The sequence below is a fragment of the Hordeum vulgare genome, chromosome 2H (assembly GCF_904849725.1).
Source record: "Hordeum vulgare subsp. vulgare chromosome 2H, MorexV3_pseudomolecules_assembly, whole genome shotgun sequence".
Classification (NCBI taxonomy): domain Eukaryota; kingdom Viridiplantae; phylum Streptophyta; class Magnoliopsida; order Poales; family Poaceae; genus Hordeum; species Hordeum vulgare.
The window spans coordinates 661990642-662062730 of NC_058519.1; the positions used below are offsets into that span (position 1 = coordinate 661990642).

The 72089-nt window shown below is 42.7% G+C and overlaps 2 protein-coding genes, 1 long non-coding RNA gene and 1 pseudogene across 4 annotated transcripts; all 4 read right to left on the minus strand.

The window, feature by feature from the left end:
* Positions 1–5517: 5517 nt before the first annotated feature.
* LOC123428970 lies at positions 5518–9130 on the minus strand (annotated as a pseudogene).
* A 4641-nt stretch (positions 9131–13771) lies between these two features.
* LOC123428552 lies at positions 13772–14841 on the minus strand. The gene is made up of 2 exons (XR_006622575.1): positions 14707–14841; positions 13772–14339 (listed from the first exon to the last, which is right to left on the minus strand). It is a non-coding gene; the product is annotated as an uncharacterized LOC123428552 (long non-coding RNA).
* An 8-nt stretch (positions 14842–14849) lies between these two features.
* On the minus strand, positions 14850–24116 carry LOC123428551 (increased DNA methylation 1-like). Of its 2 annotated transcripts, XM_045112772.1 has the most exons (10): positions 20695–24116; positions 20375–20498; positions 19831–19916; positions 19220–19461; positions 18215–18301; positions 17458–17557; positions 17038–17233; positions 16711–16904; positions 15819–15969; positions 14850–15321 (listed from the first exon to the last, which is right to left on the minus strand). In XM_045112772.1, exons 1-9 carry the CDS (start codon positions 23944–23946, stop codon positions 15949–15951), a joined length of 4302 nt encoding a protein of 1433 aa, XP_044968707.1. In that variant the 5' UTR covers positions 23947–24116; the 3' UTR covers positions 14850–15321; positions 15819–15948. The 2 variants fall into 2 exon arrangements, with proteins under 2 accessions (XP_044968707.1, XP_044968706.1); XM_045112771.1 differs by lacking the exons at positions 14850–15321; positions 15819–15969 and having other exon boundaries at positions 16295–16904.
* On the minus strand, positions 23999–24969 carry LOC123428971. The gene is made up of 3 exons (XM_045113047.1): positions 24790–24969; positions 24111–24702; positions 23999–24045 (listed from the first exon to the last, which is right to left on the minus strand). The coding sequence occupies exons 2-3, from the start codon at positions 24700–24702 to the stop codon at positions 23999–24001; spliced, it is 639 nt and encodes a 212-aa protein (XP_044968982.1). The 5' UTR covers positions 24790–24969.
* Positions 24970–72089: the final 47120 nt, after the last annotated feature.

Below are 72089 nucleotides of genomic sequence, written 5' to 3' on the forward strand. Positions count from 1 at the left end.
GAATGGGTTCCGGGTATTCACCGGGAGGGGGCCACCCACCCGGCAGTGAGCCCAATTTCCCTAGGTGGCGCACCAGCCCTTAGTGGGCTGGTGAGGCCAGCCCAAGTGGGCTATGGCGCTACAAGGAAAAAAACCAAAAGAAAAAAAAAGAGGGAGGTGGGAAGGAAGAGGATGGCTCCTCCTTCCCAAACCGAATTGGAGTAGGAGTCCTCCTCCTCCCTTCGGCTGGCGCCCTTAGGTCTCCCTTGAGCCCCAAGGCTAGCCCCTCCCCTCCTCCTATATATATTGGTGGTTTTACGGCTTTTGTGACACAACTTTGCCACGTGCAACTCAACCCTATACGTCTTAGTTCTACCTCTAGATCGGATTTCTGCGGAGCTCGGGCGGAGCCCTGCAGGAATAGATCATCACCATCACCGGCGCGCCATCGCGCTGCCGGAGAACTCATCTACTTACCCGTCTCTCTTGCTGGATCAAGAAGGTGGAGATCGTCATCGAGCTGTACGTGTGCTGAACGTGGAGGTGCCATCCGTTCGGTACTAGAAGGGGACGGATCATGGGACGGATCATGGGACGGCGGTGATTTGAATCACGAAGTTGTACCACTACATCAACCGTGTTTCTTAACGCTTCCCGCTTAGCGATCTACAAGGGCATGTGGATCCAATCTTCCTCTCGTAGATGAACATCACCATGATAGGTCTTCGTGTGCGTAGGAAATTTTTTGTTTCCCATGCAACGTTCCCCAACAGTTTCATTATTACTTTTTATGTGAGCAATCATTGAAATAATCATGCCTAGCTAAAAGACATTAAAGAAAAGCGCTTGTTGGGAGACAACCCAACACTTTCAATTTCGTTTTTGTGTGCTTACATGATTAACCTACTGTAATAATCATGTTTTATGTCTTCTATTTCAATATTGTGCGAAGTAAAGCATTTGGGATAGTGTGGATACTTTTTGATTTGATTATGTGCAAAAACTGAAACTTTTGCGTCCAGTATATGAATTATGTGATTTTACTAGGGAGTCCAAAAATTTTGAAACTTTTACGAAGATTTTCTATGAAAATTCTCTGTTCTTTCCTAATATTTCATAATTTTCAGAGATATGGAAGTATCGTGATAGTTCAGATCTTTACAAACTATTCTGTTTTTGACATATTCTGTTTTGCATGCATAGTTTTCTTGTTTTAGTGTTTCCATAGTATATATTGAGTGATATAAATTATAGGAATGATAGAATACAGTAGGTATTATGTGAGAACAATTATGAATGTTGTATTGGCAGTACCTAAGTGAATGATCTATCTTTATTACACTAACCCATCTCACGAAGTTTCGTTAAGTTTTGTGTGATTGAAGTTTGGCATCCCCTCTTTCGTCTTCAACACTATCGGTATATCTTACTTGGAGCTACATTTTTATTCATCACATGATATGTATTTCGCTTGGAGCGTCATTTTATTTGTTAGTATTTTTTGTTATTTATAATCATGTATTTTGAATAAAAATTCAAAGAATTGCCTTTAGAATGCTTGAATTGCATGTGTGATGTGTGTTGTACAAAAATAGAAAACTTTTGTTGTAGTGTTTGAATTTATTTATTTTACTAGAACATGGAAAGTTTCTAAAACATTTACACACTACTTTCGTATAAATTATTTACTTTTGTATAGAAGTACAAATTTTAAATTAATTGCTAAATATTGTTCTCTTTGGACAGATTTTTGTCATAGTTTTGTTATCTAGTTATCTAGAGTTTTCATGGCTTATGTTGGTAGATACAGATTGTGGAAATGATAGTATACAGTACCTAATGTTTGAAAATTATTACTCATCTTGTCTTGGCAGTACATGAAGTGGTTATTTATTCTTATGTGTACTAACCTATCTGACGAGTTATTTTCATGTTTTATATGGATGAAGTTTTTGAGACTTAGGTGAAACCGGGACATGAGAGAATTGAATGAGATATAAAACTCAAGCTTGGGGATTCCCAAGGCACCCCAAGTAAATATTACAAGAAGTCTCAAACAGCTAAGCTTGGGGATGCTATGCATCCCATCGCTCTTCGTCAACAACTATCGGTTAGCATATGTTGATCCTAAGGTTTTATTCGCCCACGCGATATGTGCTATTCTTGGAGTGTATTTTTTTATTTGATGTTTGAAATAAATCTCAGATCTGAAAACCTTTACTAAGAGAGAGTCCTCACATAGCTACTTAATTGTTTGACTACTCATTTTTCTTCACATATATCTTTTAAAAGTAGTTTGATGTTTAATCTTGTGCTTCACTTATGTCCTAAGTGTAAATTATGAATGAATTGAATGTCATAAAGGTGAAATTATATATGCTTCATATGCTTGTCCAATGAGGAGTAATGCCTTCACATACTAGGAGTATAAGCGGTAAAAATTATTGGAAGTTAATGAACATAGCATTGGTCACTTGCATAATTCATGAAAGAATATTGAAGGAAGGGAGACTTCACATATAAATATGCTACCTTGGACAACTTGTCTGATTGTGAGACCCCATTAATTACTTTTAAACTTGATCAAGTAGTTGATGTTGGACAAGGAATACAACGTAATGGTTATGTTTTTTTATATTCACATATAAGTTATACTGTCATGGATCCTATAACTTGTGGTGTTTACTTAGGATCTTTTGCTAGCCAAAAATTTGTACTAAGTAGAGATACTACTTGTACATCCAAAAACCCTTAAACCCAGTTTCTTTCCACGAGAGTCAATCATATCTACCTACGGATTGAATAAGATCCTACAAGTAAGTTGTCATCGGTGCAAAAAGCAACAAAAATTGCTCCTAAATATGACTAAAATTGTTTATTCTAAAAATATGCTTTGAGTGTCAGCAATCATGGAAGACTAAATGATAGTTGAATATATGGAATTTGCAAAATCTTTACCTCCGGACCATTCCGGAACTCCTCGTGATGTTCAGGATCTCATTCGGGACTCCAAACAACTTTCGGTTACTACCACACATAACTCATTAATACCAAATCGTCACCAAACCTTAAGTGTGCAGACCCTGCGGGTTCGAGAACTATGCATACATGACCGAGACACTCTCCGACCAATAACCAATAGCGGGACCTGGATGTCCATATTGACTCATACATATTTTACGAAGATTTTTATCGGTCGAACCACGATGTCAAGGATTTAATCAGTCCCGTACATTATTCCCTTTGTCTATCGGTATGTTACTTGCCCGAGATTCGATCGTCGGTATCTCTATACCTAGTTCAATCTCGTTACCGGCAAGTCTATTTACTTGTTTCGTAATACAAGATCTCGTGACTAACTCCTTAGTCACATTGCTTGCAAGCTTCTTGTGGTGTTGTATTACCGAGTGGGACCTAGAGATGTGACAAATCCTAGTCTCGATTCATGTCAACCCAACAGATACCCTCGGAGATACCTGTAGAGCATATTTATAGTCACCCAGTTACGTTGTGGCATTTGATACACACAAGGCATTCCTCCGGTGTCCGGGAGTTGCATGATCTCATGATCATAGGAACAGATACTTGACATGCAGAAAAGAGTAGCAATAAACTGAGACGGTCACATGCTACATTCATAGTTTGGGTCTTTTTCATCACATCATTCTCCTAATGATGTGATCCCGTTATCAAATGACAACTCTTGTCTATGGCCAGGAAACATTGATCATCTTTGATCAACGAGCTAGTCCATTAGAGGCTCACTAGGGACAATGTGTTGTCTATGTACCCACACATAACATTGATCATCTTTGATCAACGAGCTAGTCCATTAGAGGCTCACTAGGGACAATGTGTTGTCTATGTACCCACACATGTATTTGAGTTTCCAATCAATACAATTCTAGCATGGACAATAAACGATTATCATGAACAACAGAACAAGGAAATATAATAAGAACTAATTTATTATTGCTTCCAGGGCATATTTCCAACAGTCTTCCACTTGCACTAGAGTTAATAATCTAGTTCACATCACTATGTGTTCACACCCAATGAGTTCTGGGGTATAATCATGTTTGCTTGTGAGAGAGGCTTTAGTCAACGTGTGTGAACCTTTCAGATCCGTGTGTACTTTACAAATCTCTATGTCAGCCTGCAGATGCTGCTACCATGCTTCATTTGGAACTATTCCAAATGATTGCTCCACTATAAGAATCTGGTTTGCTACTTTGGAGTCATCCGGATTGGCTCCGCCCCTGGCAACTGGACGCACCACTTAGCGCATTTCTTGGCAAAAAAAAAAAGTGACACTTGTGGAAGCCTCCCAAGGGGTAACACCTCAAAACATTAAACGTTGTTCATGATACCACTTGTTAGAATAATTCAAGATTAACATTGATCCGTTAAGAACAAGCAATCACACAAGCTTGAGCATGACATCAAGATTTGTTAACAAAGTTCATCAACATGACTACATTCTCGAGGCATAATTACGGGCACACCTCCCCATATTACCAAATCGTATGATATAGATCGACAATAAGCCCTCCGAGACCATCCGACAACACTCCGACCACCTCGTCACGGTTGTTCCAGCCACCACTGCCACGGACACCTGAATCATGATCTCCGTCTTCGCCTACAACTAATGTCTAGTTTATTTGACAACTCCATGGTGTCTATATATAATAGGCATGGGATACACATGACCGACTCAAACACTTAACCCATGTTAATTACAAGTCCATAGCACAAAACGTACAACTATTATTCAAACATATTTTAACACATTACATCAGTGCATTGCCAACAATTGAGGGCAGCCAAATAAAGTTGTGTGTAAAAACACACAGGCTCATTCAAACAATCTAGGTTTGATTGCCGAAGAACTGGGAATGGATTCCATTGCCATTGAGAGTGATTCTCTGAAAATAGTTCAAGCCATCTTGTATCCATCTGAAAATCAGGCTTCGGGAGCGGTTGTTACTGGCAATTGACGATGACGAGTTCCTTTCAAAGTTTTAAATAGTCTTGCTATAGCGTTTGGGCGACCTGCAGCTACAGCTACAGCTAGGACGTTTTAGTGAGGACAGGGAATAGCCGCTAACAGCATCGCTAAGTACAGTAGTAAACAGCGCTAAAAATACCTCCGTTTAGCGCTGCTATAGCCTGCTGCAGTCGCAGCCCAAAGATTTGGGCCAAAATCCAAAAGCAACGTGCGGCCTAAATTGAAGTGAAACCACATCCTGTGGCTCTCTTCTCCATCATGCACTCCCAATTTCCCCAAAAAGCAGAGGTCTTGTTTAGCTGCTGTAGGAGGCGGCGGCGGTGGCAGCTTAAACCCTAGGGTTGGACCGAGAGGATGATACCACGTAGAGAGAGGAGTTGGCAATACCATAGTCGATGTATTGATGGGTGTCAAGGGCACGTATATATGGAGTATAAGTGGGTCTCTATCTCAACTATACATAACTAGGAGATGGGCCGGGCTATACGTAATATACATGCAGCATATGTTCAACAGATCGGTACCAGTCACGGCGTCTTGCTCCGCCTCCCCGCCGTGCCACTCGGCCGCTTCCGTGCAGTAGTGAACGCCTTCTGAAGCACGTCTGGCAGGTCCCTGCAAAAAACATCAGGCAGCCTCTTCCTCTCGGTGGATGTCTCTGTTCTGAGGGTAGCCTGCAGGTTCCTTATCCATCATCTTGTCCAGCACATCCGAACAGTGGCGGAAGAAGCGTTTACCGAGTTCGACTGGTATCAAAAGTCAGCCTATCTACAATTAGTACAGATCCAAAAAAAAATGGTAAACTATCATTTTAATTATAATCGAATCCCAAAAATGTGTATGCATAGCTAGGTCAAACGCCACCCCCCACCACCACATAGACACACAATGACAGACACCAGCAAGACCAATCATTAGAAGTTCAACCCCCGATTAGCATTGTGTATGATTATAGTCAAGCGTACATATTATTATAGTCAAGTGTAAATAATTGGTCTAAACATCTAGTCTTCACTCATCAGTTCTTTAGATCCTAGGGAATACCATACAAAGAGCACAAAAGAGCCAAATTGTCCATCATTTCATTTGCAAGATTGTGTAAACCTACTCAACAATAGGCCTATTAACAGCATAATGGAGGATAAAATCTGGGAATTCAACTTTAATTACATACACCAGCTTTCTTATTGAGAATGTTACAGCAGATAAGCTGAAGTAGTGGATATTATTAGATTGATTGAAAGCATAATTTTAAATCGCGGGCGAAGGGGAATCGCGGGCTAAGGGAAACCGCGAAGGGAAGTTTTTTTTTGCCGCGATAGGTAACAAAGAAACGGCGCAATCTCCGGCGATTGCGGCGCGATCTCCGGCGATTCTAGGAAGGAAGCAAATCACGGGGCAGATTTCACGCGGAGATAGCGCCGCGATTTAAAACTTTGATTGAAAATATAAATAATATAGAAAGAAATAATATAGAAAGGCCATGGTTATATAAAAGCAAGTTGTGCCTCACCTGTTTTGGAAAGGGCTCTCATCCGAGCAAAGTATGCATCCTTCATTTTGAAAGGAGTTTCATTTAGATCAAAGGTTATCTGTTGCATCTCCAGAGGTGGATTTGCACTAGAACCGATGGTAAATTCCAAAGTACCATCCACTTGAGCAACTTCCATTGTTACTCTTGCCTCGGCTGGGAACAATATCTTCGCCAAAGCAACTACATAGCATGAAAATAATTTGTGTGAAAACACAACCTCCCAAGAGAGGGAAAAAGTAGCACGTCGGCTAATTGCACGTGGAGAACTGCACCACCAAGTCCATAGAAAACACACAATTTTGAAAAGATCAAGCAACACTATGATTTGTAGATGAAGATTACCTCGGTTTTCAAGATACAACAACTTTCCACGTAGGCAGTCACCAGCCATTGCAAGAGAGACCGATGCTTTCCCAAGTTGTGGTTCCCTTCTTTTAGCTTGCTCCAAAATCTCAATACATACTCTATTTTTAGGAGACAGTTTTCCTTCTTCAGTAACCCCAAGGTAATCGCTGTGCTTTTTGAGTACATTTGAGATCTGACAGTTGGCGGGGAGATGATAAATACAACTTTTACATCGTCATTAGCAAAAGGTGATTTTCTAAAGTTCAGTCATATTGTATATACAGATATCAAAATACAATGTTTTGTGCCCTTTAAGAGGTTATGAATTATGATTACTGTTTCTTAAAGAACAAGAAAGACTAACAAATAGTACATGTTCCACAAATGCATTACCCTTAAGTGACCATACCTGATCTGCCGATGACCCTACCTCATTTCTAATGGTACGATCCGAACTTTCCAATCCTTGAAGCATCTTGATAATTTTTGTTGTTGTAGGCCTTTCGCTCCACTCAGGATTCACACAGATTAGACCTATCTGAATGCATCTTTTTATTTGTTCACAATTTATTTCTAGGTTTGTGTACCCATGTGCTTTCTCCAACGTGTTTCTCCATTTTTTAAGTTCCTGCAAAATCGAAATCAAAACAAGAATCAAAAATCACTGTACATGGCCCCTTAAAACGGATTCCATCATGAGAGTTGAAACAGAATTCTCATACAAGCTCAATAAAGTCCTCGGAAGATGTTCCAGAAACACCTTCTGGGTATTGCTTATGTCCCGTTATTATCTCCACGATTATCACACCCAAACTGAATATGTCTGACTTAGGTGTGATTATGCCTTCATCAATGTGCTCCCGTGCCATGTAGCCTCTGCATCACAGCACGACTGAACTTTAGAAAATCACTTTTTGCTGATGATGATTTAATAACGGACTATAAAGAGGCACTAAACTTACAATGTACCAGCACGATTTGGAGCGGAAATAGTTTGACGCTGATCAAACTGTCTTGACAGCCCAAAATCTGTAATTTTGGGTTCCAAATTGTCATCAAGCAATACGTTGGCGGGCTTCAAGTCCAAGTGAAGAATAGACTTATCAATTTGCTCATGAAGATAGTGTAAACCATTGCAAATCCCCTCAATTATTTTGTAGCGGGTGTGCCAATCAAATTCAGAGGATCCACCTGCATTTGTCACCAAAAGGAGAGCATTTGGCATACGTTATCTGAAAACCTTTTAGTTGTTGCTTTGGACATAGGTCCACTGTATCAAGGATTCAAGGCAGGGACAAGAGCAGGAGTAAGAGTCTATTAGGAAAGTATATAGGATTATGGAAGAGCCCAAGTACACGTATGAGGGAAGATGTAAAAAGTCCAATCATATTAGGAGAGGTCAAAGAGCACCTGAGCATCCATTCAAGCAAGAAACTAGTCTCATCTTCTTTTTTTTGCCTCTGCATCAACATGATGCATGCAGCCAAGTTATTCTCTAATCTAGCTTATGTCTATCTAATCCTCTGCAGCCATGACGTCTGACTATCTTCAGCATGGTAATTAACCCCTGGATAACATACGAAAGGAGTATAAATTTCTATTGTATGCTCTTGCTTTACTAATGCATAGACAGATATCGGCACCACCACCACATGTCAATCCGTCTTAACATTCACAGCATATGTGAATGAAATTCACTTTTAGAAGCTATGCTCAAATTAACCACGCAAACTAGTACAATCGATCTCAAAGCAACATGAAAAAAAAACTTTGAAACAATAAATGTCGTATATCAAATTATCATACCAGAAAGATGGCGGTCAAGGCTTCCTTTAGGGAGATATTGGAAGCAAATGAGCATTTCTGAGATCTCAGCGAAAACTTTTTGCCCTTGGTATTCTGTATATATCCACTGCGTTTCATGGCAGTAGCCCCTAAACCGCACGATATTTGGGTGCTTAAGCCTCATAAGATGATCAACCTCATTCTCAAACAAAGTCTGAGAGCTCGCCATTGATGGCTCAAACCTCTTCACGGCGATGATTTCCCCATTTTCTAGCACACCCTGTTGTTAATTAGTTTGTATTACTATAGGTTAGTATTTGAAAGGAGAGTAAATGGACATGATTTATATTAGGACATCTTACCTTGTATACCACGCCAGAAGCACCTTTACCGAGTAGTCGCTCATGGGAGAAGTTGTTTGTGATCTCTTCCAAAAAAATCAAGGATACAGCATTTGGTTTTGAACTTTGATCCTGTAGTATGCCGCCAAGGTTGCCGTACATTTTTTGTTTCTATTTTTCCAAACTTACACGGTGGTGTGGTGGCCGGAATGAATGTGATCTTGCAGGATGCGGCTTCTCCCTTGTGACTTGGGCAGAGGAACTTGTCCAAGGGAAATGAAATGAGTCGTCCGGATGAAATCGCCGCCGCATTTTATCCCCTTGCGTAGTACGTAGTGCATGCGAAAGAAAGAAAGGTTCCAATCTCGTGCTCGACAAAAGGAGAGCAAAGGTGACGGCTAAACTAGATTTGCCTTTTGACTCTGCGGCCCCTTGGACGGCGTGCTGACCGCCCTACGTATATCAAAACTGTTTCACACCAGCAAATCCAGCGGCATTTCGAGCAGAGGGCATCTCGCTTTCAAAAAGTCTAGGCCATCTCCAACACCAACTCTCAAACCGTTCGGATTTGAGTCGTGTGATTCACGCATGTTGTGTCATTTAACGCGGTTTGTAAAAGTCGATCGAATGGTTCGGACATATTTTTGAATAAATGTGGGAGGCTTCGTGGGAGTTCGGACAGCGGGCACGTAGGCCCCCACCCGTCCAAAAATCCTTTCCGGACCCGCGCCTCCATTTTCTTTATTTTCTCTTCTTCCTTATTTCTCTTTTGCCTCTGCCGCCCCTCCACCACCCCGGCTGCCATGCCACATCCCTGCCAAAATTCTACGTCTCTTCAACCCGGGCTCCACCCTGCTTCTCCTCTGTCGTTGTTCCACCCCTCTTCTCCGACCGACTCGCCATGTACCATCCGTTACTGCTATACTCACCACCGGCAACTGTTCGGTGAAGACGCAGAGCGTGCGGGGAAGCATGTTCTCAATTTCAAAGGTTCCATCAAGGGTCATCGAGTGCTCAACCGCAACTGGGGCCATTTGAAACTGATGGACAACTAATTTGCCCTTGATGCACTCTTCGCTGACCATGTTCGTCGGTGTTTTTGGATACACAAGACTGTCTTTGATCGTTAATTTGTACCATGGCATCCGATCCTATGATGACTACTTCATCTTGAAGAAGGACGTTGTAGGAACAATTGGGTTCTCTGGTTACCATAAGTGCAGGCCACACTGGGGCCATTTGAAACTAATGGACGACTAATTTACCATCGATGCACTCTTCGCTGACCATGTTCGTCGGTGTCTTTGGATAGGCGAGACTATCTTGGATCGTTTGTACCATGGCATCCGATCCTATAATGGATACTTCATCTTGGAGAAGGACGATGTAGGAACAATTGGGTTCTCTGGTTACCATAAGTGCAGGCTGCACTGTGGATGCTTGCATATGGCATGGAGAGTACATACGGATGTCTAAGAGCACATGCCGAGATGGCATGGTCAGATTTGCAACTGTTGTGGTCCAGGTGTTAAGACCTTAATTAGTACATGAGAGAACCAACCGTGGAGAGGCTCTTAGCAATCTCAAAAGCAAGGGATGGTCAGGTTTGCTTGGATCTCTTGACTGCATGCATTGAAAATGTAAGACTTGCCCAAAAGCATTACAAGGGCAATATCAGGTGATATTAACAATTCCACCGTCATTCTTTGAAGCAGTTGCATCCACATGACCTTCGGATTTCGCACGCTTCCTTTGGCATACGTGGGTCTCACAATGACACCAATTTGTTGCAGCGGTCACCATTATTTGCGAGGCTGATGATACGTCTCCAACATATATATTTTTTATTATTGTTTCATGCTATTATATTATCAATCTTGGATACTTTACATGCAATTATATATAATTTTATGTCATTTTTTAGGACTAACCTATTGCTATTTGTGAGCTTCGTTGGGTTTTTCTCCAAGAGGAAGGGTGAAGCAATATAGTAGCGATAAGTATTTCCCTCGGTAAGAACCAAGGTTATCAAACCAGTAGGTATATACAAATTCTCGTCATTAGCACCTACACACACAAAACCAAACACTCGCACCCAACGTGGGCAAGAGGGTTGTCAATCCCCTTGAACTCGTTACTTGCAAGGATTAATTCTCATAGATATAGATAATGCAAATATAAAAAGTAAAAAATAAGTAATTAAATTGCAGCAGTGTATTTTTAGGGTTTTAGTAAATATGTTTAAGTAGACCCGGGGCCATAGGTTTCGCTAGAGACTTCTCTCTCGAACATAGCATACGGTGGGTAAAAAAATTATTGTTGGATAATTGACAGAATAGCACATAGTTATGACATGTTATTCACAGCAATGATCATGTATATAGGCATCACGTCCATAAACAAGTAGAACAAAACGATCTTGCATCTACTACTATTACTCGACTTTAAGAGTGTTTCTATGCTTGCCGCTCTAGGTATTAAGTTCATGACAAACTCAATAATACTTGGAGCAAGATGACATGATATAGACAAAGTAAGACAAGCAATATGTTCAGACCCTGCCATTTTATCCTTAATGGCAACAATACAAATACGTGTCTTGTCCCCTTATGTCACTAGGGTATAGAGAACCACAATATTGAACCCATTACAACGCATCACTTTCACTGAAAATAAATCAATCTAGTTGGCCAAACCAAATTGATAGATCAGACAAAAATACGAAGCTATAACAGTCATGCATAATGGAATTCAGAAAAGACTTGATTACTTTCAATGAATAATCTAATTATAAACCCACAATTCATCGGATCCCAACAAACACACCGCAAAAGAAGATTACTTCGGATAGATCACCACGGGAATCACGGCAAATATGGTATTGAAGACCATAAAGAGAGACAAGAAGCCATCTAGGTACTAACTATGGACCTCTAGGTCTGTGGTGGACTCTTCACACATCATCATGGAGGCAGCAAGCTTTATGTAGACGGCCTTCATGATAGATTCCCCCTCCGGCAGGGCATCGGAAAAGGTCTATAGATGGGATCGCGGCGGAACAAAGACTTGCGGCGGTGGAAAAAGTGTTTCTGGTTGCTCTCGGTTGTTTTCGGGATTTATAGAAGGGAAATTAGGTCAGAGGGACCTGCGAGGGGGCCACAAGCCTGATGGGTGCGCCCTACCCCCTAGGGCGCGCCCTCCAGGCTTGTCACCTCCTCGTACGTTGTCTGGCCTTCGCCCGAAGCTTTATGGTCCAAAATCATTGAGAAAAAATCATCAACAAGTTTCATCGTGTTGGAACTCCGTTTGGTATTGATTTTCTGCAAAAGTCAAAAACATGGGACACCACTGGCTTTGCGGCCACATCTTCATCCATTGATATCGGTGTATTGGCGAGGTGGTTCTCATCTGGGTACAGGCCTACTTTGTATCCGCTTCCACGGCTACCTATTGGACATATAGAATTGCTGCAAAGAACTATGGAATAAACCAAAATAATAATAATAGTTGACAAAAAGATCAGCATGACCTTTCTTTGCATTCCACATATTGGGTGACATAAATTTGGTGAAACAAAAATAATTCAACGTTTATGCCAACACCTGACACTCATTTTGAATCCCAGAAGAAAAAGGGAAATCCGCACTTTCACCCAGAGCCAATTCCAGTGGCTGGCCCGTACTATATAATAGAATAAATCTTCATGTTCTACTTACTTGTACTGTACAATGTATGACTATGCCTTTTTGTTTCGTAGGATTTAAAAAACACAAGAACATGAAGAGTATAAGGTTGGAGTGGCATGCTCATTTGAATCATATAGGATTATAAAGGAGTGTTTGATTTCACAGAAAAAATAAAAAATTTGTAAAAAAGGTTGGAGTAGATGTTAGATTTAAAGGAATAGTAAAAACAAAAGATTCCATAAGAAAAACTCTTATGGGATTCAATCCTATGAATCAAAAGACCGATGTAGAAAAAATCCCTAAAAAAATCAATCTTTCAATAATCCTATAGAATTCCTTTAAATCAAAGAAGCCCTAACTATCAGTGGAAAGAAAGAAGAGATGTGTAGCTGGGGTACTCACTCGGGGTGCTGGTGGGGGTTGTCGGGCTCGGGCTCGAGGTCGAGGTCACTGGCAGCGGAAATTAATCAAGGCCACAAGACTAACGGCCGTCGATGCGCGCCATCTTCATGCTTGACAATGTGACACCTGACAGGTGGGCCGGACCTGTCATATTCGTGTTTAAACAGCTCGAATTGGTACCTAACTCAAAGTGATAGTTTTTAGTAAATTTCTAAAAGAAATTCAGTAGGTTTTTGGCGGAAAAAAAAATGGTAGCTCTAAGGGACACTTATGTATAAGGCTATAACAGGTAGTTTTCGATATTTACTCGCCTACGTGTCAAGTCAATACTGACTTGAAGAAAAATTAAATGGGGTGATTTCTGGCACAAGTTTCACTAAATTGGGTAAACATTCAAAATTTCTGCTTAATGGGGCAAAACCTGTCTCAAATGTGGAACTATAGGATAAAAATTCTTATCCTTTTTTAGATCTGATATAGATAAGGGCATGCGTTGAGGTGTCATCAAACAGACAAGGTCGATGGAAACCATTCAACCAGTCACGAAATGTCTGTCCGCATCCTTTTTAATGCCAGAATATTAAAAATAATCACAGATAAGTAACACCAGGATGCATCAATAACTCAAAAGATAAATACTCCAATACAATAATAATTCAAATAAACACTCTGAGTATAATCTATCTGCTTTGGACTGAAAGTAATATCTACCGATAGCTTTGGTATTTATTTTTTCCCTTGCACCAAGAACTTGTTGTGTACTCTGACAAATGTGTACATACTTGGTAGCAATGTGTACATTTGCTAAGGCTACAGTACAGAGTTTGATGCATGCACATTTTCTAATCCATCTTGTCTTGTGTACATCACAAGGGCTTTCTTTTGTTACATCAGAGTTCAAACAGAGAAGGATGCCAATACGTGCTTCTTCATCAAATAAACAAATATATGTATATCTTCGGATTCAGTTAAGTACAAACTTCAGGGTTTTGACAGCTTCCTGCCATGCCGTGCCCGATCCAAGTGTGCCTTAAGTAACTTGGTTGTGTTCACCGACTATACACGCACAGTACCAGCAGAAGAAGCACGAATTCCAGCATGAACTGTACATCAGCAGAAGAGGAAGGGACTTGGAGAACATTGCAGTTGTGTTCACTGTTGGTTGTAGCACAGTTGCACCAGTTTGCATCTCACAGAGGGATGCTTTGCTTACCCAGCCCAGTTGGCCAACACTGCCACACATAGCCCCACGAGTCCTGATGCAGATAAAGACCAAATAGTAAGGTCAGTTCTGGCAAATGCCCACAAACCGGGAAGCGACAGACTGTTGAGTTGAATGCAGGGACGGAGTCAGCATTCATGCATAGAGGGGGCAAGTTCGTTCATGGAGGGGGCAAAGTTCGTATGAAGTGAAATTTTTTGACTGCAACAATCACAATCATAGTATAAAAGTCAATTTGTTAGGGGGGGTCTAGCCCCCCATCGCCCCCCCCTAAATTCATCCCTGGTTGAATGTCAAGTGCAGGTTGCTGAGTGTAATAGTTCTCGAATTAGAAAATAGATCCATCATAACCCACCAACAAAACGTTGATCATTCAAGCATACCTTCGAGAGGGAGCTTACTCGACAGGATGGCAGCCGTCAGCAGTTCGCGGGTGCCTAAAGACCCGAGAGCAGAAGTTGGTTTGCCAGAGTTCCGTTCAGCAAGCTCGTATGAAATCCACTCTGGTCCCTGCGGCAGCCTCTTGCTGATGCCTCCAGATGCCTCCAGCTGGAACCCCTCGGATGGATGGCTCTACAAACCGCTTCCATCTCTGCCTTGAAGGGTTAAATGCTCAAATGTTTATTTTGTTTCCATGGTATCCCTTTTGTGCCAATGAAAGATCTTCCTGTCAGCGAGGGCTTAAGGGTCTTCATGCATTACAATCCCATCCTGCCCAGATCTTTCCTTGTGCTTCAAATGCCCAGTTTACCTTAGCTCGGGTACTGGAGTCCCGCACAGACGTGTCTCGTGCTCTATGTCAGGAAGCGGTTGATTCAGGAGGGCAAAACAGGGCTTTGCATGCCGTGGTTTCTTGGGGTTCTTTTAGATGCTATACTGTTTCCTAACCAGTTCAAGAAACTTTCTCGGATGACTATGTCCTCTGATTCACTAAAACAGAGCCCTGATGACGCCTTCTCGGAAAATGCTGCTGCCTGGTTATTGTGTGCATGAACATCCACGGCACAGCATTGGGACTGCAGAGCATACAAACAATGAATGCTAAGACAAAATGAAGAAGCTGAAACGTATACAAAATTTAAATTGCATGCAGCCAACCTCTTCAAACTGATCACAGGCATACATATACAAAAGTAATTGAAGCTGTAACATCGAAAATTATACGGGTGGATTTCTCATCAAAAAGTACTTCTGCATAACTACATATTCCATGATTATATAATGAGTAAAATTTATTGTCAAAGGGGTTGTATCTTTCTTTTTGTCAAAGGGGTTGTATCTTTGACGAAAAGCAAAAAATGGTGAATTATGAATAGAATAACAACTTTTCTGTTCTTTTAGTAATGGTTTTCTAGCCAAAAGCATTGTACTCTGTACCTGTATGGGTTCAGGAAATTGCAACCGGGAGACACACCCAGAATTTTCAAGTATTACCCACATTGCCACATGTAAGAAGGGTTAGCCAAAAGGCTCTTTGTGACAGGTTTCTTTCTGACAAGTCATTAGATCATACCTGTAAATAGTTACATGACCACAGCAGCAGGCTTCAACGTAATTATTTCGCCGTAGTTCAGCAAGACAAAGTTGGCTAACGCTGATCGACCACCAAGGGTAGGGTATGGATGTCTTATTTTGTGAGAAAATCACACTTCACCAACAGCTAGCTGCAGAACATGATGTTTGGTTATGATAGCATACCTTCAGCAAAATGTGAGGACAAAATAAAAGTACCGATGTGCTTGTAGCTGCAAAACATTAGGATTTGATCACTATTATCGATGAAAGTGGACTTTTATGTGTATGCGCTCCGAATGGTCTGCTTGTTTGTGTGTACAGAATGCAAACTACTACTCCCTCCGTCCCAAAATAACTCTCAACTTTGTACTGGCTCTAGTACTAAATTGCTAAGCTTGAGACACTTATTTTGGGACGGAGGGAGTATATGTTGGGCCACTATGAGTTGTACAATGAAAAACAGTCAGCACCACGAATGCAAAACCTTATGCATATTGCAGGACAAGAGGTAGTATACAAATGAACAGACAAATCATTATCCAGACTTTTTTTTTTGAGAAAAGGCAAAAGACTTTTTCATTGCATTGAAAAGATAGAAATTTGTTACAACCCTCCTAAGAGGACAAGTTCAGGCAAGAACCTCAGCCAAAGCATTTCCCTTGAATGATTTCCTTGTGGGAGAGTCGGAGAGAGCACTAAAGTTCAATAAAGAATTTTGAAATTTGACACTGCAATCGAATTGCGGCATATTTGTCTTGATCAGCTAGAGATGTTTCTTTCTATGAAACTTAGCTATAGCACTTGAAAGTCACAATGTTTGGCAAACAAAAGGTAATCTTTTTTTCCACATCAATAAAATCTTAAAGCCTCATATTGCTGATGAAGCAAACCTTAGTGGAATTGAACCATGCTGCAGGACTACATTCACGTTTTAGTGTTCTGAAAGAACCATCCATTGCAGCCTCATTATTCAACTCGTCTGGCAGTTCAAGGTCATGGAGTTCAAGATGCCCATTTGCTTTCCCATTAGGCAAACACTTGCCGTTAGGTAATACAGAAACATTACATGTGCCTTCTTCCTTTTCTGCATAGTCATACAAATTTGAGGATTATTATAGGTGCGAGGACAAAAGGGAAATATGCAGGATGCAAAGTCCAAATGAAACGATGTAAGCACAAAATATGGCTGATGGTAGTAATAGGATAAGGCAATTAACCTGGTTTTGCAGTTACAGTTCCATCCAATCTTTTGGTTAGCAAGGATGTGCCAGGAAATAACATCAAATTAACATTACGAAGTTGTTTCCTCTCATCATCCTTGATAGGTTTGAAATCAAATCCCGAGACCCATGTATTAACCAACTCTGGGATGGCAGAAAGGACCAACATCTCAACATGGAACGATCTCAGCATCTGTAACAGAAGGAAGTGAAATCCACATGGTCAAATCGAGATCTGCAGGTATGCAAATAAGAATGACTATAACCTTAAGACCGACTGGACAACGCATTTATTTTGAAGGAAAAAATACCACATCCTAAAATTAATAGTACAGTTGAAAATGTGGTGCACAATCATGAGAAGTTCATAATTTGCATCAAAACTTGTATGTGATTTCAAAACTCTCGCGTACATACTTTTTCAATGATATCCAGCAGCCTTCGGCACATCCCTTTACGGCGATAATCCACACATGTAGCAATGAAAGGCAGCTCAGCTGCTTTGGTCCCATGTAACCTGCACAAAAGATGGTAAAGGGGATTCCATTAACACGGTGTTATAAATGAGGGAAACCCCTCACAATTTCACCAATAAAAAATTTAACACGCTGTTTTCGCTATTTGGAAATTCTGCTACATTTATGAGCTGAAAATTAGAAAATATTAGTTGTGTAGAAAATTAACCTATGCTCCCACCTGTCCTTGATCAGTCAGAGATTGTAACAATTACAAGATGAAAGGTCTCATGAAATCCCTGAATTACTAAGTCAGGTTTGCATGCTAGAGATTCCGTTAAGAAAAGTTTGCACTACCATCGATTTACAACACTTAACCAGTAAGAACAGAGGTAAGAAGCATGCATGTACAAGTGTTTATTGGAAAATGTATCGAATTTCAAGTCCAAACAAGATTACATTACTTGATAGTTTATAACAAAGATGTACAGACTGCATAAGAACTGCCGATAACTGATGGGTCTCTAGGCTTTCAACCCATTGAAGGGTCCATAATGTTTGTCATTGACTGGAGAATGTTAGCTACACATGCATGGTCACTCTTAACAATCATTTGTAGAACAATTATGGCAGCAACCAGTGGCATAAGCATACACACACTTCAGAAATAAATAAATAAAGTGTTGCCTAGAGAAAGCTTGATCAACCAAGTATAATACCTGATAGATGCCACACATAAAATCTCATCACCTTTCTCCAGGATTACAGTGTAGAATCCCTGATAATCTAAGCGCGCGAAGTTTGATCTGATGAGAGACGCTCCATATTAGCAAGTGTCAAAATTGTATGGAAAAATGAAGTGGCTAGTACTTGAACATGCTTGGTGTGAAATAATTGGTCCAAAATAATAAGTGGATACTAGCTATTAGCATTGAACAAATACCCAGTGCAGATCCTAACACATGTGAAGTCCAATCAATGGGTCTCAGTTCTCAGTGCAGATCCAAATTTGCAGTATAGAAGAACAAACTTAGTTTTTTATTATGTGCATTGACGCAAATAAAATATTATAATTTTATATTAGCACTCAACCAGAACTCCCTAGACCCAAAAAATGCAGGTTCCAAAAAGGGCCTGATTTATTACTCCTGCTGTTTTTATTTATTCCCAGTCAAACTTTATAAAGTTTGACCAAGTTTAAAGAAATCAATATGAACATTTACAAGGGCAAATCTATATGATGTGAAAGTTTATTCAATAAGGAATCTAATGGTGTTGATTTGGTGGTGTATATGTAAATATTTTTTTTCTATAAACTTTGTCCAAGTTTATAAAGTTTGATTTCAAACAAAGCTAATATGCAAAGTAAATAAAAACAGAGGGAGTACACAAATTTCCACAATAATATGAAGAAGTCAACTGTATTTGTTAGTATTTCAAAACACCGTGTGGTATCTCCAGCAGTCTTCCATTCTAAACTAGTTGATACTTGATACTGAAATATAATCTTCAAATTGGGATGTTTGACATGCCTAGTCTTCAAAAGAACATTTATTGCTTAGCCCCACAAAATGATCAATTGGAAGACTTCAATAGAATACATTCATAATATACAAGCCTTGCTCATCAATAAGGTGCAAGAAAATCATAAAGCAGTGTCGATATTATCCAAGACAAATCAGTGATGCAGAGGATAATGACTAGAAAGTAAATTGGAAAATTACCCCTTATTGTACAAGACATGTGGTATCATGTCTACACCAGTTCGAGGATCAAACATACGAATGAAACATTCCTCCAGTAAAGTAAGAGCCACTGCCAATTTTGTATTACATTCCGTCATATGGGCTATCTTCCGGGCAGAATGTAGCCTCCGACCATCACTGCAGCACTTCAATATGGTCCATGAAAGCCCATTGTCAATAATATTCTCTGTCCCAATATGGCTATGCAGTCCAACGAATATCTGTAAGCAAAAGAAATGCTTTCAGAAAAAATGAAGGGGGTGAAACAGAACCTCCCGATTTGTTGGGTGCACAAGCGAAACTAACAAGAGTTGCATGAAATGGCAATTGGTCTGATCCTCAATAACCACATTATTGGCATCTAACACATTGCGAGCATACAAAATAAGAAATACAAAATGTAATACTTTCTGACAGTGAATCAGTCCCCAGAACAATATAACAAGAAACGAATAGACGTATGTGCTAATGTGCATTATGTGTATGAAGAATGCAGGACCAGAAACCATAACTTCTACAAGCATGTGATAAATCATAAGTCTTGCAGTGCTCAGTATCTTGCAGATAAATACAAAGTTAGAAAATAGTACCTCCTTACAATATCTCCCGCAAAACCATGTGTTTGAACTTTTATCATCACAGGGCAGCATCTCGTGATTAATGCACATGTCATGGTCTGCCAATGAGAAACAAGAAAATATCAAACCGAAGTTGAGGATAAAAATTAGAAGATAAATTCCATGCAGCATGCATTATGAATACTGGCCAAGTTACATGAGATGAATGATGGGCCAGTGATCTCAGCTAAGCCTTGGCAAACATAGTGCAGCTACATTTATAATGCAAAAGAGAAGATGAATCCACAATAAAGTAGCTTCTGTGAGAACTAAACTCTGACCATTTCTGCTAGGAGCCAAACTGCCACCAAACAGGGACTTGGATCAACAGAAGGGAAAAAGGTTCTATAAAACATAGGAATGAATTATACCAAGCAAGATAATTATACTGGAAAAGTGCACATCCAACTCAAAGGCACATAAGAGTGTGAAGAGTACGAACTAATTCATATTTTTTTTAATGATAGCAGAAATAATGCAAATGACAAGGCAAAAGAGGAGGGATCATAATCATTACATGCATCTCCACACTGCACACATTTCAAGATATCTGAGGATGAGGAAACCTCTTTCTCACTAACTGGAGTCCCACAATTCCGGCATGTGCAATTATGGCAGTACCAACTACCTTCTGGAAGCTCCTGCAGATATAAAAGTTAGTAAATAAATTATTAAACGAACTTCACCAATATAAGTGTTCAACTCAAAATTCCTAATTCCTACAGACACATTTTCTGGAATAAAACAGCACAACAATAATGGACCATAACATCTTCATTGAAGGTTTAAAACATAGCTAAGCTTGAAACAATGGCACTGTAGAGAGAAGCTAGATACCTGGGCAGACAAGCAAGCTTCATGATATGTTGATGGGCAATTGTCACAGCAAAGTAATTCACCGCCATCTCCACAGAAACCACATGTATCATCACTTTCATCCATCGCCTCGACTTTCCTACCACATGCATCACTTTTCCTGCTCATTAACTCAGCAGACCAAGCCTCCACCTGGCATAGAGTATACGACTTGCCAGACTGCAGAAAGAGGCCTAATGAGGACTTGGGCAGACAGCAACCAGCATGAGCTTTGAAGTCTGATACAGATAAGGTTTTTGCGCAACATCTGCAAAGAATGCCCTCCCAGGTGACCTGCCCATCCTTGATGACTTCATTGCTCTTCAGATTCCGGTACTGAATGACATCTTTTACGGTCAGAAAGCCAGTTGCAATCAACCAGCAGAGCACAGTTTTCCGTGCCAAACTTATTCTCTTCCCACCCAATAGGTTTGTCCCCCCTTTTCCAAGCAGTTTGGTAGCTCTCTTTTGGCCTTTAAGCTTTTTGTACTTTGCAACCGAAAAATCTGGGCTAGCAGCAAATTTGTTGTAGGAGTCGACGTCCCTGTTTTTTACAATAGCTGTGATCAAAAGGTCATCGTCGTGGATACGCAACTCAAGAGGTCTTTTCTTGATATGTTTATCACAACCTTCAGGTTTCCTTTTAGCAGCGGTCGTCTTGCAGATTTGTGAGTCTTGAGATAAATCAGTTTTCAGGGGAGCAGCATTAGACTCAAGGGATAACTCAACAGCAACAGCATTGTCGACTGAAACTTTAGTGGGGTCCTTGGGGGGAGTTCTAGGAGATGATTCCTTCAATGACGGCAACTTCTTGTGCACCATTTCTGAAGGGACAATCCCATTGGCACTCGACTCCCTTGAATTAGAATCAGGTTTTGAGATTGTATGCTCTGTAGGTTCTTTAACAGTACCCTCACCTCTTAACATGCTCTTCTTGCTCCCTGAAGGCAACTCCTGGTAGACCATTTCTACAGGGGCGATCTCATTGGCACCTGACACCCTTGCATTCGAATCAGGTTCAGGGCTTTTATGCTCCATAGCAGTACCCTCACCTCTTAACATACTCTGCTTGCTCTCTGAAGGCAACTTCTTCTGGACCATTTCTATAGGAACAGTTTCATTGGCACCTGACTCCCTTGCACTAGAAGCAGGTTGAGAAATTGTATGCTCCATAGGTTCTTTAACAGTACCCTCAACTCTTAACATACTCATTTGATTGCTCTCTGAAGGTATCTTCTTCTGGACCATTTCTGTAGGGACCTTTTCATTGGCACCTGACTCCCTTGCATTAGAATAAGGTTCAGAGATTGTATGTTCCGTAGGTTCTTTTACAGTGCCCTCGCCTCTTAACACACTCATTTGGTTGCTCTCCAAAGGTAACTTCTTGTTCTTGTGGACCATTTCTATAGGGGCAGTTCCATTGGCACCTGACTCCCTTGCATCAGAATCAGGTTCAGAGAGTGTATGCTCGGTAGGTTCTTTAAGAGTACCCTGACCTCTTAACATAATCATTTGGTTGCTCTCTGAAGGTATGTTCTTCTGGACCAATTCTATAGGGGTGGTTTCATTGGCACCTGACTCCCTTGCATCAGAATCAGGTCCTGAGGTTGGATGCTCCAAAGGTTCTTTAATAGTACCATCGCGCTTTAGCATGCTCATGTGCTTGCTCTCTGGATGTAACAGCATGCCAGGTTTGTCGCTTTGGCTGTTTCCATTTAGCTTTAACGGTCTGGATTCAGCTTTCAAATGCTTTTTCAATGTGCCAACAGACGAATAAATACCATGTTTTCCAGAGAGGTTAATGTTTTCTGGATTAGAAAAGTCAAGCATCGCTACGTTGCTCTCTTGGTTAAATACATTCCCCATAGTGTGCTGCATAAGTATTTGAGCATACAACCCATCTAATCCATTTGCATCAACATCCGATATCATTTTGGGCTTTTTCCTTGCTTTTTTCACCGAATTATTGATGAGCGCTGCTCCTGAGTAAAATTGCTGGGTTTCAGTGCTTTGATTAATGTGATTCTCATTCCGGTCAATTGCCCCGCAATTTTGACCTTGTGTGTAGCCATTTTTCAGGTTAATATCCCTGTTCTGGCCACCTTCCAAAACATGACAGCTCGGTACAGCCTGACTCCTGCTGCAGCTCTCAACTGCTCGTTCTCCACAATCAGATCCCATGATCACAGGAGTAGACTGAACCTTGCGGGCGGTTAAAGTGTCACTGGCTTTCTGTTTCCTTTTACTCTCTGAGGGCATATTCTTGTTTTCATCGAGAACAATGATTGAACTATCAACAGCTCTGAGAGTACTACCTTGTTGCAGAGCAGTAATTTTCCTACCGATGAACACGACAGCAATGAAAGGATCCAAAAGCTCCCACCGTTGGAGAAGTGTGAGTGCATTATGTTGGTTCACAAGTACCTTTTGGATATATTCCATGGTATCTGTGAGGTCCTTCCAAAACTTATCAATATCTGACCACTCCATCGGATGCTTACCCCTCTGTGAACCGGGAGAAGCTTCATATAATTTGTTCCCACAAAACTTCCAGGCCTGGGTTAGTGAGCTGAGGACCACTTCCCTGTGTGGTGCTGTGAAATAGGATGCCATCTTAGCCCTGTCATTCCTTTTCCGTGGCTTGATGGTCCAGCCAGCATCCTTGAAAAGGCATTGCGCATGCGCTTCCAACTGATCAGGAAGATCCCTGCCTAGAGTCCTCTTGGTACAAACAACAGATGGTACAGACTGTAGACTGCTGGACTGAGGAACATCAACATCATCTAGTGAACTAGTATTTGCACCGGGCGTACCCTTCTCGCGAAGGTGCTCGGTTTCAAGAAACTGCCCAGATCCAATATAATCATGGGATAGGCAAGGTGGCACTGCGGCATCATACGTTGGCTTGCTGAAGAGTGGGTATTCTTTGGCACCTCTGTCAGATAAATCAGCTGGGCTACATGTGTACAGCGCTTGGCTAGTGTCAACGATTTGTCCTTGATCATAACTTAAGCACGAGGCGTCGCTCGCGAAGGGCTGCTGGTCTTGTAGCCACTGATACAAAAACGGGTCGGCAGGAGAAGGGTCGCTCTGGAACTGCGAAAACTCTGCCAGCGCGTCCATGTATGACGGCATGGGATCCTCGACCCCGCTCGTGCTGCTGCTGCCAGCAAACCCGACTGCGTCGCATGTCCCAGCAGCAATTGTGTCCTCGGCCATCGCTTGCATGCGCATGTCAACGGTGCTACCAACACCGACAGCAGCTGCACCAAAAACCTGCTGCTGGTTACAGCTCCCGGCCGTGCCTCCACCTGGCCAGTACCCTAAGAAGCCCTGCAACACGGCGTCCAGCTCGAGAGCCAGTCCATCGACCCCCCCATTCTGCTCGCCGTGACGACCTGCATGCTCCTGCTCCTCCCGGGCAGCGGTCTCATGTTGGTCATTGTAACGATGCGCATGCTCCTGGGCAGCAGTCCCGTGTTGCTCCTTGTAACAATGCGCATGCTCCTGGGCAGCGGTCCCGTGTTGTTGGACATTGTAAGAATGCGCATGCCCCTTGCTGACCCCGAGATCCACTCTGCCCTCCGTTGTAACAATGCTCTGCTGCCGGTGAGCATGCATGCGTGCCTCCGGGCCAAGGCCTGCTCCGGCGTGGACCTGAGCAGACACAATGTGCTCGCCGCGGAACGGCGGAGGCGGCTGGACCTTGAGGTTGAGGCCGGCCTGGGCCCGGGGAGCATCCGCGGGTCGCTGCTGCGCGGCGAAGCGGGCGCCGGGGAGCAGCGACGTCTCGGCCACCCCGAAGTGCCTCCCCGCGGCCTCCGCCTGCGCGGGCGGCCTGGAGAAGACCTCCCGGAAAACGCGAAGCTCCATGAGCGACCTGTCGAAGGCACTGGCGGAGTCGTCGTCGGCCCTGGCGGCCACGTCCTCGCCGAAGATGAAGCGGATGGCGTCGTCCTCCCGGAACCCCAGCGCGTCCTCCGCGTCCATCTGGGGAGAAGCGAATCTGAGCGGGAAATCCGGGGGGCGAGGAAGAGGGGGTGGAAAATGGATGGTGGAGAACAGATCCGTCGGTACCTGAGCGAATGCCGGAGTCCCGGCGAGGAAGAGGGGCTAGGCGGCCCGGGTGGCGGCGAATCGCGCCGAGGGGCGAATCCGCCGGCCTGGTCTTGTGCCGCGGCGAGACGGGACGAGATCCGAGCCCCGCGGCTGTGGCTCGCGCGGCTTGGGGTCCGTGGGCGTGCGGGCTGGCGGCGGGGGGAGAGGGAGGGAGGGCTCGCCGGGGTGGCGGCGGCGGCGCCGCCGGGCTGGGGCTGGGGCTGGGGAGGAGGGAGTGCGTGGGAGGAAGGGGAAGGGGAAGGGGAAGGGGAGTGGCAGTGTCTCGTCTCGCTAGCCGCTGAGCTCTTTTTTTTTCTTCTTCTTCTTTGACTGAGAGGAGAGGAGAGGAGAGGAGGGTTGGAATGGTTTTCAAAGTTTTTAAATGCCGGGTCGGAATTCGAATTTCGCGTGCTCAATAGGGACAACGAAATTCATTGGCTGGCTGTTTGACCGCAAGACTTTTCGCCACTTGCGCGCGCGCGTGTTTCCGGGGTCAGGTTAGGTTGGCCTTTTCGAGGCATCGTGCAAACATCACTCTCTCACCACTCAACCACAAATTCAACTCGCTTCATCCAAGAAAGAATCCAATCCATCTCAAAGTTCAAAACCTCACAAACCAGCGTCAAACAAGGGGATATCTGAGGGAGTCCGTCGGACGTCCGTCACGTCGGACTCTGACATCTCGGGCGGCCCATCCCGAAACCCCATCGCACACTCGGTTTCTTTCCCACGTCGTCCCTCCTCTTGTCCTTTCGGAGTTCGACGGGGTTGCTCTGCCACCCCGTCCATGTCAGATCATAAAATTTTGGAATTACTTTGCATACTCACTCAGCAGCTTAATCTTTCATGCTTGTGTGTGGGTTACTTTAATGACATCATGTATAACCATGATAAGAAGGGGGGCCGGCCAAAGCTCAAAGCCAAATCAAAAAATTTAGAGTAGCCCTCGCAAGTTGTGGTTTGAGAGATTTGGGCTATGCGAGGGATACATATATATGATGTCGACAAGTTGGTGTGCAAGATTTGCCAACTTCATAGTCTTACATGAAGACCTACACCATTCACAACATAGGCATATAACTATCCAAAAAGAGGAAGCTAGGAGAGCATTTTCTTACAAAAGAAGGGCTTATAGTTTCACGTTTGAAGCAGGTGCTTGCAAGAAGATGATTGTGCAAGAGTAGTCAATAATGCCTCGTCCAATGATGAACCACTGTAACAGCCCAGAACCGACGCTCCACAAGATTCCCTATTTATTTCGTTATCGTCGTGTGATTTATTTGGTTGTTGCATTCATCATCGCTTCATGCGCATCATCCGCATTGCATCTGCACTGCGTTGCATCATTGTTTAAAACATGCATCCCTTGTTAGTTGTTGGTTCTCTCCGTTTGTGTTGACCATTCGAGACCAACCACACACGCACGCGTCCTCGTCATTGTTAAAATATTATTTTAAAACTTTGTATCAAACTTTTTTGGAATTGGTTGAAAGTTGGCATGTCGTCTTATTTTAATGTAGGTAGACCGCCTGCCTAATTCCATCGCATTCGTAGGTCGTTTGATATCCGAACCATTAAACCTATAGCGGCACTATAGCCGGTCAAATCGCGAACGTTTTAGGTATTTAAAACTTGTGTCGGGTCGAAAACCTCCCTCTCTTCTCAGCCCAACACCCCTCTAGATAGCCCACTAGCCCACCTAAACCTACCCCACGATCGGAGTCGTCCAATCACGATCGAAGGGTACGAAAACGGGCAAAACCCCTAAACTTGCCCCCCCATCCCTATATAACAGCCTCCCCATGCCAAATTTGGGCAAACCCTAGCATTTGCCTCGTTTTCCATGCAGCCGCCAACCTCCCCAACCCTGACCGCAGCCTACACCTCCCACCTCCCACATCGGGCCTGCCAGGGCCCGGATCAAGCCCGTCGTGGCCCGTTCCGTCGTCGTGGCCCGAGCACTCCCGTGGCTTTGCCTAGACCTTGCGTACAGCGTTGCGCGCCTACGCTCCCGTGGCCGCTGCCATCGTCTACCATCCGTGTCGTCGGCTAGCCCGCTCGTCGAAGCCTTGCGCAGCCGCCGCCGCTTAGCCCCGCAGTCTGCCGCCTCGCAACTCACCGTCGTCCTTGTGAATCGACGCCGCCGTCGGTCTTGCCTGCTCCGTGAGATCGCTGTCGGCCACGGGACGCCGCCACCCCCGCGTCTCCTCACCGCCGAGATCCGGTAGGAGTCGGCCGGATCCGCCCGCCGCCGTCCTGTGCTGCCCCGGCCTCCTCCAGCCACTTCTATCGCCGCCCTCGTCAGGTGCTGCCCGCTGCCGGGTTCGTGCTCGTGCGGGCGCATGAGGAGACGACGACCATCCCGCTCGCGTTGACCGCCCGCTTGGGCCTCTCTATCCAAGGCCTCGCCCCAGCCTAGCCTCGCCGCTCCGGAAAGCCAACCACCCCTGCGCGGCCTCTCTCGAGCACCCCCGCCAGCCCGCTTCGCCTCCAGGCCGGCCCAAGGTAGCCGCGGCCTCACAAACCCCGCCCGCCCAAGTGGCCACACAGGTGATGCCTTCCCCCTCTACCTATCCCTTGCCCAGTGCGAGATATAGATATATTGTACTAGTTGAACTATTTCGACCCGTAGTCAGTTTTGGCCCGTGTAGTCTTTTTTTTTGGTTCTGCGAATTTGACTATTTTCACGACGTTTATAATTAAGGAATATTGCATACTTTTAAAACACTAATAACTAATTAACCATGCATAGGTTTAAAATAAATTAGATATGTGAGTGTCCAGATTTTTGTGTAGATTAATAATTTGCAACTTCCACACATTTTAAAAACATTTAAATTTGATGTTGCAGTGTTTTGCGTGATGTCATATTAAAATGATTTAATTCATAGCAAAATAACCGTGCATCGGATTTAAAAACTTTATACATGAAAAATGATTAGAATTTTGTGTTGTTTCATAATATGTCACTTTTATCCATGTTTAAAATATTTAATCTTGTTGTTTAATTAACTTTATGTAGATGCCATGTTAAAAAGGTTTGTCTCATAATTAATTAATCGTACCTCCAATTAAAATGTTCCACATATGTAACTTGGCCAGAAAAATGTGGAGACTAACATGGTGACATGTAGTTATTTGTTTAATAACCCTAAAATTGTGTTCTAGGCAGGTTCATAGCAAATTTAAAAATTACATACGGGGACTTTCCGGATTTGTTATTCGTTGTCCCGCTTCATTTAAACTTGCCTAGAATTTTATATAGCTCCATAATATCTCGTTGCATCCATGCTTTACCATGTTTGTTTTGTCATTTGCATGCATTTTGCATCCATGTCATATTATCTTGTGATGGACATATTGAAAGTGCGTTATATCGACTAGAGGGGGTGAATAGGAGATTTTTAGAATTTCATCACTGAGGAAATTCCTTTTGAGGAAATTCCTCACTGATGAATAACTTACAACGGAAACAGTAAAGGATCAGAAGTGCAAAGTTTCACAACAGCAGTTTTTCAGAGTGAGGAATGTGAAAACAGATTGCACAGTGAGCAGGCACGCAGAAAACAGATGAGGATAAAGTAGCGTGAAGAATTTGGGGTTGAGGAATTTCAGAGAAAGTCTTCAGCAAATTCTTCAAACAGTAGCAGTGAGAGTCATCAACACATAATCTGAGGAAAGTAAGGAGTTGAGGAATTAGAACCCGTTTCACAGCGAAGACAATAGTTGATGACCCAGTTCCAACTGTTGTGACAGTCGTACATCTGGTTTGGAGCGGCTTGGTATTGAAATCAAAGGACACACAATCCCGGGACACACAGTCCCTACCGTGTTCTCTTTGGGCTAAGAACACACAGTCCTCGCCCAACACTCGTGGTAAGTCTTCAGGGCAGACTTCCAAACCCTCACAAACTTGGTCACCCGGCGATCCACAATTGACTGCTGGAAAGCTCTAGATCATGACGCCTAACCGTCTGGAGGATGCATAGTCCTCAAAGGTAAAAGGCTTCAGTCCCACACAGGAACAACTTCTTCAGTGATGCTCAATCACTAGGTTTGGTTTGTGGTTTCGGTGTATGGGGTATTTCCTCACTGATGAATTACTCTCGAAGACTCTGAGGAATTTGGGTTGCTCTTATGACAAGTGTCAGGTCCTAACGGAGCAGCCAACCAGCTAATGGTTGTGGGGGCGGCTATTTATAGCCTGGGAGCATCTCGACATGATTTGACACTAATGTCCTTAAATAATATGACCGTTGGTGTGGATAAGACCAATGACTTGGCGTGGCTATCAAAACGGTCGGAACCCTCAACTATGAGAGTCCTCATGTCACTCGTATTCCTCACTTTGAGGCTTTTGGTAGAATTAGGCTTGGGTTGAGCATCATGAGGAAATTCATTCCAAAGTGTAACTTCGACCCCCTTTAACAGTACGGTGTTCCTATTACTCAAATGTGAAGAAAATAAAACAGAAAGAGTAAATCTTCATGCTTCAAAGTCTTCAAAATGATTTTCTTCAGGACACACCGAATTCCTCAATTTCAGTATCTTCATGAGGAATATCAATTTCATCGCAGATTCTTCGCGATTCAATTCTTCAGCTTCAGACCAATTTCTTCAACCGAAGATATACATTTTTAGGGGTCGATATTCATCAAATATCTCAAACTCCTGAGTGACTTATAGATCATGTGTACACTCATAAACATAATAGATACTTAACCTATAAGTCTTCAAACCACCAAAATCACTAAGGGGCACTAGATGCACTTACACATATCTTTTAGAACGTAACTTCGCTTTAGAAGATCTACATAGTGAGCTTCATTTAATGTGTAGTAATAAATTGTTGTGCTTGATCGTGTCGTGCATAATTAGATAGACATGCATCATGTTTTGAATACGTGTTGTGCTATTGTGTGTTGATTGTTTGTTTCTGAATTGTTTCTTTTCGATAGAGTTCCGAACCGCTTCGAAGTATGAGGATTCGTTCGAATATGTTGGTTCGTTTGCTTCATGGATTCGTTCTTCTTCCAAGCGGATCATAAACAAGATGATCATTTCCTCAGATAGCATTACTACCATTGCCATGCTAGTTGTCTCATTTCCATCGCTATGTCTCGTTGTCTACCACCTGCTAATGTCTGCCTCCCAACATTGTGATGAAAAGCCTCTAACCCCTCCACATCCCAGCAAAACACTGTTTGGCTATGTTACCGCTTTCTCAGCCTTCTTATAGCATTTCTAGGTGCAGCTGCACGTGCTTCCATGTGAAAACATGGGTTCCTTGATATTTAATTTAATGCACCGATATACGTGGTAAAAGGTGGAAGGCTTGGCCTTCTAGCTCAGTGTTTTGTTCCATCTTTCCCACCCTAGCTACTTGTGTACTGGTGCTATGTTTCATAACTGAGCGGTCCTAACATGCTTGGGGTTTTTATGGGGACCCCCTAGATTTTCCTTTTGGGATAAAACTCGTCTACCAAGGCCCAACATTGGTACTACATTTGCCTAATAACCTAATAAAATTGCATAGGGACTTTCTGGACCCCGTGGATAATTAATTAACCCCTGGACCAGTGCTCCTCATGAGTGTTGGTCCAAACTAAAGCCGTGTGCTGGGGCGCCTGCGCAACTCGGAAGATTTCTATCATGCCATTGTATGATGTGCTTTTCTGTCGTGTCCTGGGAACGAGATACGCGGTTTCTATCGGGTTCGTCGACACGTCGGGCGGCCTTGGTGGATTTGTCTTACCTTTCTCGAACGTCTTGTGCGAGAGATTTCGAGGATACTTTGGGCTATCTCGAGGTTGAGGTTTTCCACCAGGAATCTGAGGAGATCATGGGTTTTCTGTGGTCGAAGTTTTTGACGCAGCTTATGGTAGTTTGTGATGGACTAGTTGGAGCATCCCTGCAGGGTTAAATCTTTCGGAAAGCCATGTCCACGGTTATGTGGCAACTTGGAAACTTTGTTTAACACCCGGTCATAGCAAACCTGAAGTAAACTTAATTAAAACTTGCCAACCGTGTGCGTAACTATGACTGCCTCTTCTCGTGAGTTCTTATCCGAGAGAGGACATGGTGGGGTTCTGTCTGACGTAAGCAGGTGTTCAGGATCACCCATGTGATCATCATTAGTTCACATCCATTATGCATAGATCTTCCCCCTTTTATTCTTGTACTCGAAAGTTAGCCACTCAAATAAATATTTAGTTGCTTGCTACAGCCTCACCACTTAACCATACCTCACACATTAAGTTTTGATAGTCTTGATACCTTTAGAACTGAGATTGTTGAGTCCATGTGTCTCACATATTACTACAACAACAATTGCAGGTATAGGTAAAGCGATACTTTGGTGTGAGCGCGATGATTGTTCTATTTGGAGTTTATTCTTCGTCTTCTTCATCGATCTAGGATGGGTTCCAGGACGATAGCCTAGGATAGCAAGGATTGACGTCGTTCTTTTATCGTTTGTTTTCGTCTGTAATCGGGCCTTGATCTTCTACATGGTGATCGAATACATTGTTGTATTGTGTTGTTTATGTTGTAGCTTGTGGCGAGTGTAAGCCAGTTCCATATACCTCTTTTGGTTCATGTACTTGTAACGATATCCATTCTTGCAAAACGACGAGATGTGCTTCCATCTCTGTGGAGGCCCTCGTGCCAAAATGAAGATATGATCACATCTTGGGCATTACAAGTTATTATCAGAGCAGTACCAACCTAGGAACCCCAACGAAGATTAATCAAACTTGGGCGAGTCGAGTCTAGTGAAAAACTATTTTGAGTCTAGTTATATCGGAGAGTAGGATTATTTTTGTTCCTCTTCTATGCTGTGGTGAGGTTTACGACTTAGGAATTTAAATTCTACTCCTTTTCTCACTCAAAATATTTTGAGGATCATGCGGGTATTTTGGAATCTATACGATGTCGAAGTGACGGAGTTTTTACTTGGTGCCTCCTGTCTGACTTGATTTCTTCCGGGGAGTTGAGCTCCAGGGGATTCTTGTCACACTCCCCATCGTTCAGTTTCCGTAGTATCTCACGACAGAGGATGTTTGAAATTGCTTCAATACTCTTTGTGGCGAGAGGAGTTTGGCGTCACCTAGTATTGGGGAGAGCATCCAGATGTACTGGCATAATCGGTATCGTTGTGATTACGAGGGTCTGAGATAGATGAGTTTCAGAGATCTCTGGTTATGTTTTGACGGATGTGATACACTGGACGGGTAGTGTTATTGCTAGGACTTGAGTGATGGATTTTACTCCTTATATCTGTGGACCCGATTGCATAACCGAAAAAACGGAAGTTCTTAGGTGGGAATTCAAGTAGTTACCTAGGATTATCTTCCAACAAATGCATGATGTGAGGTTGGGGTTCGACATCTAGTGGATTCGTTTGTTCATGGTATTTCTTACAACGGTTCTCGTTCTATCTTAAAGAGTCATTGTAGCTTGCTACGACTTGGGGACGCTTCGTATGTCGTGTGCACTGACTTGTACATGATGGCTACTGTAAGATAGAGCCCGTGCAAACCTTACCACAAAAATATCGGACGGAATGTCTGTCATATATGTGTTTCTCGCTTGTTTAGTAAGCCTCATCCTTTTTTTGTTGGAATATGGTAATTCGAGTTGCTTCGATGTCAAGTGGTGATTTCATATCTTTCCTAAGTGGTGTTCTTATATTTTTATGGGAATGCTGATCCTTCTGTTCAACTGGAGTTGTCATGTCAATTCTTTTCCAATTGGAGTGCTTTTCTTCAAGTTAATTCAATCTTCCCCAATATTTGCAAGACCAGTCCCTCATTTCTTTCCAGAGTTCATCTCATCTATCCAAAGTTGTCTTTGTTTTTTCCCACCCTCCAGCCCTTTTGCTTAAACTATTAAATTGTCATCCAAGTGCATTTCTTTTCATTGTTGCTTCTGCTATCTCTTTGTTCGTATTGTACCCGGTGATTCTTTGTGAAGATTCTCAAAAGTTTCGAGTTCATCAGTTCATCATTCTTCATTCTTGTTTTCTTGTCCAGTGGATTCAATTCAAGCCTTCGGTGTTCATCTTGTCCTTTTCATCCTTTAAATGATTTCTGTGTTGGAAATTCTTATTCAAGCCTCTCTCTATTCTATCCGGAGTATTGAAGATATATCAGAAGTTTCTTGTTTTAAATCATTTCAATTATTTTGAGGTTCTCACCTCATCAAGTTTTCATTTGTACCGGTGCAATATCAATCTTTCTTTGCATTCTTTTCCAAAGTGTTCTCTTCTAGTGGGCCCATAACCCACAGGTTCTTCTCCATGATCTTATGTGGCTCTTCTGATCTTTTTCGGAGATCTCTAATTCTTTTCAAGCGTGACGTAAGAATGAATTCTATCAGTCATATTCCTTTTCCAAGATCGGTGTGAATTATTTTCATCGTTGACTCAACCTTTCCTATTCATCATTCCGGAGTGTCTCAGTAATTTTGGTGGTGTTCCTTCTCATCCTTCTCAGCTTGGAAGACCGAAGGAGTGTTTCTCTTTAATGTTGGTCCTTTCTTTCGAAGATTCGTCACTTCATCTCGTGCTATCTTCTCAATTGTTTAGATCATGAGTAATTCCTTCCATATCTATCCGGTGCATTTTTAGAGTTGTTTTCATTTTCCATCCTCTGAAGGCCATCATTTCAGAAGATTTCTTCGTTCTCATCTTTCAACTTTCGTTCTTTAATTTTTCTGAATTGTTGTCTCTTCGTTCTCATCTCAATTATTCCACTGCCTCATTCAAGTTTTCTTCTAGGTGGATTATGATCTCTGCATTTTCATACATCTTCATTCATTCATCATATCCCCATTCATTTTATATTTTGATCGATGTCTTGTTCAAGGATTATCTAATTGAATCATGCTCTCTTTGTCCACTTGTAGCCCTGTTCATTTGTATTATCCTCTGTCATTTCAAATTCTTACCAGTGTTTCTTCCAAGACTTCTTCAAGTTTGTGCTCATATCTCTCCTTAATATTTTCATGAAGAATAAGTGGTTTGTTAAATCCGTTGCTTGTCATCAATTTATTTGGATGGAGGATAAGCATAACATAAATCTTATTCTTGTTTCTTCAAATGACTTCATCTCTTCTTCCGGAGTGGTTCAAGATATCAATTTTCGATTCTAAGTTGTTCATCTTTTCTTTTCCAGAGTCCCAAGTTTTCTCAAGTATCCCTTCGTGAAGCTTCATCTAAATCTTTGCAAGTCCATAATCCTATTCTTTTCAACCTTCATGTCTTTTGATTGGCCTTTTGTATACGGAGGTTCTTCATGGTGGTTCTTGAAGGATTCAATTCATTCTCAAGGTGTTCTTCAAGATTCTTGTTGGAGACCTCAATTATCATTTGTTTTGCATTAAAAGTGCAATTCTTCCTCCTTATTCCTTGAGGTGGTGTCATAGCATTCTTGACTCACGAGGAGTCTCCAGGAGAATTTGTTTCAAGAATGAGATATTTAAACCCACCAATTCTTTGATCATGAGATGTGTTCAACCCATGATTTCCTTCATTGGAGTTATTTTGGATTGGATTTCACCTAAAGCTTTTACTTAGTAATGTTGCTATTATGGTGATTACGTTGATCCAAGTTCTCAATGTATCTTCTTGGTGAAAGAAGTTTTTTCATATCTTGTTGCTCCCAAGAAATCTCTATTTCTGTTAGTGGCCGGTTGTCATCACGTAATTTGAGATGTTTTCTATAAGCCCAAAACAAGCATCTTATTTTCATTGTTGATTTTCCAACAACTCTGTTCAATTCTTCTTGCAAGGATACTCTTCAATTCAATTGTGGTGGAAGTTTTCTTTTTCTTCTCCGTTCTCTTCTCCCCAATGATATAGTTTTATTCTTTTGTTCCAAAGGCTTTGTGATGTTTCTCTCTTTGAATCAATCATCTCGTCTTATCAAGATCATGTTCTTTCCCTGTTTGTTCTTGAACCGAAGTGCTGTGTTCTCTTTTCAAGTTCTTTCCATCTTATCAAATGTTGCCTCAATTTCCTACCGAAGTGCTGCCAAAATTTCTTTTGAATTCTTGCTTGTTCTTCATGTCATTCTTCATCTCTTTGCAACCTTCAAGGATCATTGGTTTCACTCGTTTGTCTAATAACTGGCTAACTTCTACCTATTGCTCTTGCTCTTTATCTTCCACTTTCGTTCTTAGATCTTGGGGCGAGATCTCTTGTTAGTGTAGAAGAGTTGTAACAACCTAGAACCGACGCTCGAGAAGATTCCCTATTTATTTCGTTATCGTCGTATGATTTATTTGGTTGTTGCATTCATCATTGCATCATGCACATCATCCGCATTGCATCTACACTCCGTTGCATCATTTTTCAAAACCTGCATCCATTGTTAGTTGTTGGTTCCCTCCGTTTTGTCATTGACCGTTCGAGACCAACCACACACGCACGCGCTCGCGTCATCTTTAAAATATATTTTAAAACTGTGTATCAAACTTTCTCAAAATGGGTTGAAAGTAGGTGTGGGGTCTTATTTTCCTGTAGGTAGACCGCCTGCCAAATTTCGTCGCATACGGAGGTTGTTTGATACCCGAACCATTAAACCTAGAATGGCACTATAGCCACTCAAAACGCGGATGTTTTCGATATTTAAAACTTGTGCCAGGCGGAAAACCTCCCTCTCTTCTCAACCCAACACCCCTCTACACAACCCACTAGCCCACCTAAACCTACCCCGCAGCCGGAGCCGTCCGATCATGATAGGAGGGTCCAAAAACGGGCAAAAAAACCTGAACCTAGCCCCCTTCCCTATATAACAACCTCCCCATGCCAAATTTGGGGAAACCCTAACCTTTGCCTCATTTTTCGTGCAGCCGCCAGCCTCCCCAACCCTCAGCCACAACCTCCACCTCCCACCTCCCGCATCGGGCTTGCCAGGGCCTGGATCAAGCCCGTCGCGGGCCGTTCCGGTGCCGTCATGGCCCGAGCGCTCCCATGACTTTACCTAGGCCTTGCATTCAGTGTTGCGCGCTTGCCTCCCCTGGCTACTGCCATCGTCCGCCGTCCGCGCAGTTGGCTAGCCCGCTCGTCGGAGCCCTATGCAGCCATCATCGCTCAGCCCGCAGTCTGTCGCCGTGCCGCAAATTTATTATGTTATTACTTCGTTGTGCAAAAAAAATATTTTATAAATTTGTAGTCCAAATATACATGTGAAAACTTATTTTGTAATATCTTAGCCATATATTTGAGCAATACAAAGTATTTTTATATAACATTGTTGATTTAATATCTATTAAGAATGCTTGAGGCAATACATATATCTTGTGAAACAATTACTGAACTTTAGTTTAAAAAGTTCATTAGTTGTATGGGTCTCGGTAAGGATTATGATATGTCAATGTGAAAGGGAACTTTGGTTTGTATCCTAGCTCATTATATAAAAGTAATAATGGAAAGTCTCATTCTACTGCAATCATTCAATTGTGTCTGTCTTTTCATCAGAAACTAAGCTCAAAGCTAATGGCTAGCTTCTACATATGGTTGTATGCACTTGTGTTTTTCTATTTTGGCTATATTATCCCATAAAATATTCTCATGACCGCTCATCTTCTACTTTCCAGTATAGTTTGGTCCTCTAAGATAGTGCAATTATTGATGTATACACTCTTATAACTCATATAATATTATCTTTGTTTGTAATGGTTTTTTTTATCATAGCCATATTGTTATACACATCTAAAAAACCTTATTAGAGCTAACATGGCTTCTCAGTAACATATGGATTGAATACATCTGAACTTGTGCATACGTAATCTATTATTGCTACTGAAGTGTCTATTTTTTTTTCCTTTATACTCTACTATAATTCAGTTTGTTTGCATGTCACGGGATTTTAATTTATAATATTCTATAATGTACCATCATTTTTTGCTTGCGCAGGGGCAGTATGCTTCTCTTTCTGACGAACACTTCTTTTTTAAATTAAAATTTGGATGACCAGCTTTTTTCTAACAATTCACTTTACATTGAAAAAAAGATTCATGACATTTAAAGATACCATAAAATATGATATTTCACACCGTTTGTGCTTCTGAAACGGTTGTGTATAGATATTGTCCACGCAAAATTTAAAAATGATGATTCCATTAAAGAAGATTCGTGACATTTAAAGAATATTGATGCATTTGGGCAAAATGTTCATGCAATTTAAAAATATATTTGTTAAAGCCATTTGTGTAAATACAAAAAAATCGTGCTTAAATTATGTCCACGCATTTCAGAAATATGTTTTTCACACATTTATAAGTGTTTATACTTTATACGATGTATAAAAATATTATGCAATGTTTAAAAAAATGCTTCATACCTTTCAGAAAAAATGATTGTGAAATTTTAAAAAAATATTCACACGTTGCAAGAATATGTTTGCAATATTTTTGGATTGTTTATACAATATATATAGAATAACATAGTTTCAAAAAGTTCATACCAAAATGTTCAATGTGTATTTGAATTTTTCAAATTTTATTCAAAAAATGTTCAAATATTTATTTGTGGAAATGATCATCTTGTATTTGAGGAATATTGAACGTGTATCAATTTGCTACGTGTACTAGAACTTGTAATAACAAAAAATGACTTGTATTTGATAAAAAGAAAAGAAAAGGGATAGAGTAAAAATGAAAAATAAAAAGACAAGAAAACCAAATAAAAAGGTGAAAACCAAGAAAACTGATAATGATGATACAAAAGTAATAATAAAAAAGACACATAAGCTTCTAAACATGGACCAAACATTTTTAGAGCACTAGAGGCGAAATCACTAGTTAGCGAATACACCTTCCAACGATTACTCCCACTCACAAGTGCTACACTGCATGCGTGTCACTTGTCGCAACCTGGGAGTTTTCCTTTTTTCGTAGATCCGTATTTTCAAAAATGTTTTATCTCCTAAACCGTGCGTTCAAATCTTGAACTGTTTCCACCCTTGGCTTTCTCGCGCCGAGATCTTCAAAACTAGATCCCATGTTGATAGGTTTTGACGAAAAAAAAATTCACAAAAAAAATCAGAAGAAAAAAACCGGACGGAAAAAACGTGCCTCACGCGATAGAAAAAACAGAAAACGTGTTTTTTTTTCTTTCCTCTATTCCGAGAGGCACGAGTCGTGCCCCTCGCGAAGGCAAAACCGTGCCTCTTGTGGAAGCAAAACAGTGCCTTTCGCGGAAAAAAAGAGAGCAGAAAACGCGTTTTCCCCTTTTAGGGGCGTGCCTCTCACAAAGGCAAAATCGTGCCTTTCGCGGAAGCAAAAGCGTGCCTCTCGCAAAAAACAATAATAGAAAACGTGTTTTTTCCCTTTCGGGAGAGGCACGGACGTGCTTCTCGCGAAGGCAAAACCGTGTCTTTTTTTTGAAGGAAAACTGTAAGGGAAACCACCACAACGAAGGCAAAACTATGTCTTTCGAAGAAGCAAAACCGTGCCTCTCGTAAAAAAACAGAAAACACGTTTTTTTCCTTTCCGAAAGGCACACACGTGCCTCTCGCGAAGGCAAAACCGTGCCTTTCGTGAAAGCAAAACCGTGTCTCTCGCAAAAAAATAAAAATGCGTTTTTTTTCCGAGAGGCACGGCCGTGCCTCTTACGAAGGCAAAACCGTGCATCTTTGATGAAGCAAATCCGTGCCTCTTGAAAAAAACAGAAAACAAATTTTTTTCGCGTAAAAAAAGAAAATGTGTTTTTCGCGAAATTTTTTGATTTTTTTCATCCAAATGTTATGAAAGACCGATGAAAAACCATAACACCAAAAAAAAATCGGGAAAAACCCACTCAAAAAGGCGAAAACGCATGCGAAATTTTTTTCTGAAGAAAACGCTCAAAGCGCGACACGTGGCGACGGTTGGAAACGCGTTAAATGGCAGCACGCGGGAGGGATCGCTGGAACGCTCGCGAGAGAGCGCTCGCTAACTAGTTCCTCCGCACTTGAGGCTAGACCGAAAGATCTCGCAGCGAGGTGTGCCTTAGCTGAAGTGTCTGGCAAGATAGGTCAGCCCATTTAAGGCGTGCGTGTTTTTTTTTTTTGGTTTTTTCTTTGAGTGTGGTCATGATTTTGGTTTCCTTTTTCCTTTTTTCGTTTTTCTTATTTTTCTTTTTCTGAATATTTTTCATTTCTATAGTTTTCTTAATATATGGTAAACATTTGGCTAATAAATGGTGAGCATTTATTTCAAATATGATGAATATTTTTATAATATATGATGAGCATTTCGTTGTTATATACATTGAAAATATTTCATGATATGGTTAAAAAAAACCAGTTATACAATGAATATTTTTATAACACACACCAAATAGTTTTTAATACACACTGAACTTTTTTATATGCACTGAATTTTTAATATGTACCATATACATAACAATATTCTAGTTAGCTCAAACAACATCCTGTTTTTTTGGTTGAAAAAACAGCGATCCCACATTCACACCATGCTTGCACGCTCCAGAGGCTGCAAGGATTCGAGCCGGAGTGCTAATGTCAAAGACACTACCAGACCACCTTCACCTTATGTGCTTAGTTACATTTCTTCACAATTTTCCTTCATACTCCCTCCGTCCCAAAATAAATGTCTCAAGCTTAGTACAACTTTATACTAGAGCTAGTACAAAGTTGAGACACTTATTTTGGGATGGAGGGAGTATATCTTTTTTTTCTATTTCTTTGTTCTTTTTTCAACCTTCTATTTTGTTTTCCTTTTTTGGTTCTTCTTTTTTATTCGTAATGATTTTGTTCTTTCTATTTTTATATTTTCCATTTTGTGAACTTTTTCACGAGTTAGTGTTTTTTTGTTTCCTGTGAACATTTTGTGTGATTTATTTTTTGAATTCGTGAACCTTTTTCAAATTTGACGAGATGTTTTGAAAAGTTGACGAAGTTTTTTAAAAAGATTAACTTTTTTCAAACCTAATTAATTCTTTTTTTCTTTTCCGATGAGCTTTTTCAAATTTGATGAACTTTTTTGGAAACTGATGAACTTTTTTAAAATCAAAGATTTTTTTCAGAACAAATTAGTGCATTTAAATAAAAGCAACAAGAAAAATAAAAAAGTTCCGCAAACTAAAGATAATAAAAAGGAGATACAGAAGTATGTTCACACATTAGATCGGTGTTGGCCTAGTCATTACAGGTGTATGCTCTCACTTATGAGGTCTCGAGTTCAAATCGACGGATGCACCTTTTTCGCCTTTTTTTTAAGTTTAACAGAAAAAACTAAATGGTTCGGCCCGCTAAAGGGGCGCTGTAGGCGCCGGTGTCTCCAAGTGGAGCTTAAGGCGCCACTTAGGAGCTCTGAGTCGCTAGTGCGCACGACGCAGAATAGGAGCTTCCTTGATGACCATGGGCGTCGTCATAGATGAGTTCTTGTGAAAGAGTGGGTTTGCTTGGGTTTAAGTTGGTTGGACATTAAGTCAGGATGTCCACTCATTGGCAGCCCATGAATGCGAGCCCGCTAGGTCTAAACAAACAACCTAATGTCACACTCCCTTCTCTCCCTAAATATGGTTAGGATATTACAAATGAATAGGTGTAATTTCGAACCCACCTCCTAAAAAAGTATAATTTGGGTAACAAAAATAAATTGATACCACATACACTAGAGCTTAATTGATCAGTGTACTAGGAGGCGGTAGCTATTGGATTACTAGTAGTAGTATACGTATGTGAAACTTGTATGAAGGGTCTCAACCCTCATACACGAGAGCCCCCTAGTTATAAATTGATATGGGGATCATAGGGATCGGTCGTTAGATTTACACGGGGAGGAGATGAGAAAGACTAAATATAAAACTATCTATCTACTCCTTAATATGAGACACAAGATATTCAACACCCCCCCCCCCTTAATCACAATACCACTAAGTTGAGATTACGCCGAAATGCCTCAAAGCTTCTAGTGGGTAGTGCTTTGGTAAAGCCGTTTGAAAGTTGATCCTTTGAAGGAATGAACCAGACCTCCAATTATTTGCTTGCAACACGTTCCCGCACAAAATGAAATAGTATATATCGTCTTCCTATACATATAAATGATATTTTGGTTACATCTATATATGTAGGTGTTTCAAGCTTTAGATATCTTCAAGACCAATATGTGTCCCAAAAAGGTGTGTGTGTGTGTGGGTGGGGGGGGGGGGTGCACCGTTCATCGACCCAACTAAGAAGAGGCAAATACCAACTCCAAGCTAGATGCAAAGTGTGATGCTTCAACAATCGCCTTGCAAAAAACATTGAAGGGGTTCATAACCAAAAAGGAGGTCATAACTGAGAAGAGAAAGGACGGAAACACCACAAGAAAGAGCAGGCAATGAAAACTTCTTTGAAATACAAACGAAGAAGTTCTAGATCGATGAGACCAATTATCGGTCAAGAGCCAAGGAAGTGGACCTCAAGCAAAGGGAGGTAGAGCTTGGATTCCTATCTGAAGAGGCCCGCAAGATGACCCCAAGAAAAATTGCTTGGTTTGAGAAGAAGCAAAACTTCATGATCGACCGAGATGCATGATCATCTTATAACATTTATACGAAGCTTTAATAGTTATTTATAATCAAATTTTACCAACCTATGATCTTAACTAACACGAAACACAAAATTCCTATTGTTTTACATGACATCTCATGATTTGTGACTTGCATACATTATTGTGTGTATATTTGTATGTGCATGCATATGGTTTGATACCCTTAAATGGTCTATTACAAAGTCCCAACTCATAACTTTTATGAATATCTTGACAGAGATTTATAGTGTATGATTAAGTACAACAAAATAATTCTCTAGAGTACCTGAGGTGTTGAGGGAAGTTCGTCATTGACATATGCACCGTCGCCTTACTCGTTGGCGAATCTGTCTTGCATGAACTTGTAAAACTCATGGATCAACAAATGTTCGCAAATTTTGCAAAAAATGTTTGTGGATTATCAATATGTTTAAATTAAGGAAAAATGTTCATGAATTCAAAAACTGTTCATGATATTTATTTTTTGTAAATTATAAAATTTTATGCATTCAGAAAACATCATGAATTTAAAAATGTTCATGAATACGAAAACATGCTGGCAAATTCAAGAAATGTTTACAGATTCAAAAAGTGTTCACAGATTTCAAAACTGTACGTGATAATGAAAAACAATATTCACAGTTTCAGAAAATGTTCGTGGATTTAAAAAATGTCCGCGAATATGAAAAACATATTAAAATTTCAGAAAATGTTCGCATATTTTCATAACGGTTGGGGAATTTTAGAAATATTCATGAATTCCAAAATGTTGGCAAATTTGAAAAATAATTCACAAATTTAGAAAGTGTAAAAGAAAAATAGAGAAGGAAAAAAAGAAAAGGGTGTAAATGAGAAAAAACATAAAAACCCTGGAAAATCTGCAAAAAAAAAAGGAAGAACCCGGACGAAGGTTCAACCTTCCCAAAACCGGATGGAAAGTTCTGAAAACCTCCTACAAAAGCTTACCACTTGTCTGTATAACGCCCACGAATGAGCTTGCCCATATTTCTCTCACAGTGAGCGATACATATCAGTTGTGTGAAAGAGTGGGCTTGCTTATGTGCCGGCATTATTGAAGTTTATGCGTTAGAAAATTCAATCCGGATACTTGTCAATTTCTTGAGGGATCTCCTGTGTCTTGGTCCTTCAAGAAACAAAATTCGGTATCTCTATGTACCATCGAAGCGGAATACATTGTCGCCGGAGCTTGTGCGTAATTGTTTTGGATGACCCAAACTCTTAAGGACTATGGAATACATGTGAAACATGTTTCATTGTTTTGTGACAATGAAAGTGCTATTAAGATTGCACACAACTCTATGCAACACTCTTAAACTATGCATATCCAAGTTCGTCTTTATTTTATTCCTGATCATGTTGCAAAAGAAGATACAAGTCTCAAACATGTTCGTACTGATAAACAATTGGCCGATATTTTACCGACAAAATGTTCATGGATACGAAAAAATGCTGGTCAATAGATTTTTTTTATTGATTCAAAAAGTGCAGATTTAAAAAATGTCCGTGAATATTAAAAAAAGCACGTTTTCAGAAAATGTCCACAGGTTTAATTTTTTTAAGAATGAGAGAAAATAATGTAAAAACCCTGGAAAATCTGCAAACAAAAATGAAAAAAGGTAAAGAGAAAACCCGGATGAAGGTTCCAGAACCTTTCCAAATCAGGATGGAAAGTTCTGGAAACTTCCTATAATAGTTTAATGTTTGTCAGTATAACGCCCGCCAATGAGCTGGCCCATATGTTCGCTCGCAGCGAGCGATACATATCAGTTGTGTGAAAGAGTGAGCCTGCTTATGTGTTGGCAGCATTCAGAGATCGGGCCGGTTCATGGGTTAGATGGTTTGGACGCCCAGGCTCATCTCTGGAAATGGCCGAACGCAAGCCTGTTAGGCCCAACCAAATAATCTAATGTCACAATCCATTCTCTCCATTTTCTTAAAACAAGAAAAAAAAACCTTCTCACCCTAAATATGACAAATGAGTGGGTATAACAATTTAGAAAAAAGAAGCATAAGTGAACAGTACGTACAATATAGCATAATTGAACAATGTGCTTACTAGGAGGTGGTAGCTATTAGATTGCTCGTAGTAGTATATGTCGACATCGGTCTAGCCGGTGGCGCCATCAATTGGTGAACCCGCAATTGTTATATGGTATCACAATCGGTTTAGTAGTGATTGGAAATTTGGAATGCTGTTGCGAGGCATGATCGATTGCACCCAGCAGCGACGTATGTTTTTTTGTCCGCTGCAGTGCTCTCGCCTCATCTGGCTGAATCAATTGCTCTGTGTTGGTTGGAATGGATAGTTTGCCACCATCGCCGAATGAATGACATGCCGTATTTGGCCTCCCGTTGCATTTTTAAATCATGCACCAGTCCATGAGTTGAGACGTCGCTCTCCCCCCTACCGCTTGGATCCTTCCTTCCATGGTTACATAGTCATGGATGTATGGCTGCCCTGGTCCAGACGCAGGCTGGACCAACCATTAAGTGCACCAGCTAAGTAACTATAGCAAATTAGGAATATGAATGTTAGGAAATTAAATATGCTGATATGTTGGCTTTTGAACGTGCGTATGCAGCTGTACAGGCGTTGGTTGTGAAACCAAGCCGGAAGGTGCTACTTCATGAGGAAAACGTGACACCAAAGTCATCCGGTGATCAGAACGTGTCGTGGTATCTCGACACGGGTGCCAGTAACCACATGACGGGGTGCAAGGAGAAATTCCTCGAGCTGGAATACGATGTTGAAGGCTCGGTCAAGTTCGATGATGGTTCAGCTGTGGAGATTTGCGGGCAAGGATCTGTCCCCTTTGAGGGTCTCACAGGCGAACATCGCATACTCACCGGAGTGTACTACATCCCACGGCCGCGCAACAACATCATCTCTATTGGGAAGCTTGACGAGAATGGATGCAAGGTGGATATCGAGAACGGAGTGATGACGATCTTCGACAACCTCCGGAACGTGCTAACTCGTGTTAGTCGCACACGGAACAGGCTCTATATCCTCAACCTTGATCAATCTCAACCGGAGTGTTGGCTCGCCAAGAGTGATGATGATTCGTGGTTATGGCATGCTAGATTTGGACATGTTAACTTCTACGCCTTGAAGAAGATGTCAAAGATGGAGATGGTATCCGGGATGCCAGTTATCGACCATGTTGATCGAGTATGTGACGGGTGCTTGGTTGGAAAACAGCACCGCAAGCCGTTCCCTGCTCAGTCTACCTATCGTGCAAGTGATGCACTCGAGCTGCTCCATGGTGATCTATGTGGCCCTATCACCCCGGCAACTCACGAAGGAAAGAAGTACTTCTTCCTTGTGGTAGATGACTACTCGAGATATATGTGGGCCGTTCTCCTACGGTCTAAAGATGAGGCATTTGAAGCGTTCAAGAAGCTGAAGGCTGCAACAGAGATGGAACACAAGCTGAAGGTTCGCGCTCTACGGACAGATCGCGACGGAGAGTTTACGTCGAATGAGTTCAACGACTACTGCGAGAAGATTGGCATAAAGAGGTTCCTCACGGCACCTTACACGCCGCAGCAGAATGGGGTCGTTGAAAGGCGCAATCGAACCGTCGTTGACATGGCAAGGAGTTTACTCAAGAGCAAGAACCTGCCGGGGACTTTTTGGGGAGAAGCTGTCTCGACGGCGGTCTATCTTCTCAACCGGGCTCCAACGAAGGCGGTGATCGGCAAGACTCCGTATGAAGCAATTTACGGACGTAAGCCGAATGTGTCTCATCTACGGACGTTCGGGTGCGTGGCACATGTGAAGGCGGCGGAGCCGCACCTCTCAAAGCTTGCCGATCGTAGCACCAAGATGGTGTTCATCGGATACGAGAGCAGTTCTGGCACCAAGGCATACCGTTTCTACGATCCACAAACCAAACGTCTATGGATTTCACGCGACGTCGTGTTTGAAGAAAACCAAGCGTGGAATTGGAGCGCCGCAGCCGACGATGCTCCAAACAGTAACATATTTGCAGTTGAATTTCCAACTGATGATGATGCAGGGGAGGATGTCCAGGTGGTTGGCAAGACGCCCAACCAAGGTGACCACAATGATAGTGATCATCATGGTGCCGACACCGACAACGACGCACATAGGTCGCAAGGAGATAACGACAATGCCGCGCACGACACAGGCGGAGATCTCGACGACAACATCGACAACGAGGCGCATAGTGACGACGACAATCAAGATGATGGTCACGGTCACGACGACTACGCCGACGACACGGATGTCGATGACACACCAGGGTCTCAGCTGTCTTCCTCAAGTGCATCAACACCGACACAATTTGTGACGCCTCCTTCGCAAGCCACAACGGATTTCTCAGGGCCTCGTCGCTACAAGACACTCAAGAAAGTCTACAAGTACACAAAGCCAGTTACACTCGAGTACTCCGGACTATGTCTGTTCGGAGTTGAGGAGCCGGCGAACTTCGTAGAGGCGAGCAAAAGTCCTAGCTGGACGCACGCCATGGATGAGGAGATGAAGGCAATTGAGAGCAATGGCACGTGGACTTTGATAACCCAACCTCCAAACCAAAATACGATAGGTTTGAAGTGGGTTTACAAGTGAAAGAAGGACACGGAGGGTGCCATTGTGAAGTACAAGGCAAGACTCGTTGCAAAGGGCTACGTTCAACGTCAAGGAGTTGACTATGATGAGGTGTTTGCACCGGTTGCTCGAATCGAGACGGTGAGAGTGCTCCTAGCTTTGGCGGCACAAGAGGATTGAAAGGTTCATCATATGGATGTTAAATCCGCTTTCCTCAACGGCGATCTCACAGAAGAAGTGTACGTGGAACAACCCCTCGGCTACGAGAAGAAAGGCGAAGAAGGGAAAGTTTACAAGCTCAAGAAGGCACTTTATGGGTTGAAGCAAGCGCCAAGAGTTTGGAACTCAAAGTTAGACCGAAGTCTGGTCTCGCTCGGGTTCAAGACATGTCCCCTCGAGCACACAGTCTATACAAAGAACTCCAAAGGCTCAAACCTGCTAGTTGGAGTTTATGTCGACGATTTGATTATCACCGGAGATAGCGTACAAGAAATTGAACGTTTCAAGACGCAAATGAAGAACAAGTTTATCATGAGTGATCTGGGATTACTCAGCTATTACTTGGGCATCGAAGTGAAGCAAAGCTTCGGAGAGATTTCACTATGTCAATCGGCTTATGCGGTCAAGTTATTGGACAAGTGTGGCATGTCAGATTGCTGCGCGACACAAGTTCCAATGGACCAACGTCACAAGTTGAGCAAGCGTAGCTCAAATCCGCCGGTGGACACCACAATGTATCGAAGCGTTGTGGGCAACCTAAGATATTTGGTGCATACCCGACCTGACTTGGCTTATTCAGTCGGGATCGTGAGTCGTTTCATGGAGAATCCGGCAACCGAGCACATGAGCGCGGTCAATCAAATCTTGCGCTATGTGAAAGGCACCATTAATCTTGGTTGCACGTACAGAAAGGGAAATGAAGGATTGATCCTTCGTGGATATTCAGATAGTGACATGGCAGGTGATGTTGATGACCGAAAGAGCACAACGGGCATGGTTTTCTACCTTGGCCCGAATCCGATTAGCTGGAATTCTCAGAAGCAAAAGGTGGTGGCACTGTCTTCATGCGAGGCAGAATACATAGCGGCAAGCACGACGGCTTGTCAAGCAGTGTGGCTGAGAAGACTCCTAGCTATTCTTGCAAAGCGGGAGGTGCAGAAGGTGTCATTGAAGATTGACAACCAAGCTGCAATCTCATTATGCAAAAATCCGGTTCATCACGAAAGGAGCAAGCACATAGATACCCGGTTCCACCATATCCGGGAGTGCATTGAAGAAGGGTTGATCGAGGTTCAACATGTGAACACGAAAGACCAACTTGCCGATATTTTCACCAAGTCCCTCAGTCGACAGAAGTTCATCGAGATGAGGAGGAAAGTCGGAGTGCAAGAAGTGAAGTCAAGCAACAAGATTAAGGAGGTGAATGTAGAAGTTAATCATGTTGTTTCTTTAGGATTAGGAAAGAAAGCCAAACCGAGTCCTAGTAGTATTAGGATTCCTAGTCCTAGTCTATTTCCATAGTCCCTTGTGGACGTGTATAAAAGACACCCTAGGGGTGTTGATTGTAACACCAGAAAAACGAAAAGCAATACAAAGCAAAGGCTCGACACGGACCTTTAGCCATCAAATCCATCGATCAGTTTTATTCGTGTCGCTAGTTACGCAAGTTCCGTCAAGTAGCCGGCCGAAGCAAGAATCGCGTAGGCACGCTTGTACAGCTGCATACGCACGTTCAAAAGCCAACATGATCTCGTACTGTTTGGGTGCAAGAATTTAGGTTGTTGTGAATATTTAAAGTAAATAATATTGTGAAAAGCTTTGTAGTTGCTAGTAGCGAGTAGTTGATTGAACGCTCTATAGGGCGTGGTGGTAGGCTAGACTGGTAGGAAACGGGTCGTCATGCTAAAGTCACTTTAACTTTTTTATTTTTAGGTTTTATTTATATTTTCAGTGCATATATATTTCAAAAAAATAAACTTACAAAAGAAATTGAAACTGCAAATTCGAAAAAATGTTAATACATCATAAAAGATTGTTATTGCTGTTTAAGAAAATATTGTCATTTTTATTTTTTTGTCACATTTGTTTCCACGCGTTTCAAAGACTGTATATGTTTCATAATATGTGTATATAATGTAAAAAAATGTTTCCATAATGTAATATAAATATGTTTGGTACCACTAGAAAAAATGTACATGACATCTTACAAAAATATTACAACATTTCAAAAGAACAAATGTTCATGACATTTTAAAAAGGTTATTCACAATTTAAAAAATATATTTGCATAGCTTTAAAAATGTTTATGTCCATAGAAAATTATGCATTACCATTTGAAGAAGCAATCATGTGTTTAATAAAAACCGTAAAATTGTAAAACTTGTTTGTAAAATGCACTGTTTAAGAATTCATCCGATTAACCAGTTAACTTGCCGGTTAATCCCTACTCGTAGGGTCACCGAGTAGCCGATTAACTGATAAATCATCTGATTAATGGATTAAATGAACGATTAACTTGTTGATTAGCCTATTAGTCCCCTACTCACGAGCCAACCGAGCAATTACCAGTTAACGATTTCCTCAACAATGGTAAAATGTAAGGAATTTTTTGATGGTGTTGAAAAAATGTTTATTACCATTAAGAAAATGTACAATGTGTATTTGCCAAGTGGTATTTGGAAAAAAAATTCAGGGCATTTATATTGAAAAATATACGTCATGTATTTGAAAAATATCCAACGTGTACCAGAAAAATCGTTTAGTGTGCTCTAAGATATACATTGTGTACTTAGAAAAGTAGACTTGTGTTGGAAAAAGAAAATATATAAAAGAACTAAATAGAAAATAAATAAGCTATAGAAATATTATGAGTAAAGAAAGGACACAAAAAACTGAATGAGAAAGCAAAGAAAACCAAAATACAATGAAGGAAAAGAAAAAAGGAAGAAAATCAATGAAAAACAAATAAAACCAAAGGAGAATGAAAAAAAAACCGCGAAGCATAACGAACCTACAACGCACAACGAGTGCACCGTGCTAATGGGCAAACACATTTGTTGTTTCCCGTAGGCGAGTCCTATTAGGAATCGACACGAGGGACATGTGCTATTCTATAATGTTCCTTGAGCGGATCCCTAGCTAATTCGAGCGAGCAGTCATATATTTTTTCCACATTCATTCGGGAGGGTACTCCTAAGGGATTGAACACCATATGAACGGTGGTTTGGTCTTGCAAATAGGGCATATCTTGCCTAGGCAAAATTTTGAAAATGGTCCCTTTATTCCGATGTCTTCCAGCTACTTTATCGTCAACGTTGATTTCACTTTTTTTGTAAAATTTATACACGAACCATTATGTTAAGGTGATCCATTTGGGTTCATTTGTGAGATGTATTCACCGCGGTGCGTCTAGGTAAGATCTTCGCAGCCCATGATATTTAAGAAGAAGCATTGCTGGAAATGCCCGAACACGAGCGGGTATAATAATTGAGAAAAAAAGGAAGGTAAATAAACACTACGTACAATAGAGCATAATTGATCAGTGTGGTTGCTAGGAGGTGGGTAGCTATTACTCCCTTCGTTCCTAAATATAAGTCTTTTAAGCAATTTCACTAGATGTCTACATACGAAGCAAAATGATTGAATGTACACTCTAAATTATGCTTATATACATTCGTATGTAGCCCACTAGTGAAATCTCTACAAAGACTTATATTTAGGAACGGAGGGAGTAGATTGCTAGTAGCAGTACACATCGACATCGGTCTAGCCCGTGGAGCCATAGATTGATCAACCTGCAACTGTTAAATGGTGTCACAATCGGTTTAGCAGTGATTGGAATGCTGTTGGGAGGCACATGATTGATTGCACCCAGCAGCGACCTATGTTTTCTTGTCTGCTACAGTGCTCTGGAATCACCTGGCTGAATCAATTGCTCTGTGTTGGTTGGAATGGACGTACGGTGGTGGTTCCCGTGCCGCCATCGCCGAATCAATGCCATGCCCTCCATTGCAATTTGGCTCATCATGCATCGTTCCATCGAGTTGAGAGTTGAGACGTCGCTCTCTCCTTCCATGTTGATGCATGCCTGGTTTACAAAGAAGCTGATAATATAAGCCCGTCGGTATAAAGAAGGACCATGATTTATTTAGGAAAAGGGACATCTATGATCTACAGAAGATTAAGGTTGTTGCTAAAAATATAAGCACAATATATATAAGCCTGTCAAAAGGACTATATTGTAGCTGTCGGTTGAGCCTAGAACTTTCCGCTTCTATTATTTTCCTTCGGGCTACATATCACCCTGTCAATGCACCTAAGCCAGCATGCATGGCACGATACAATCTGATACATTTTTTTTAAAAGGAGGATAACCGCCGGCCTCTGCATCTGGAAGATGCATGCAACCATTTTATTGATTATTCCCGATGACCTTACAAAGTAGTATAATAATATGCCTGAACGCGTCATTTCATGGCAACATTTGCCGCTACTCCTATCCATATGATGAAGGGTGCAAGCTGAGCCAAATACCCAAACCTCTCACCTAAGCCTAACATCTATAACCGGAGGCCCCGACCGAGCCACATACCGGGTCGGGGGCACAAAGCGGTCTGACGCACTCACATGTGTCGTCGCCATCATCTTCCACCGGTTCATCTTCAGAGCAGATTGAGGTGCCAGCCTTGGCAGGTGCCTCCGCCATTGACATCACCATGAAGCCAAACGACGACCTCCACCTACGCGAGTCCATCTCCAAACAGTGGACGTAGATCCATGCTAGGATAGGGCCGCACCACCGTCGTCGCCCACCACCCACAAGTGCCACCCAGCCCCAAGGTTCCCAAAGCGGCGCCTTCAAGAAGGGAACGACGCCGTGAGCGCCACTGCCGCCCAACAAAGTTAGGGCTTTCGCCCGGGAGACCTAGGGGAGGGGAAGTGAGGGGATCAGTCCATACAGATGCCTCCAAGGAGAGGAACGACGCCCTCACGCGTCGCCGTCGACACGGCCGGCCATGGCCGGCTAGGGATTTCGCCCGAACTAGATCCCTGTCACCAGCAGCGCCTCATGTACAGAACCGGCGACCCAAGGAAGCACGGCCCAAACAGGCTTGTCCCCACGCCGAACATGGGAGGAGGGGATGCGCCAGATCGCGCGCACCGACCACCGCAGAAGTTGCCGTCGGCCGCCAACGACCACTGGATCCTATCGCCCACGCGACCTGGACGCCAGATCCACCGCCCGCACGGCTGCTAGTTTGCCGTGTCTCGCCCATGAAGCCGCCGCTCCAGATCCGGAGTTCCCCACGCAGAGGCAGGGCAGCCAAGGCCCTGTCGCCACGATCCTTGGCGCCCCGGGCTTGCCCGACGGCTGCCTCACATGGCGGCGAGGAAGGGAGGGGGAGGGAGTGGGGCGGCTAGGGTTGGGATGGGGAGGGAGGGGGAGGGAGTGGGGAGGAGGGGGAGGTTGCTTGCGCTGAACGATGAATGGCCAGACACATTATGTACTTTATAAGCCTGTATCCACAGTTAAGGTTGTTGCTAAAATATAGGCACAATATGTCAATGCGGAGGGTATGATTTTCTTTTTGTGGGAAGTGCGATGTGATATGTATATTTGTCCTATATATCCACCTAAATCATAGAAATGTGATTATATGGCCTCGTTGTGCTTCATTTATTCGAACCGAAAGGGTGCTCGTTACGGAAAAACATGACCGTCTCTTTTCCCCAACCCTAGCAGTACAGGGACATACTTCATGTTGTTGCCTCGATCTCCCTCTTATCTCCCATCCGACGACCAGAGGAGTTGGGATTTGTCCATTTCATTAATTTTAGTTCTAGTAGGTCCTTATTTTCATTAGATTTTGGTTCCCCGATGACATTGGAAGATGGTGGCGATGATAGCGGGTTTGAATAATATATCCTCTGCCCCTCCCTATGTCGATGACGGTCCTGTTTGGATACTCTAACCCGGTTAGAGTTAGAGTTAGATTCTAACCCTCAACTAACCATGAACTAACTCTAGTCAAAAAAGTGTTTGGATGAGAGGGTTAGATTGAAAATAAATGCTCTTTCTCAACCATTTGGCTACTTTGGACTCTATTTCTTTCCGGATTTGATGTGGACGGTCTTGTGTGGCCTCCTCCTGCCCACAACACACACACACACTTTTCAGACACAAGAACAATTTCAGACACAGACACACACAGATGTACACCTTGCATCGATCCAAGGATGAAGATATATCGATCGATTCAAGCCTAGCTAACAGTTAGCGGATTAGTCGGTGGAGTATTTGGTGGCGGGCGCAGGGATCCATGCGTGGACGACGTCGATCGGGTCAGTCAGCTGGAACGGCGGATGGTGGAGCTGGAGAGCTCCTCTGGGGGAGGCTTGACTCTGTAGACCACGAGGAAGCAGGGGAGAATGGCGTGCCGGTCCAGCACCACCAGCTCACCGTTTGGCGGCTGGCGGCTGGGGCGACAGGACGTGGCGGCGCGACGCGGCGCGGTGCGGCGCGACGCGGGACGGGGTGGCCGACGGCTGGGGGCTGGGGTGGCGGAACGGGGCGAGGCGGCGCGGGGTAGATGTGGGGAGCGACGGGAGAGGATGGGTGGGGAGCGACGGGATCTGATGTGGCTGGGTTGCTTTTTATTCTTTTCTGGATCTCACCTAACTCTAACCCAAAAAAGCACCTCTTGGATGGGTTTGATTTTTTGGATGGGTTAGATGAATCTAACCAACTCTAACCCACCTGTTTGAATTTTTGAGGGTTAGATGAGTCCAATCTAACCAACTCTAACTCTAATCCTAGGATCCAAACAGGGCCGACGTCCGATTTGAGGTACTGCTGGATCTGTTGGTTCTCTTAAGATGGAGCCTCCTTCTTTACCACTATAGGGGCTGTGGGTGAAGAGGGGTTTACATACAACCGGGGCCAAGTGGTTTATGATTGGATCGCAGAGGCATTCTTATCATTCGGGAGATCCAAGTTTGACAATTAGTGTGTCAATCAAGGAAAACAGTCGATTGTCTTTTGGTGTGGCAACTTCACCTTTTTTCAGTAGTTTGTTCTGATGCAAGGTTCATTTTCTCCAGCTCAGAAGTCTGCGCTGCTTTGGGGGTCATTTGGAAACTAATGTTCCTACTGAGTATGTGCACTATTTTGGGCTATATGGAACTGCAGAACGACATGATTTTTAACAAACAACCTCTTATTCTTTTTGCAAGTTATATACAGAGCCACATCTTGAATCGGTACATGGTCCTTACTAACTCATTCGGAAGCCAAAGAGCATATGTCTATTGGATGCAACCATCGGGAGACGGTAGCACGGGGTATTTATAACCGGTTTGGATGGCTACTCTCTCACTCGCCTCGGTAGATTCCGGATGGATCTCGAGCGACAGCTGCCGATGAGTTCACGCGACATTGCTTGACTGGGTGGCCTTGTGCACCTTGCCTCGCTGGGGTCTCCATCGATGGTGCTGGAGGCTGGCGATGTCTATCACGCAACCTTCTCCTTGTAGACGTTGTTGGGCCTCCAAGTGCAGAGGTTTGTAGGACAGTAGCAATTTTTCCTCGAGTAGGTGACCTAAGGTTTATCAATCGGCGGGAGGCGTAGGATGAAGATGGTCTCTCTCAAGCAACCCTGCAACCAAATAACAAAGAGTCTCTTGTGTCCCCAACACACCCAATACAATGGTAAGTTGTATAGGTGCACTAGTTCGGTGAAGAGATGGTGATACAAGTGCAATATGGATGGTAGATATAGGTTTTTGTTATCTGAAACTATAAAAACAGCAAGGTAACTAATAGTAAAAGTGAGCACGAACGGTATTGCAATGCGTGGAAACAAGGCCTAGGATTCATACTTTCACTAGTGGAAGTTCTCTCAACAATGATAACATAATTGGATCACATAACTAGCGCTCAACATGCAACAAAGAGTCACTCCAAAGTCACTAATAGCATAGAACAAACGAAAAGATTATTGTCGGGTACGAAACCACCACAAAGTTATTCTTTCTGATCAATCTATTCAAGAGTCCGTAATAAAATAACACGAAGCTATTCTTTCCGTTTAATCTATCCTAGAGTTCGTACTAGAATAACACCTTAAGACACACATCAACCAAGACCCTAATGTCACCTAGATACTCCATTGTCACCTCAAGTATCCGTGGGCATGATTATACGATATGCATCACACAATCTCAGAATCATCTATTCAACCAACACATAGAACTTCAAAGAGTGCCCCAAAGTTTCTACTGAAGAGTCAAAACGTGTGCTGATACGTCCATTTTGCATCATGTTTTCATGTTGATATTTATTGTTTTTTGGGCTGTTATATTACTTGTGGTACCATATTTATGTATTTTCTCTTTTATTTTGCAAGGATTATTTGAAGAGGGAGAATTCAGGCAGCTGGAATTCTGGACTGAAAAGGAGCAAATCCTAGTCCACTATTCTGCACATCTCCAAATGCCCTGAAAATTTACGTGAATTTTTTCTGAAATATATTAAAAATATTGGGCGAAAGAACTACCGGAGGGGGGCCACCAGGGCTCCACAAGCCCCCACTCCGCCACCACCCCCCTGGTGGCGGTGGGCAAGCTTGTGGGCTGCCTGACGGCCCACTAGCCCCCCTCTTTTGCTATATGAAGCGTCCTGGTGTGGAAAAAATCAGGAGGGAGCTTTTTCGTGGTTTCGCCGCCGCCACGAGGCGGAACTTGAGCAGATCCAATCTAGAGCTCCGGCAGAACGATCCTGCCGGGGAAACTTCCCTCCCGGAGGGGGAAATCATCGCCATCGTCATCACCAACACTCCTCTCGTCGGAGGGGAGGCATCTTCATCAACATCTTCATCAGCACCATCTCCTCTCCAATCCCTAGTTCATCTCTTGTAACCAATCTTCGTCTCGCGACTCCGATTGGTACTTGTAAGGTTACTAGTAGTGTTGATTACTCTTTGTAGTTGATGCTAGTTGGATTATTTGGTGGAAGAGTTTATGTTCAGATACTTGATGCTATTCATTACACCTCTGGTCATGATTATGATTGTGTCTTGTGAGTAGTTACTTTTGTTCCTGACGACATGGGATAAGTCATGTTAATAATAGTCATGTGAATTTGATATTCGTTCGGTATTTTGATATGATGTATGTTATCTTTTCCTCTAGTGGTGTTATGTAAATTTCGACTAGATAACACTTCACCATATTTGGGCCTAGAGGAAGGCATTGGGAAGTAGTAAGTAGATGATGGGTTGGTGGAGTGACAGAAGCTTAAACCCCAGTCTATGCGTTGCTTCGTGAGGGGCTGATTTGGATCCACTAGTTTAATGCTATGGTTAGACTTTGTCTTAATTCTTCTTTTGTAGTTGCGGATGCTTGCTAGAGAGGTTAATCATAAGTGGGATGCTTGTTCAATTAAGGGCAGCACCCAAGCGCCGGTCCACCCACATATCAAACTATCAAAGTAACGAACGCGAATCATATGAACATGATGAAACTAGCATGACAGAAATTCCCGTGTGTCCTCGGGAGCGTTTTTCCTCCTATAAGACTTTGTTCAGGCTTGTCCCTTGTTACAAAAGGGATTGGGCCACTTGCTGCACCGTTGCTACTACTTGTTACTTGTTACTCTTTGCTTGCTACGTTTCACCTCGCTACACAATCACTTGTTACCGCTACTTTCAGTGCTTGCAGTATACCTTGCTGAAATCCGTTTATCAGAGCCTTCTGCTCCTCGTTGGGTTCGACACTCTTACTTATCGAAAGGACTACGATTGATCCCCTATACTTGTGGGTCATCATGTGCCAACCCATATGCATAGGTTCCGGATGTCACGAAACCCGCAAGTTGATCACCAAAACATACATCAAGTACTCACATGAATATCCCATTGTCACCACAGATAGACACGTGCAAGACATACATCAAGTGTTCTTAAAGACTCAATCCGATAAGATAACTTCAAAGGGGAAACTCAATTCATTACAAGAAGGGAGAGGGGGAAGAACATCATAGGATCCAACTATAGTAACAAAGCCCGCGATACATCAAAATCATGACATCTCAAGAACATGAGAGAGAGAGATCAAACACATAGCTACTGGTACATACCCTCAGCCCCGAGGAAGAACTACTCCCTCCTCGTCATGGAGATCGCCGGGATGATGAAGATGGCCACCGGAGATGGATTCCCCCTCCGGCAGGGTGCCGGAACGGGCTCCCGATTGGTTTTTGGTGACTACAGAGGCTAGCGGTGGCGGAACTCCCGATATAGGTTTATTTCTGGAGGTTTCTCTATTTATAAGACCAGATGGCATCGAGAACAAGTCAGGGGACCCACGAGGGAGTCACGAGCCCCCCAGGCGCGCCCAGGGGGGTGGGCGCGCCTCCCTGGCTCGTGGCTTCCTCGGGACCCCCCTCTGGTATCTTTTTCTTCTGGTATTTTTGATATTTTCCAAAAAAAATCACGGCGAAAGTTTTATTCCGTTTGGACTCCGTTTGATATTCCTATCTGAAAAAGGTCAAAAACAAGGAAAAAACAGGAACTGGCACTGGGCTCTAGGTCAATAGGTTAGTTCCAAAAATAATATAAAATAGCATATTCATGCATATAAAACATCCAAAGTTGATAATATAATAGCATGGAACGACAAAAAATTATAGATACGTTGGAGACGTATCAGCTGGCTACTGCTGCTGGGGGCGGCGGTCAGTGCTCGCGGTGAGCGGGAGCCGGGGCGACGGCCTCGGAGCTTGGGCGTCTGCTGGGTGACGCGACGGGGCTGGCCCCAGACCGTGGCGTGGTGGATTGAGGGATTCGACGCTCTGTTCTGGAGATGGCAGGGGATGCGGCTCGGTCGGGCGCCAGCGGCGGCTTGGCAGCGAGGGCGCGACCCCGGCTAGATCCGGCCAGATCTGTCACTGGGACGCCCGCAGGTAGCGCGGGATGGTGGAAGGGGCTCGTTTGGGCCACGTTAGTGGCTGGCTCGCGCGTGCGATCATCATGGCTTCCTCGTAAAGCCTCCGGCGGCGGCGCCGGATCTGAAGGCTTTGGCTGGGCGTTTCTCCGATGTGTGAGGGTGTGGTGGTAGCCCACCTTTCTGCTCGTGAAACTTGGTGGTCTCCGTTGTGAAGTGGTGGTGGGCGCTAGATCTGGTCAGTTTGGCCGGCTCCGATTTGCTGGTGATTGTTCGCGATGAGGCTGGTGGCTCCTGCGTGGCGGTGACGCCGTCGTCTCGTAGAAGATGTGTGGGATAGCGGGCTTGCGGACCGATGGTACTGCACCATTGTTTGTGTGAGGGTGCTCGGTGAGGTGGCTCCAAGCGAAAGTCTAGACGGCACGACGTCGGTGGACGTTGTTTCCTCCTTAGGGAGTCGTTGTGGAGCCTCTCCTCGACCAACACCTTCGGACCATGGCCATCATACGAAAGCCTAAGACTCCAAAGTAAACCTGATGGCCATAATGTACTTTCCGTATCATGCAGGTGGTTCATTGTTTGCAGTGTCATATTTTCCGTGTGCTCCATGATAAAATATACACAACGCTTCTATCACAAGTTTTTCCATGGTTTCGTTCACTTTTTATTTAATCTCTACCATTTTTCATTAAAATGGATGGGGGCGGTGATAGCTACCGTGATACGTGCGGGTCGAACGATTTGATATCACTAACTATCAGATTACGTATTATCCAATGTATACTGGTATTTTCATGCAATTTTGATGGATAAGACGGCTCCAATTCACAATATTGCCGGCGTTGAGCCCGGGCACGTGCCCAGGGTGCCTGAAGTTTTTCAATTTCGAAAACAAAACAAGTTCGGACAGCATCGGAAATTTTGCATATTTCAGATATTGGGTCGGATTTGAGATTTCAAATTTCACTTAGTTTTTAATTAGTTCTAACCTAACGTAATATTCTTTTGAAATTAGTTAGAATCTGCCTTGGAATTTGGGGCTTTCAATATTTCGGACCTCACTGAAATATGCGAAATTTTAGAAATTTCATTGTAATTTTTAACCCGGACAACACGTGCATTTATATTCCAGCTATAAATAAGGAAACACTATTAGGAGCATGAGTAGCACTAGTGGAAAACAGGCCTTTGGCCTGGACCTTTTAGTCCCGGCCTGCCTCTGGGTCGGGACTAAAGGCCCGGCCACGTCGCCCCAAATCGCAATACCTTCCACAAGGCTTTGGTTCTGGCCCGTAAGGAGCCTTTAGTCCCGGTTTGTGTCTCAAACCGGGACTAAAGTCCTCTGCCTATATATAGCACAACCCCCCTCTCCCTTCTTCCTTGCATTTTTCTTGGATGAAAGAGTGTGGGTGTGTGCTAGCTCTCTATTTTTTTTGATGCACTAGAGGTGTTTGTTGAAATGTGTGTTAGAGCGATGCCGCTTCAGTTCACCGAACACAACTACGATATGAGATGCCTGAGCCACGCTTAAACCTCTTCCTCTTTATTTCTACTTATTCTAAAAGATTAGCAACTATATTTCCTCGTTTAGACCGTGCGGTACTAATTTTTAGGATCGTGATTGTATTTGATATACTGTCGTATAACGCAGATGAGCCATCCATGGATGTACGGTGATCGACGCACAACCGCTTACAGAGAAGGCGTGCATTCTTTTCGAGATGCAGAAGAAGAAAGATGAAGAAAAATAAGAAAATAAGATTAGGAAAAAGGAAAATAAGAAGAGGAGGAGAAGAAAAGAAGAAAAAGGAGAATAAGAAGATGAGGAGAGGAGAAGAAGAGGAAAAATAGAAGAAGAGGAGAAGTAGAAGAAGAGAAGTAGAAGAAGAAGCGGAGAAGAAAATAAGAAAGAAGAAGAAGAAGACATTTCTACGTATATAGATGCTTAATTAGTGTTTCTTAGATTATTGCTTAATTTTGCTATTGTATATGCTTAAGTGTTAATAGTTTATTTTACTATATATACAATTAGTTTATTTTTAGCAAGAAAATTAATAGAACTAGTTTATTTTTTAGTTCATTTTACGATGCCTATCCCGCATCCTCGTCGTCGACTCGGCGGAGGACACCTGCTTTATCAGAGGGGCCATGTCCGGGACTGGGCTCCGTCCGTCTGGTATTGGGAGGTGCTACCTTCCGGGGGGCGTAGGTTGGTGAGGAGCCAACCCGTTGTTGAACCGATCCTTGTTTGGTGGCGGTCGCATGGGCCAGCGACGGTGCCGAGGCTTCCGGAGACCGCGGAGGTGGTACGTCACCGTGTCAGCGAGGAGGATGAGCACGTCCGTCGCTACATGGTTGCGTTGGAGGGCAGGTTCGAGCATACCTGGCAGGTTCTTCGGGGATCTCACTGGAGCTATGATCCTGTGATGGTTCCTTCTCTTTGGGTGTCCACCGCCTGCGACGATACCCGTCGGGCGCTACGGTTCTAGCTGTATCAGTGATGCTATATGTATGATAGTATTCGAGGAGTATTAGTGATAATATTCGACGATGTACGGACAAAAGAGATGATGTAGTTTTGCTTATAATCGAATGCATGCTAATTTGAATACTACTTTATTTTAGGATTTGGTTTTGCTTATTGAATGCTCAAATTGGAAAAGTACTCCTACTCTGAATACTATGCAGAAATCTAGGAGTCCCGGGTGGAGCCACGACCTGGGACTAAAGTTGTTTTGGAACGGAGTTCCTGATAGAATAATTCTTTTTTGGTACAAAGTTCAACAAAGTCCTTTGACACTAGACAATGTGACATATAGAAGGGTAGATGAGATCAGGAAAAATAGGATCATTTTCTACACATCTAGAATGTCGCCATTTTGTTAAATCCTTAAAGGTTAAGAGAATCCGTTAGACATATTTTAGAGTTTAGGTTCTAGCCAAGACCCGGGACTAAAGGTCCTCCTATATAAAACGACACTTCGAAGTTTCCAACCCCTCTTATATAGTATGTTAGTTTATTAGTTAATCAAATGTCCGTTTTTTGCACAACTATGGATCCACATATCAGGAACCTCGAAGAGGAAGAACTTCTCGAAGATATAATCAAAGACGGCCCCGACGTTGAACCAGCTGAATCTCCGTCGTCATATCTAAACCCCTCCGGATATGGAATGGAGGTCGACCGACACGAAGATGAAGCTGATGGGGCAGGAGATAGGTCCAATGACAGAGAAGGTGATAGCTCCACTGATGGAGAAGCCGGTGGAGAAATAATAAAGTCCGGCGAGGTATACATATGAAGTTCGACAATCACTTGTAATATGTGAAAAATATTAGAGATAGCTCTATATTGTATACATATACATTCATTTGATGAATGTTTCTCCCTCTTAGGCCTCCACATCGAGCAAAGCTACGAAACGAGGCCCGACTAGAAAGTTGGATGCACGGACGCATTACACCTTTGAGGTGATATTGCCTACGGGCGAACCCAAGCTTCCTAAGAATGCTGCTGACACATTCAAGAAGCAATCCGGAGTTATCGTTAGGGATCACGTCCCGATCAGCGTTCGGGAGTGGAACAAGCGCAAAGGGGCAGCCGATAGTGACTATGTCGCCGAAAGGTACAAAGATAATCTTTGGAATGATTTCATGTCACATTTCAACCTGCCAGAATGTGAGAATGAAGACGCCGTAGACAAACTGAGGGCCAAAGTCAAGCAGTGGACTCTAAAGAAGATGGCCGAACTGTTCCGTAGCTGGAAGAAGAAGCTATGGAAAAACTATCTGAAGACAAAGAAAGTGCCAGTATTCGAGGGGTATCTAGCCAAGCAGGCGAATCACTGGAAGGCATTTCAAGAGTACAAGGAGTCAGAAGATGCCCATGCATTATCAGAAAAGAACAAGAAAAATGCCGACAAGAAGAAATATCACCACAAGCTGGGGCCAGGGGGCTATGAGACTGCCATCCCAAAGTGGGATAAGAAAGAGCAAGATCTGCTAGCTAAAGGCATCATACCTGAACAACTCCGTGATGAGTGGGAATTGAGAGCAAGAAATTGGTTCCTTGCGCATGGTGGTTCGTACGACGAAGAAACATGGGACCTCATCTGCAGTGACGGTCTTAGGATACCCAGGGAGAATTGGAAAAAGATAGTGAAAGAAATTAAGGAGGGAAAAAGAAAGTTCACTGCAGATAGAGAGAAAGATTTGCTCACACTGGTCCTCGGCAATGACAAACATGGAGGACGAACGCGAGGCTTCGGTCCTTCTTACCCGTGGTGGCTTGGGTTTGCCAGAGACCAAGACACTTACAAAAGCCGAGCGAGAGCAAAGAAGCGGCAGCAGGATGAGGAGAATGACAAGTTCAACCAGTTGCTTGCCAGGATTAACGAGCAACAGAAGCAGATTGATGAGCTTAGAGGAGTAGCGCGCCAGGAAGATCCTGCACTTGATATTACCGGCGCCCCATCTAAGTGGAAAAGCAGCGTGGCTGAATCTGAGGTCCCGCCCGACGATGCATGAAGAATGATAGAGGGCGGTCCCGGCTACCCCGTGGATGGAATCAAGGAGTCAACATCATGTGAATTCCATCAAAAATTCAAGAACATATCCATGAAGGTGGCCGTCGGACAAGCTTTACCTTCTGGCCCTGATGCACGCTGGCATGGCCGTGAGATTCCAGCTGGCTTTGCTAAAGTCGGGGTGGATGAAATCATGGCGGGGTTTCATGATATGGAGCTCGACATAGCTGGACCCGAAGATGAGAGGACACTCGGAGAAGTACTGGGTGGAGTCATCCTATAGGACAAGAACTACATCAAGCTTCCAGGCTCGGCCCCAAGGACAACACCGCTTCCGAGTCGTCGCAGGTCACCTACACCTCCATCACCTCCAAGCCCTCCACATGACGTCGGCCATCACAACACGAGTCCATCTCGATCACCGCCGCCGGACTTGGGTCGTCCGTCTCCGCCACCGCCCGCTCCGGATACTAAGCGGAAGCGTGCCAGCAAGAATGCTCCGCCGATGATTTCTAAGCGACGGAGCCCCCCAAAGCGCAAACTGTCGCCCCTCCCAAAGGTACCTCATGCTAATCTTCCTATCAGACCTTATGATCGTACCCCCGAGGAAAACGCCATGATAGCAAAGGAACATCATGATGCATAGATGAAAAAGAAGGAACCCGAGCCCCGCCCGGAATACACCGAGAAGCAAATAGCATTTGCAAAATACTTCACGAACCTTCCATCACAGTACGACTTACACCATAAGACTGATGACTATGCACTCACATTGCAGAAGGAAGTGAAAAAGAGCAGATCACGTGCAAGTGCAAGTGGGAGCAAATCAAGTTCAACTACAAGCAAAAAAAGATCAGACGTTCCTCAGCTTGGACAACAGGCCAAACAGTCGATCCCACCCCTCAGGGTGTTACCCGAGAATGTTCCCCCTCTGGTGCAGGGGCAAGATTTGGAATTAGCAAAGAAGTGGGCGAATGAATGGGGTATCCTGGTTGAAGACATTCTGGCTTCCCAAGACGACAGGTTACCCAAGGCTGTGGTAGCCCCTAAGCCACAGTTTGTCATGGGAGCGCCTTTGGTCAGCAAAGATGATCTCCCAACAAATATGCGTTACTTGCATACATGGTACTTAAGTGAATCAAAGAATGGGAGAACGATGATCGTGGTGAGTGTCCCACGGGAGTACTACGGCCGCCCCGAAGAAATCCATATCGACTTTGATGAACTCTTCCAGATGTACAATGCCGACGCCCTCGACAAATCTCTTATGAGTTGCTATTGTCTGTAAGTTTTTCAGTTCGTTCTCTACATATAACTTGTTTAGTTATTTCAATTCATTGTCTATATATAACTTGTACTCTATTATGCAGAATGAAGATTCTGGATTGTAAAAATAGGAACATCCTAAATATTGGGTTTATTGACCTAGATAAAATACATATCGCGATGCTAACTGATAAACCCAAGGAGACGGAGGAAAACCTTCTAAGGTTTCTAACAGATCAAAATTTCTGTGACCACATACTGTTTCCATACAACTTCAGGTGAGGGTCTTTACTCTGTTGTGTTCATTCACTTATAAGTGTAATTGATAAGTTACTGACACACACACACATATATATATATACATGTGCAACTTCCATTGGATTATGTTGGACATTCAAATTGATAAGGGAAGAGTTGATGCCTTCGACCCATTATCGAGACCCTTGGAACAGTTCCAAAGCCTGCATGACATGCTCCAAGGGTAATTTCAATCATTCTTGCGCTCTATCGGTCTCTTTCGATGATTTTCTGATATATCAATTAATGAAAAACTTAGCAAATCATTATCCTTGTCGAGCAGGGTTTGGAACCGGTTCAAGTGCGTGACTCCTGGTATCGAGCCTGAGAAGCTGACCTTTAGAGCGGCTCAGGTAAGTAGTAGTATGATATACTTCTATTTTCAATACATTTATGATGCTAGATTATTATTTTGATTATATATATTCTATTCTCGTAAAGTGCGACCAGCAGCCACGGGGGACGCATCTATGCGGATACTATGTTTGCGAGACCATTCACACGTTTACCTCTGAGCACAAGGATCACAGATTCGACGTAAGCAATGAACATTCACACCTCTATTTTTACCCGTCATTCTTTGTTATCATGATTGATATTCATATTCATCTCCTCTTCTTATATAGTACACGGCCATGAGGGAGAAGTCCCTACCAGAGCAACGCGCGATTGCTGTTGCAGAGGAGCTTGCGACCTTTCTGAGGACGGAAGCTATAGATGACAAAGGACGATTTAGTGTAGCTAGGGGCCATTACTGATGTTGGTCCATGTAATCGAATAGACGGGCTCTAGTCCCGATAATTCAGATCTCCATATAATTGTATATATATGCTCGCTTGTAAGATACGTTAATCTTATATATATGCATAATTATTTTTATTTAAAATTATATGAAAACTAATTCCCGAACACCAAACGAGGCATCACGTTAATCTCCCGAACACCTAAACCCAAAAACCCTAAAACCCAAAAATAAACAAAATCTGAAACTCTTTAGTCCCGGTCCGTGTAAAGACCCGGGACTAAAGGGCCTGCCCCTGAGGACGCTCTGAGGCGCCCACGTGGAGCACCTTTGGTCCCGGCTTGAAATAGGGCCGGGACTAAAGGTTAGGCCTTTAGTCCCGCCCCTTTGGTCCCGGTTGTTGAACCGGGACTAAAGCCCCTTACGGGTCGGGACTATAGGCCCTGTCCCCAGTGTAGATTAATTCGTGAACGGCTACATAATTGAACCCGGCTTCATATAACTACTACCTTGTCCTTTTTTTATATTGATTCATATAACTATTAGAAGGATGCATGCGTGGCCAACTGCAATTAAAAAATGAAATCAAGATGGGCAAGGAGTATTTAGAAACAGCTGGAAGAACTGTACCCACAAATTATATATTTTCAAGAAGGCAACAGCTGAAAAGGGGCGTTAACGGGCGGCAAAGATTAAGGTTGTTGATATCATGTACTCTAGCACACATTATATATATATAGGTAGGTAGGTTGCAAAGTGTGTCTGGTCCTGTTGGTGTCGGTTGAGCATAGCTAGCACCTAAATTTTTGGTGCTCATTGAAGTAATTCGAGAACAATCAATCAACTTTTCCATGACATTACTATATGACCAAGATGGTATATAATTTTCCTTGTAGTTGAAGCTACCATTGTGTTTGCATGATTATTTTAATTGAGGTTGGGTCCGTTTTCATTGATATGATGTGGTCTATACATCTGCCTCCTAGTTATCATCGGCCCGTTTTCCACAGATTCCACTGGTGCATTTCTGCGCCCATGATAATGATACTAACTGGCCGAGATCATGCATGGTATAGATAGGATAACATGCTATTTCCATACCGACCGAAAGGATAGACTATATAAATGATATGTACGTATCCATTGTTGATAGTAAGGTACTATGGTAGTATGGCTAATTGACGTCACCCAATCCCAAAAGATAGGATATGATACTAGCTAGTAGGAGCAATTCCAAGCATCACCAAATCATGCATGCGTGCACTCTCCATGCACGCACTTTCCAAGTAAGATCATTCTCGCCACATCAAAAATATGTGATGACAATACCAACTGATGTACGTGAAAGTCATCTCTTCTCTTCTCCGCTCACCAAACCATCCATTTCTATAAAAAGAAGTGACTACTTTATAGGACCACTATATAGTTCACCAAAGAAAATAAAAAATGATTGGAATGTTATGACCTATCTATATATTGAATGCTTCATGAAAGCTACTCCCTCCGTTCCTAAATATAAGTCTTTTAAGATATTTCACTAGGAGTCTACATACGAAGCAAAATGAGTGAATCTACACTCTAAAATATGTCTATATACATCCGTATGTAGTCCACTAGTGAAACCTCTTTAAAGACTTATATTTAGAAATGGAAGGAGTAGATATTATTTCATTGCACCACAGGAGAAACACAAGGTTTTCTTCTTCTGTAGATTCAGCGCATGACATAGCATGGATTTCAGAGGGTTTATCATGCTTGTTGCTCGATTCAGTGTATGCAATTATTGTTGCCATAGCAACAAAATTGTATGCAGAATACGCCATAGGTAAAATTCTGAGGCCCTGTTCGGGATGAAGGAATTTTTGGAGGAATCGTACAACTTTCCTTACCTGTGGATATTTTCCTTACGAGGCGTTCGGGACAAAGGAAAGAGCGCTACACTTCCCTTAGGAAAGGCAACTTTCCAGCGATTTTCACGGGAAACAAAAAATCTACCCAGACCTAATGGAAAGGCAAAGGAAACAGAGTCTCAGCCGCTCCTCTCTCTCTCAGCACTCCCGCCACTCCCCCCAAATCCCCCATGGAGAAGAAGGAACCCTAGTCTACTTTGGCGCGAAATCTACATGGAGAATCAGCGGAGCACTGTCGGCTGGCGAATCCACCCTCCTCCACCTCCTCATCTCCTCCCTCCATCCACACAAGGCCATGACGACCAAAATTTTTGGGGAAGTCAGGAAATCTCCCTAGAAGGTAAGCATCCAAATCTTTTCGATTTATTCTCCTAAAACTTTACTAGTACTTGTTGATTTCTTCTCCTAAAAAATATTTCTACTTAAGATTTTATAGGCTTGTAAAAAATGAGAATAGGTCACACAGATTCAGAATGTCTATTAGATGCATATAAACGAATATAGATTATTTCTTGTGTGTTTAAGTTGTTATAGAGAGAAAGATCTATTTCTACTTGTTCATGTACGATATATGCTAGCAGGAAGTGTTGCTAGCCTGCTAGGTGAGTTCCTGTATAGTACTTTCCGTGGTGTTGCTCTAAATAAATCAGAAAATTTAGTACTTGTGTGGACTGAACTTCCTGGTAACATATGCTACAGAATAAGAAAGGCTTGGCTGTGTGCTTGTAGTAAAGAAATAAAACTGAATCGAGGTATTTTTAGGATTAGGGAATAGACCTAATATGCACAATATTAAAAAACACTGACCTATAAAGCTGCACTTTTCATATTGCTAGGTACCTCTAAGAATTCTGGTAGAGCCAAGTGGAATCATCAAATGAAGGCATATCTCATTGAACTCCTAAGAGACCGCGATGTTCCCAAATACCGGACACAAAATGCATGGAGTAAAGAGGCCTGGACAAGTATTGTTGGTAAATTCAATCAAAGATTTGATTTATCCTTCACGGTGATTCAAGTGAAGCAAAAGGAGCAGGATCTAAAGAGAGATTTCAAAGCTATAAAAGACTTAATATCTGAAAGTGGTTTTGGCTGGGATCATGATAGAAAGATGGTGGTGGCTCCAGATAATGTTTGGGCTGCACTAGAGGCACGCAAAAACAAGGACGCCCTCACGTGGCGAGGAAGGTCATTTCCATACTATGAAGATCTTTTCGTTCTATATGATGGTGAGCATTAAATCATTGACTTAATTGGCCCAGATTATTTTTGGCTGATTCTTATAACTGTTCTTTTTCTTTTACATAATTCATATAGGACGCTATGCTCAGGGAAGGAGTTGTCATGGCATGGATTATTATGCGAACAAAGCAACACAACCCTCACAGTTTCCAACATCACATTCACCACAATTGCAAGGGCTAGAGGCGCATTTGCACACACCTACACCAACGATACATGCTCCTGGTGATTCATCCATGCAATTTCACATTGAAGAGGATAGTGAAAACACAAATTGGCTTTCTAGCAATAATACATTCAGTCAAGTGAAGGTAAACTCGACCCAAGGAAATGACTTGACATTACATACTCCACAAGTTGAAGCAATACCAATTTCTTCACAACACGTTGGACAAACCTTGCATGAAAATCCACAAGTTGCACATCGCAATACTCGACCATCTAGCTCAGGTCCTGAGGCTAATATCATGAGGAGGGCGAAAAAGCAAAAGACGACCAGTATTGATGATTTCCATGAGAGATACCTGAAACTCAGAAGGGAAGAAATAGATAGGTATGCAGCCATTGAGGAGAGGAAATTAAAGGACCCTTTCAGCATCAAGAAATGCATCAAAGCACTTGAAAGGTTGGAGGGTCTACCGATGGCAGATATGCTAAAAGCAGCAGACATCTTCGCCGCCAACAAGGAGAACAGAGAAGTATTTCTATCATTTTCAAGTAACGTATTACGGTTAGGTTGGTTGATTGGAAAAGTTCAGAATACCTAATATTTCATACTAGGGAAGGTCTAGCTTAAAATTGAGTTATATTTTGTACATGTGCATGTCTGGACACATGGTTATGATCCTTTTGTCATAGTTAATTTATAGTAGGTTGTGTATGTGCATTACTGGGCACATGTTTATGGAAGTGGCAAACTCATTCAACTTTTTATGTAATATTAAATGGATCTTAAATCCATGCTTGTTTGCTATGTTTGGATAAAATAATCATATTAAGTGAGTGGAGTACAGTACAACCAAATAATTACATAACTTAAGAGAAAATTACACAATACATATGCTTATCTTCTAGCAATGTAATCTGCCCACATTTGCATTGCCATGGCATCTCGCATCTCATTTCCAGCTTGTCTCAAGTTGTTAAATAAAATCACATCTTTTTTGTATTTGGCATCACCATCTGGTACATCCTTCATATTGCTTTCATTAATATCCATTGTAGCTCTGTCAGGCAGTGCCATATCTCCATTATGTAGCATTATGAAATTGTGCAATACACAACAAGCTACTACAGTATCAACTTGTGTGTCAATATCAAACATTGTAGCTGCCTTTAGTATGGGATACCTTGCTTTCAGTATGCCAATAATTCTTTCGACATGATTTCGTAGTTGAGCATGTCGAAGGTCAAATAACTCCTTGTAGCACTGTGGCCTTTGCTGAACTCTTCCTTGCTCTTGTAAATGATATCTAGTTCCTCGGTATGGAGCAATGAATTGGGGTGTATTTGCATAACCCGCATCTACAAGATAAAATTTTCCAGGTGGTACATTGAATCCATGGTCTAGTGCATCTTGCAAAACCCTTGTATCTGATGCAGATCCTTCCCATCCAGCATGTACATGCACAAACTTCATGTCAAAGTCACATGCAACCATTACATTTTGTGAAAGACCTTGTTTTTTATTTCTGTATGGATCTTGTTGCCCAGGAGGAATAGTCATGGGAAAGTGACTACCATCAATAGTTCCAATACAGTTCTGTTGATTTAATTCTACAGTTAGATATATAAATGTAAGCTAGATTTACACAGTACCAATTCAGCATGATAGGACTTGAAAACAATACCTGAAAGTATGAAAACTTTTGTTGCCTTAATATGGGATGTTGGTATATAGAAGGTTGTATGTAGTTGCATGTGAGTCGAGTAATCGCGTTGAGCACGGCATGGAAATAAGTACTAACTGAATCCGCACCGTGCTGGAATCTGTCTTGCAATGTTCTGTTGGTTGCATTCTTTGATATTGCATATAAAAATATGGCTACTTGCTCTTGCACAGAGATATACCTTGCATCCTGGAGAAGGTGCTTTTCATACAGTTTTTGCACTAAAACTTGAAAGATTGATCTCTCCATATGAAACCGCCATTCACATAGAACCTCGTGGCCGGTAAGAGCTTCATACACGTAAGTAGCTCCATTCAAGATGGATGTATGTATCGCTCTCCTCTCAGATGATTGGGATGAGCTACCTCGTAATGTAGGGAGTATGAAATGTACAAAATCATCTTCGTTTCTTGACCGCCGGCTGTAGTTTTGATCCATTGAGCTTCAGGAATGAATGAATTTTGGGGTTAGAGGAATGAATGGATTGCTGCTACAAGAGTGGACTATGGTTCCTAGAGAAGTTCTTACAGGAGAGGAGAAGAAATGACAAGCAAGTGGTTGGTAATGCATTGTGTGTGTTTATATAGCAAGAGAAAGAAGAAGCAACGGCTAGACAAATCAACGGCAAGAATACAATGCCCAAGCACATAACGGCTAGTTCTGTTTCCTAGAGAAGTGTGCAGATTCCAAAAAAAATCCTTTGTTCAGAACACCCCATCAAATTTCCATTCCTCTTTTTGTAAGCCTGTAGGTTTCAATTTGCACTCCATCCCATACCTATGCATGTTTCTTTTCCTCTATTTTGTGAACCCACGTCCCGAACAGGGCCTGATGGTTTTCAATCCAATCCTACAAACCAAGAAAGTAATACTAAAAAAGTCCAGGAAGAGGAACCATCTAAAATTGATACACATATCATGACAAGGGTACACATAGTACTCCTATTAGCTAGCTACTTACGAAGGAGGAAAGTGCACATGTCATGACAAGCACTGCGTGAACAAGAGATAGACACGACACAAGGGAGAGTAGGAACATGTGATGTATGTAGATAGGGAACATGAAACTTCAGTCCATTTGGATGCAGGCATGATATATGATATCATGTTCGTCAGGTTCTCACAGCTAACGTTGCTACTGCACGCACGCACGTACGACGCGTGGGACTTGAGAGAAGAACGTACTAGACGTCGTAATATCCATGTCATGTCATGGAAGGAATTTTTATTTATTTACTCTTCTGATACAGTTATAGAATCTGAACTTTGTACCAACTCACGCCACACTCACACCACACACACACCCCATTAGTACACAATCTCGACCTACAAACTAAACACACAGCATGCGTGTTTAGAACTTTGACAATTGTGACACGAACACGCGTGGGAGGTAATGAAAATTATTCGTCAGCCACCCGGTCGATCCAGAGATCGAAATCGAACAACAGAGGTGGGTCAAGCGAACTAAGAGGACAAAACACATGGGTTATGAATCATGAAGACATGGAGTCTAATCGACAGTGGGCTAAGCGTTCCTCCGCATTTTGTACAGAATCCTACAAGTGATCTGTTTGTTCGTTTCTATGATACCGGAATTCGGACAAGCAAACTGATCTGCGGACATATAGGAGTCTCCATTGGATGATAATAGTGGTCAAAAGTGATCCGGACACCACACGGGACTTCTGATGGTCTGCTTCGACGATGCCCTAAGGGGACAATTGGGTTGCTTTAGATAGAAAGACGTATGCTTTCGATAGTGTGTGACGATCCAAAGCATATGGTTGTGGTGTAGGTGGAGATGACAAAACCAAAACCTAGAGTAAGTGACCCAACCGACGATCAATCCAAGAGAAGCAATTTCGGTGTAGTCTATTCTTCTGACAAGTGGGCCAGATGGTCCTTCCCATTTTCCTTCTCCAACATTTCCAACCAACCCCACATAAATCATGAGTGTTATAACTGCATGATGCTTTCCACCTTTTTTCTTCCAAAATCACACCTCGGTTTTCCTACTACCTGACCAAACAAAGCACCGGCCCGCAACAAAGTAAGACATGGTTGTTTGTATCCCCCTCATAAACCCTGACAACAACACGTGTAATTGCATGTCTCAGCCAACCCCATATCGACGCTCACCGACCAAGGTTGGGGTAGCCTCATGCGATGGATTCGAGGACTGGCATTCTAAGCTCGGTAGCACATCCCCTCGGTCGAATGATACACTCCTCTTTGACATTCATGAGAAAGTGATCAAGTCGGGAGAGATGCAACAAGAACAATTCCCTATTGTTGCGCCTCACCTATAGGGCGCGTGGGGGGGGGGGGTTGGGCATGTCGGGAATGTGTTATATAATTAAAATTATTCATGCACGATCATGCCGAGGAACACTATGGGGTTACAAGTCACAATCAATTCCACAAATGATTTGTGCAATGGAAGAGGAAGTAGATGATGATGAAGCACGATGATCCGCCAATATACTTCTTATGCGGGTAATTTTTATCATCGTCTCGTTGTTTATAGTCACTGAGCTTGGTCAGGGCTTTTCAGAAAACAGTGACCAGTCATCGATGGATGAGAGATCCACAATGGTAATCCACGGTCGAACAAGCGTTGACGACTCATAGAAGATGTAGTTATTGTTGAGGTCGACGGTGAATGATGCTGGATGGCCGAAGGTGAAGGAGGGTGTGGTTTTTTGCAATAATTGTTGTGTGTTGATCGGACAGAGGTGTTGAGTGGGCCAAGGCTGCGATTGAACGGGCTGCACCAGCCAGTCGATGAGCTCTTGATGACGAGCTATGACCTGACCGACCGCCACCGTTCTCTTCTTTGCCTTGACGCTTCAGCCTTGGGATGCGACATTGTGGGCGTTATCCTCCAGTTTGTGGGCGATATCCTCCAGTTTCGAACAAACGTCATCTTGGGCTCCTCCTATGGCTCCATCACAACGCAGCGGAATTAGGTGGGGTGGTGGAGATTGGGGTGGATGGATCATGGAAGATCCGGATTTTGCACAGGAGGATGGGGCAAGATTATGTAAATGTACGGGCCTTGGGTGTGCTTTTGGTGGGTCAGTGTTGTTGAAGTCTGACATACCCGACATCCGAACTCACCCGAACCTCCCTAGTTTAGTGCCAGGTTAGAGCATCTCTAGCAGAACCCGAAAAGAGCGAGCTGCAAAATGCGTTTACACGTCGCTGCAGGTCAATTTTGCGGGGCGATTTCGTGTGTCAAAGATCAGACCCCGTATATAACACTGTAAAATAAAAAAACGTTCACGGATGAAACTACATCATAGTTCACGGGTAGAGTCGACACATCCTGCCAAGGCTAAACGTA

What these genes read in the sequence shown, in the direction of transcription:
- LOC123428551 (XM_045112771.1), bottom strand. Translation starts at nt 23,946, where the DNA reads ATGCGCATGCAAGCGATGGCCGAGGACACAATTGCTGCTGGGACATGC. An exon ending in CATGTCTTGTACAATAAGGG is followed by an intron (nt 18,302 to 19,219) that starts GTAATTTTCCAA and finishes GTCTCTCATCAG; the next exon opens with ATCAAACTTCGCGCGCTTAG. An exon ending in TTATGTGTGGCATCTATCAG is followed by an intron (nt 17,558 to 18,214) that starts GTATTATACTTG and finishes TCTTTTGTGCAG; the next exon opens with GTTACATGGGACCAAAGCAG.
- LOC123428971 (XM_045113047.1), bottom strand. Translation starts at nt 24,702, where the DNA reads ATGGACGCGGAGGACGCGCTGGGGTTCCGGGAGGACGACGCCATCCGC. An exon ending in GGAGGAGCAGGAGCATGCAG is followed by an intron (nt 24,046 to 24,110) that starts GTCGTCACGGCG and finishes GCCGTGTTGCAG; the next exon opens with GGCTTCTTAGGGTACTGGCC.